Here is a 60948-nt window from a genome sequence, read left to right as displayed (position 1 = left end):
ACAACTGTGGCAAGAAAAGTCATAAAATGGGGCAAAACTCTAACAAATGTCTCATTTAACAAAATAAATTTTGGGCTCAATTATGGTCGTAAGTCAGGGACTACCTGTATAACCTTTAATTTGTATTGGGACTACAGTTCTCAGAATTCCTCTCAGCAAGTTTCACAGCCATGTTGATTTGGAATTACTGAATAAGAGGCCTCATATGGAGAGAGCCCACAGTTAAGGAAGACAAGGGTGGATATTTATCCCTTCTTTGGGGCTTTGGGAAGAATATTTATGTCCAGGAAACAAATTTGATTTCTATCCAAGGGTCAGTTTTTGGGAGTTTTCAGATAGATAAGTATGCAATAAGAAAATAACTGTATTCCCACTTCCCCCCAAAAAAACATGGAGCGAAAGAAAGAAATCAGAAACAAATCTTATGCATTGGGACAATTATATGAATGATAAAGAGTTCTATATTTTATTTATTATTTTGCCTCATTTATTTCATTGTCTGGGTATTTATTTATTTATTCAATTTCTATACCACCCAACTCAACCAAGTAAGCATTGTTGGACTCAGTTTTGGGAGAGAGGCAAACGAGATATATTCTAAGTTCTAAAAGGGAAGAAAAGAACAGCTATGTTAATGAGAGTATTATTTCATATTTTCCCAACTTTATTCCTTCAAGAGCAACTTAAGTGAATATTCCTGGGTAACTGATATGCTGTTTAAGGTACCGTGTTTTCCCGAAAATAAGACCCTGTCTTATATTTTTTTGAACCCCGAAATAAGTGCTTGGCCTTATTTTGGGGGATGTCTTATTATTTTGGGGCACATGGAGCAAGACGGGGCTCCTCTTGCCATCTTACCTGATTTCCAGCTCTGTCTCCCTAACCCTAACTAGAGGAAATGGTGGGGACAGGCTGCGCATGTGTTTAAATATTTTCGGGGAGGGCTTATTCTCAGGAAGGGCTTATTTTCAGGGGGGCTTATTTTAGCCCATGCGATCAAAAGCCCGATTGGGATTATTATCAGGGGATGTCTTATTTTAAGGGAAATGGTATATATTATGAGAAGAGGGAGTGGGTTGAAGAAAAGAAAAAATCTATAGCCATTTGGGACTACAACCAAGCCTTTTCTTCTCATTCCATTTTCACACTCAGAAGTATTTTTGCTGCCACTGTTTCTCCCTTTGAACAGCTATTTACTTCAAATAGCATCTTTCAGGCCAAATAGTAGGTGACACTTTTAAAGAGGAGCTAGGCTGCACTTTTACAGGAACAAAATACCATTGGCAAAGCATTAAGTTTTGTCTGGAGACTACTTTTATTGGACCATGTATATGTTTTAGCAGCCAGTATGAATATGATTTAAATGCATGAATGAGGTGATTGCTGGTAGAGGTATTTTAACAGTTCATCTATATGTAAAGGAAAGAAGGAAGGTAAAGTAAGATAGACCAGATTTTAGAGCAGCTAAAAGAAAAGATAGTGCAAACTTAACTTTCTGCCCAAGGGCTCCCAAATTAGGATATATTTGGATCATTACTTAGGATACCACTTCCCCAACCCCCAGAGTGCACAATGAGAAAAATTTCATAGCAGCCTCAGTCCCTGTCTGCCAATTATCTGTTGACAGCTCAAGAAGCTGATGGAACATAAAAATTAATCCTCTTCAGGTGAGATTTAATGTTTAAACTGGTGGTTTGAAAATTTTGGGAAATGTTTAATTTAGACTTCTCCAATTTGGTAGCCTCCAAATATATCAGGGTCTCTCAATATATCCGGCAGGAGGAAGAAAGGGAAAGATTGATGGAAGTTCTATTGAATTTGATGGTCCTCAACAGAACTGCCTCTGTGTTCATCAGGGCACATCCTCGGACTAATAGCAACTGGTTGAAAGGGCTGCCACCTTGTGGTATTTCATTTAGAGATATTCCGGTGCTGGGGGAAAACAGCAGGAAAGATTCGTTTGTAGTTTTATTAACAAGGTCGGTGATATTGTAAGTGGGAATATAACACTTTCAGAAGAAGTCGAGTGAGTTGTTTAACTTCCTTCCTTACTTCTCCAAGGCAATGTTGACAATAGTGTTCTGAGTGCTGAGTAGAAGAGAGTCTATTTGTCCAGTCTTTGGCACTGGCAAGCCATCATTTCCATGCCTCCATTTGAAACAAATGAATTCATATCAAAGCCCACTATTTAAAGAAGTACTCTCCCCTGCAAAAGTAAATCAGGAAACACATATGTGCATTTTATTTTTAATTTTATGGAGTACAGAAAGCTCTGTTGCAAGGGGAAAAAAACGGTTTTTTTTTTTTTCAAGCTGGGATGTGCAAAATGGTCTCTTTTTTTTTTTAACCAACAATACTTTACTGTTCTTAGACCAGGTTCTTTTAGGAACAGAAGAACATCAGTATCCAGATTCTACCAGAGTTCATTTTGACTGTGTTCCTGTAAAGCAGGGGTGTCAAATTCTATTTCATTGAGGGCTGCATCAGGGTTGTGTTTGGCCTTGGGGGGGGGGATGGCCAGGATGGGCATAGGTGTGGCCAGCTCGACATCACTCGTGTCGGGGGCACCTGTGGTGGCCTAGTGCTAAGGCAGGACTTCCCTCAGACCCTCCCTCCCTCTCATTATAATCTCCCTCCCTCCCTCCCTCCCTCCCTTCCCTCTTCATTCTTTCTTCCTTCCCCTCTTTCCTTATTTTTCCTTCCTTGCTCTCATCTTTCCTTTTTTTTTGTCTTTCCACTTTCCCTTTCTCTTTTCCTGTCCCTTCTTGCATGCTCCGATGCAAAAGGAGAAACATTTCTCCTTTTGTTTTGTTTTTACTTTGTTTTGCTAGCCCTCTACCAGAGAAAATGGAGATGGGGGGCCACATGTGGGCCCCCGGGGCCCCGTTTTCAGCTGCAACGGCCTCCTGCAGCCCTCTGCCAGTGAAAATGTAGCTCCGTTTTCACTGGCAGAGGGTTGCAGGAGGCCATCATGGCCAAAAACAGAGCCTGGGAGGACTACCTGAGGCCCTCGAGCTCCATTTTTGCTGGCAGGCACCATGGACTGGTCCTTTGCTGTTTCCAGGGTGGCCCCGCAGGCCAGATCTAAGCATCCCTACTGTAAAGCCTTTTCTGAAACTCACTACATTTTAGCTTGTCCAGCTTTCCACTTGTATTTTTGAAATTCTAAAGAAACAGTTCTTCTGAGATTATTTGTAACTGCTGGATGCTTTTTGTCATTTGAACATTGTAAAATTTTTGAACTCTTATTCCTTGAATATATACAAACAGGGTGCTTGAAGGATAAAGGAAATGGAAAATCTCTTCAAGATTCATAGAAAAGGACATTGTGGATATTTGTATCTCTCCTTCATTCTTTTTTACAAATAAAGAGGTGGACATACTCAAGAACCTTCTTTCTCTTATTTTCACTCAGCTGGCCTTCATGGCTAAGGCAGAACTTGAACTCACGATCACCTGCTTTCTGGCCTGGTGCTTTTATACCAATTTATATAGCTGCCCATCTCACAAATGAGCGATTTGGGCAGCATACAAAAGAGCTAAAATATTAAAATATACAAAAACCAATATAAAGCAAAGAATGATACCGTGTTTTCCCGAAAATAAGACCCTGTCTTATATTTTTTTGAACCCTGAAATAAGTGCTTGGCCTTATTGCCATGTGCGCAAAAGCCCAATTGGACTTATTATGAGGGGATGTTTTATTTTGGGGGAAACAGGGTAGTTGAAGGGATGTTAAAAATAGTGGAGCCACCTTCACTAGTTCATATTTGTTTGTCTCCCATACTGAATCAAATACTTAAGAAATGGTTGTTTCAGGTTTCATTCCATTCTTCAAATTTGGCAATGAAAGTGGTGAGATGTTCTGTCCAGAGAGTGGTTAACATGGTCCCTTGGCTGGTGGATAACCCTTCTTTTTCATTCTTCCCGCAGTCCTATCCCTGTTGAAAGAGCAAGCAGCAGGCACTGTTTTTGTGTTCCTGCAGAAGCTTCTTGAAATAAAAAGCCAAAAGTTTTCAAGGAAAAAAAGCCAAGAAAGGCCAATTGCTTTTTGGAAGTGCACTTGTGGGACAATTGTTCTTCAATTGTTCTTCAAGATAAAAGAAGAGGAAACCAGAAATATAAGCTGAAGTTAAATGCAAAACATCAGAGAGAGAGGGAGGGAGAGGGAGAGAGATCCAACTTCACTGATTGTTTGTGTTTCATAGGTGTGCATGTGTATGTGAAATAATTCCTCAATGCCACCTCTTTTTCACTTTCCATTCTAGACCCGACACCCTCCTCTTCACCAAAGGAGAAAAACAGATCGAATGTGTGTCCTCTGAGTATTTATAACACTTTCAATAATAGTTTTTAGAATAGAAACATCTCCATGTGTACTTCTTAAAATTTGAGGCTGGTGAGGACTTCTTTGCTTTCAGTGTAGGGTTCTTATTGCTTCCTGACAAATGGAAAAGTAGCCAGGTATTAACACACATCTACTTGGGGATCATGTCTTCAGATGAGAAACCTCTAGTTTGGTTTTCCTAAGTATGTTAATTCTTAGGAATAATCTTGGGAAGCACCTTTCATGTACTAAAGTTTGCCTAGTCACCCAACTAAGCTGCCTGACAAACTGCTCGGAAACTCCCTAAGAAATTGAGGCAACCAGATGGACCCACAACCGTAGACCATCTGGTAGAGATTGGTGGTAGCTATGAACCTCAAAGTCCTGAGAATACATTATGACTGTGATGCAATACTAGTTTCTAGCTTCAGATCATGTGTCTGAAGGAGAAAAACAGATCGAATGTGTGCCCTGCGGTGTAGATTTGGGCCTCAATTATTTGGGACGAGTACAGGATTTTCATGGTAGCAATGAAATCCCCATTTATCCAGACTGAGTTCAACACCGAAATGCTGATCCGGTTTAATATTTTACAGGTATTATTCCTTAAATACTGCGCTTTCCCTTCTGTTCTGTGTATTTTGCTGTCTTTCCACTGGAAATGTAGAAGATGACCTAAAATTAAAAGGGGGCTCCTTGGCTATATTTAGACTGCAGCTTTCTAAGTAGGTCCAGGTTATATCTGAATAAGTTGACTACCAAGCGCTGTTGCCATGGCAACTGAGACTCATCTTCAGACCAGGACATTGCTGTTAAATACTGAAGCAGGCATTAAAATATCTTAGGGGGGTATCTATAGGAGCACATATGTTGTGTTAACTGGCTCTATTTGGCAGGAGGATTCCATTTTCATCCCCAATTTTATTTTCCTTTGCTAAGGCTCAGACTAAGTAGATTTCATATGTCCTCCTTTGCCAAGGGGGAAAAAACCCCCAGAACCAAACCTCAAATACCAGAATTTAGAATTGTGGGATTCAAGGATTAACTTTCAGGTAGATTTTGAGTCACAACGGAGAAAGCTGCACTGCTGATCAGTAGATGACTCCCAATAATTTGCATTCTCTGGAAAACTAAGAAATGTCTTTTTTTTCCCCCTTTGTATTTTATACTTTGATAAACTAATAAAAATTTAAATGATAAAAAAAATAATTTGGAGGAGAGGTAATCTTGAGCTTCTGTACAAAAGCGAGACCTAATTAATACCTACAGTCTACATTTTACTTATTTAATTGTATTATCCGCCTGGTGCCAGTGGACTCTCTTGGCTTGCTTTCCAAAGTTCCATTCCAACTTTTGTAAAGCTCAGGGATTTTAACCGGGTGGGGGAATATCACAAGCCTATCCAAAGAATTAACCACTCAAAATTTGCAAATACGTTTCCTGGAAAGGTCTGGTTTTCCCTGGGGAGGTGTGGCCTGCAGCAGCCTCTCCAGTCTCTCTCTCAATTTCTTAGGCGTCGCTTTCGCTTCGTCTTTCCTCCCCCGGGGTTTTAATATACAGTACCAGCAGGGGGTAAGGGCACTCTTTTAAGGCCCTTACTGGACAGCCCAACTAGGGGGCGCTGTGGCGCTGAAACGACTCCCCGGCGCGTCGCCGGGAAAGGGGCCGTTGCTAGGAGACCGGCAAGACGGCTTGGAGCAAGCGAGCCGATCGCACAGAGGGACGCGGTGGGTCGAGGAGGAGAACGGGAGGGTCGGAGTAAATAATACACGAGCAGCAGGCTCTTTTGGTGGAAAGGTCGGTGTCAATTCGTAGGGAAAGTCTTGTGTTTGCGAGTGTGTGTGTGAGTGTCGGTGTTTCAGAGTCAATTTCTATTACGGGATTTAACAGTAACAGTTGGAAGGGACCTTGGAGGTCATCTAGTCCAACCCCTTGCTCACGCACGAGACCTATACTAGGGATTCGAACCGCCGAACTGCCAATGGTGATGGAAAGGGAATTTTTTGGGAAAAAAAAATACCTGTAAAAACAGATTTGTTTGATCTGAATATCAAACAGGTAGCCCTTACAACAGTTCGTTTAATGACCCTTCAAAGTTACAACGGCCCTGGAAAAAGTGACTTTATTTATGACCGTTTCTCTCACTCACCACCTTTGCAGCATTGGTGGGATCAAAATTCAGCTGCTTGGCATGTGGTTCATATTGATGACCGTTGCTGTGTCCCAAGATCATGGGATCCTCTTCCTAACAAGGAAAGTCAGTGTGGGGGGGCGGGGAAGCCAGATTCGCTTAATAACCAGGTTACTAACTTAACAGTTAGTACTTAACAGGAGCCTGGTGGCGCAGCAGACTAATAGCCTGTTATTAACATCCAGCTGCCTGCAATTACTGCATGTTCGAATCCCCCCAGGCTCAAGGTTGACTCAGCCTTCCATCCTTTCTAAGGTAGGTAAATTGAGGACCCAGTTTGTGGGGGCAATAAGCTGACCTTGTATAAATATACAAAAGTATGAAGGCTATTGCTTAGCGCATTGTAAGCTGCCCTGAGTCTCCGGAGAAGGGCGGCATATAAATCAAATTAAAAAAAAAAATCGACTGCGGTGATTCACTTAACAACCGAGGCAAGAAAGGGCATAAAATGGGGGCAAAGCTCACTTAACAAATGTCTCACTTAACAACAGAAATTTTGGGATTGATTGTGATCGTAAGTCAAAGGACTACCTGTGTTATCTGAGACAGGTTTGTGTTTTAGCCAGAGTTTTGGCATGGCTCCTGTTTGGAAGGAGAGTCTACTAGACTGCTGGCCCCTGTAGTAAAGAAGCAGCTTCTTTTGAGAGTGAATTATTAGGCTATAGTCCTTCACTCCCTTGGTTTGAATTGAAGGATTCCATCACAAGTAGAATTCCTTGTGGGAAGACTTGTCCCTACTTTCAACTGAGAAACCTTGAGCATGCTAGGCCAGGGGTGTCAAACTGGTGGCCCACGGGCCAGATGCATCACACGCAAGCCACGTCCACCCCAACTTCACGAAGGGAAAAATGTCACGATATGTCATGCGATGGCAATGTGACGCAGCGAGTTTGACACATGTGCTAGACCAAACTAAATGCAAAAACACTAGGGAATTCTTGGAAGCTTACCATTCAGACAAATCACGTAGACATAAACCACATTTATGCACCAGAAGAGACAATAAAAAGCTAAGAAGGAAACAGACCAGAAAACATCCTTTTCACCAACCAACACCCAGATAAGCAGGGATTAATACCAGAAAAACAATCTAGCAAAAACAGTATCCATACTGACCATCCAGTATGGTCAGGCAGGGTAAGCTACTGTATACAAACAGGGAGCAAATCTCACACTCACTAGCAGTGATGATGTTACCTACTTGGGTAATGAGATGTCTGCAAAAAAAAAAAAAAAAGACAAGCTTAGAGAGCATCAAGGACTCTATAGAATTACCTCTTTGGTCAAGGCTAATTGGAAGGAGACATTGATTAAAAGCAGGGATTTAGAGCTTGTATTGTCACAACAATCTTAACCACGTCAGTTACAAATCTGGTGATTGCATTCCTATTAATTTTTAAATTGATTGGCTTATTTGTGGCTTAGCATGTGCTGTAAGCCAGGGCATTTGTCATTTTTAGTAAAGGATTTTATTCAGTAATATAAACAAATATACAGATTTAAAGGGAAGAAAAAGAATAAAGAAAAAATGGAACATGAAAAAAGGAAAGGAAAAAAGAAAATGTGTAAAGAATCCATTTTTCATCAAACAAATGAATTTTCCCATTTCTGCAAATTCTGTCATCTTCCCCAATCGCTCTGTTGTGGGTATTTTGGAATCTTTCCATCTTTGTGGCTGCAGTAATCTCGCAACAGTAACCATGTACAAAAACAGTCTTCTACAAGTCTTTTCTGGTTGACTGTCCATGAGCCCCAAGAAAATTTATGGTTCCAACTGAATATTAATCTTTAAAATTCCACTTTGGTTCAGTGTTTACGGCACCAGGCGAGAATCCCTGCAGTTTTCTTGGCAAGATTGCAGAAGTGGCTTACCATTATCTGCTTTCTAGGGCTGAGAAGAATTGGCCCAAAGTTTGTGCCGAAGGTAGGCTTAGGGTTAGTAAGTAGAATTCATTGTCTCTAAACCAGTGCCTTAACCTCTATGGCAAACTATTTTAATTGATAGAGGCCATATGTGAAGAATTATATGCCAATTAAAGTTCAACATAATTAACAATTGGGACATAATTCAAGTCCAAGGTCAAGTTTCACCACTTGTTTTCAATTCCTTGCATTAGCATGCAACTTCTGGCTATAAAATTCAAGGCAACCTCTTGGGGGTGGGAATCTCCATAAAGAAAACTGTTAAACCAGTTCATCATGACATGTGTATTTTGCTTTTGATTATTCAATATTTTAGGCTCAGGGATGGTTTTCTCCCTGCCTTCCAGCAAATGGATTTCACAGTTTGTATCCTCACTAGGTTTTAGAACCCTGGTGTAGAAATGGGAACAAGTGTGAAAAAGTGATCAAGGCTGGCACGTGAGGAAAAAGAGGTCCGGTTTTGTGACTTCAGGCTTCAAAGGCATCTAAAGACAACAGGGATAGAATTAAAATAAAGGGGAAAAAACAGAAGAAAGAACAATGTATTTGTTTTATGTTATTTATTGAATTTACACACTTTTTTCTCCTAAAAGAGGCACTAAATGTATTGAACACCATAAAAATGAAGGGAAATCTAGACAAATGAATTGGTTAATTAAAATCCTGTTAATATAAAGACACAATATTCAGCCACGTTAAGACCAAACTGACAGATAATTAACTTTAATATTAACACATCTGCCTAAATAAAAACATATTTGCCTACTATTGGAAGAGCGGGAAGGAGAATATCAAATTTTATTTCTTTGGTAGGGAAGTTCAAAATGTGAACCATCCATTCAGAAGGAATTATTTTCTATTCTCCCTTAAACTGCTTCTGATAGCATATTAGGACTAAGAGAATTCCAGTTGTAAAGTTTGGAAAAGATTATACGGAGAACGTGATATTTCAAGTATCCACTTCTTATCAATCATCAGCAGAATTTTGAGTTATGGAAAGGAGCATAGTGACACTCAAAGAAGCAACTGTAACACTACTGTAGAGTAGTGTTCCTAAACACTAGAGTAGAGTAGTAGCTCCTAAAACTGGTTCCATTCAATAATTTGGCCAAAACATCCCTGATCAGCTGATGCTTCTAATATGTTCAAGTTAAATTGTGTTACAGTAGTTCACACAGGAAGTAATTTACCATTTGGGAAACTGCTTTAAATCCCAGCTCATCTGCAAAGCATATGGTTTCTGTTTCTCAGCCTGAACCTCCTCATAGGGTTATGAGGATGAAAGGGTGGGATGGGGAAAATAATATACTATGTCTAAATATTTTAGAAGAAAGTGAGGGTAATTATATATAAAGAATGGTAAACAGACAGGATTAAAGGAATGAGTAATACAATAATTGAATTTAGGGATGTAAAATAGCAGCTTGGTTTTAAGCTAAGAGATACAATTCTGAATTGTATCTCTTAGCTTAAAATGGGATTTCTCAATTTAGGACTTTCCAGAAGTGTTACCTTAACAATTTCCATAATCTTTAGACAGGATATGTCCAACTCAGAAAATATAATAGGCGTGCAATTTAATATCTCTAGATGCCAATATATTGGAAAATGGCTTTATATCAACTTTGTTAACTTGGGTCTTTCCTCTGTCTGACAGATCTCTCCATTTTCTAAGTATAAACATGCCCAAAAAGAAGGCACCCAAACGGGCTGTACTCACTGAAGAAGAACGGTTGCTTATGATGCAACAAAAGCTGCTGGCTGAGGAGGAAATGAGTAAGAAGAAGGAGGACATGTTGATCCAATTTCTAAAGGTACTACTTGGTACTCAAAAGTTAAAAAACACCATGCTACAATGGAGCCAAAAATAAGCGAGACGTACTCTGCTCTAAGGAGAGGACTGTAGGATCAGCAAAATGTACTGCATTCTATCAAATGTGAATGATAACTTTACAATATAGAAATAGTACTTGTATCAGATATTATTTCAGTGCATACTTGCTTCAGTTTGTACAAGAACTCTAATCAAACAAATGTAGATAGTTGATGAAAACAGTTTCCATTATGAATTTTGCATAGCCATAGTTGCTTCATTTCCCATATTTTTCTCAGGGAAAAAATATTCAAGAAATTTTGATCTTCAGAATCATTTAATATTTAGTCACTGCCTGCATTGTCTACTTGATTCAGGGATAAATTCTGGGGGAATGCATTGTAAGCTGTGACTTGCATTTCAGGACAAGTTGGCCAAGGAGGAACGCAACAGCTCAGTGAATCTGCATAAGATCAACTTGCAATGGCGCACTGTTCTCCGCGAAGTCAAGGCCAGGGAACTACGTAAAGATATTGAGATTCTCAGTCAGACATTTGAACGTGTTGTGGATTGCAAAGACAATGTCATTAAGGTGAGCAGCAATCTCTAAAAGTCCATGTATCAAGCAGTTGGGGATACTCTTATAGAAAGGCAAGGCAGGTAGGAATAGAAAGCAACTTGTGAAACTCTCTGGCTATATGGCATTATGCAAAAAGAGTATGAGCGGTGAGAACAAATTATATACCTTTAAATAAAAATTGTCCTCAATTGGTATTATCTTGTGCAGTATTTATCTCTTTTATATATTTTAGTCAACTTTCAGGGATACACCGTCACATATTGGATACAGTGAGTAAAGGCAAGATTTATTAATATAACAGTCTGTTAGCAAACATACAGACATAGCTTTAAAAAGCTTCTCTGAAAAATAGAAGTGCATAAAATTCACATAAAATTGAGATAGGTAATAAAGTAGTTTGCTTTTGTTCTTTGCATTCTCAAGCACAGAAAACCAGCAATATTACTTTTTGCCTCTCATCTTTCTAACGTTTAATTTTAAAGTATGCACAGTTATTCCAGGCTACATAGTGCATTGTCTCATTATGAGGCTTGGTCCTCTCTACGAAAACAGAAAAGGGACAGGTAAATGTAGCACTCCAGTTGTGTGAAGTTGCCACACAAGCTCAGCATCAGGACCCAGTGTGATGCTCTTCAGGAAGAACTCATGGAAGACCCAAAGGTGCTTTTCAAAAGGCAGCTGGACTTTCTTGGTTTTTTTCCTTCATCTAAGAAGTTTCTTCAGGTCAGAACTGAAAAAGTTTCTTGGATGAGAAGCGAAACATTTTCAAGGAAAAATCCCAAGAAAATCCTGAAGAACAACCATGACCTGTCCTGGATGACTGAGAAACTCCATAGACATTAAACCATGGAAGAAGCAAGGCACAAGTCAGGATGCCATCACTTTGGGACCACCTTCAGAAAACTGGTGACCATCAATATAACCCATCTTTATGGGTTTAAAAGGGTCCTCTGAAGGGTTGTTCAAAATAATAGAATTCCAAAATCTTTGAAGCTTTAGTGGGTAACTTCCCACACGTTCAGCTACATTGGCAGATAATGTAGCTTGTACTACTATTACTTTAGTAGTATTATCAGTATGGAGAACAAAAACAGAAAAATCAGTAGCTTTATATACTGTACATTTGCCTGCCTGATATAATTGGTCTGACTACTGTAGATTTCTGATTTTTTTTTAATGCTGATTTCCACAGTTGTTTCAAACCTGCCTTTTGTCCTGATTTTATGGTTTTCTCTGTCTCCCAGTCCCTTGCTAAAGACCTAGCTGAAGCAGAAGCTCAGTACACCCACGCCCTGCGTAGCCACTTACACAACATAGATCAACTGTTGAAACTCCAGAACTGCCGCCTGGGCTACTTAGAAGAGGATTACCAGACAGAGCTGCGGGCATTGCAGAAGGAATTTGACACAGAGAGGTAGGAATGTGAGAAAAGAAAGGACATAGGGTTGGGATAGATGGTCATGGGGCCTTGATCTGTGAAATCCTTGATGCTCATGGGACCATTTCCATTTCTGCCAGGAAGTTAATCATAGAACATCATGACGAGGAGAGTCTCTATCTTCAGGATGTATTGTTAGCGATGGAGCAGAACTTTGCTGAAAATGAATATGAAGCCAGACTTGACTTCCAAAGTACACGAGATGATGTCAAAAATAAGGTGTGAGTTAAGATAGGGGAGCAGACTTTATGATATTTTAAAATTTGCTGTTGAATGGGAGAATCTGATCACAATTTAGAGCAGTCCGATGAATCGGCAGGAAAAAAATCTTTACATGCAGGTTTTAGCAATCGTATAGCCCTTAATTTTTTCTTTAGCAAACTGTAATGACATATTGATAGGGCAGTCATTACCTATGAAAATGTTCTCTTTTTCTTGAGTGTTATGGCTTTATTGAGTATTATCTGAGAATTATATTTCTGATATATATTGGTGTGTATTGATTTAAAAAGGAAGATGCTAGTACCGGTAGGAAGACCTTGGAGTTGTTTGGCAGTAACCAATCAAGACATTCTATCATGGTTCTAAATAGATCAGGTGTTTGATATCAGACATCATAACCTATTCTAGATACTGTGTTTGTTGTCTCTTGCTGATTAACACTCAAATCTATATTCTTTGTTCTTTCTCCAGTGCATTGTCATCATAGTTAAGATGCACTAAACGCCCAGCTAGGATACATTGGCTAGGTTCATCAATTAAACTAAGCCATGGTGTGGTTTACATGGTTATAGTTTAGTGTGTTGTATGAATCCGGTTGGTGTCAATACCGGTAGTACTGTAGTTTTTGGCTTAAGAAGTGTGAACCTGGCTGATTATAACACCTTCAGTTAAATAAAGATTATGGCATATTCAGTGAAACAAAATATATTATGTTGAACCAGGCTTCTGTAATCAAACTACTTGGAGGAAACTCAACAATCTTTTTGTTATTTCAAGCTGATATGAATAGTTGAATTTTTTGTAGCTGAACTGGGCACAATCTGTTTAAAGATTGTGGGTTTGTTCACTGGGTTCATATCATTGTGCGATTGTGATAGATCGAAAACAACTACTATTAGGAGGGTTCATGCAACACAAAATCATATGCTACAAACTACCTTGATCAAATTTTCGCAGCTTTGCCAAACCAAAACCAAAGGGCTTAGTGTGTTTTGGGAACCAAGGCATTATAAAATATGGAGCCATTTCTGCTCTGCATTATTTTCTCTCCTCTTCTAGATATATCGTGGGATATAACATGAGTCATGAGCTTGAAGTTGAGGGACTATGAAACATGCTAGTAGATTGGGAATCCAAACTGATTAACTCTTTATGGATACTGTCCTTATTTCCAATACTTCGAACTGCATCACCAGGAATAAGGGTTCGGCTAACAAATCAAGTGTATTTTCTTGTGCCTGCAAGGAAGCAGTTTTTTCTCTTGAGAAATGTCACCTGAACAGACAGATAAAAAGTACAGGTAATTGGAGAACTCTCAAGCTAGCAGAGAGGGCATTGGGGGGAGTGTTGACCCATTTTCATTTCCTACAGAATTTGGAGGACAAACATTACCTTCGCATGCAGTTGGAAGGAAAAGTGGAAGAGCTGTGGAAGCGCTTTCAACAGGCTTTACGTAACTACACAGAAGCAACAGACGATCGTAAATTTGCTTTTGAAGGTCTGAAGCTCAGGGATGAAAGGAGCACCAGGGAGATAGAAATGCAGATGAAGAAATTGCAGAAGATTCAGGTAAGGATTCTTCCTGGATAAATCCGAATAAGTGACTAAAAATGCTTCAGCTATACAAGTAGTTCTAAACTTATGACCACAATTGAGCCCAAAATTTCTGTTGTCAAGTGGGACAATTTGTTAAGCGGGTTGCACCTCATTTTGTGGCCTTTTTTGCCACAGTTGTTAAGTGAATCACTGCAGTTGATAAGTTAGTAACCCAATTGTTAAATGAATCTTGCTTCCCCATTGACTTTGCTTGACCGAAGGTCACAAAAAGGTGATCACATGACCTTGGGACACAGCAGCGGTCATAAGTAGGAACCAGTTGCCAAACATCTGAATTTTGATCACATGATCATGGGGATACTGCAACAGTTGTAAGTGAAAAATAGTCATGTCACTTTTTTCAGTATCATTGTAACTTTGAATGGTCACTAAATGAACTGTTGTAAGTCGAGGACTACCTGTATTTTCACACTTTCTAACTTCAGGGAGCCTTCTCTGGGTTCAACTGTCCCTATCTTTGCACTTCTGTCCTGGCACATTGCAGAGGATTCTGTGGCATCTTCTAGGCATTTCCAATGAGATGTCCGTCTGGACCTCATTATCATGCTGCACGAATTCAAAAGTACCTCCTAAATTACAGTACTGGTTGGGCAACTACTTCGAGATTTTTGTCCAGAGTTGTTGGTTTTCTTATTGATGAACTGCTGAGCAGCTTCCACATACCCCCAAGATCCCATTGGGAAGTGGTTTGGAAACCACATCCACTGATCACTTTTACTTTTTTTCCCCCCATAGAGTACATCTGTTATCCTCAGCATCCATGCTACAAAATTAGCCACAATGCTTCAGCCTGTGATTTCTTTGATGTATAATAACAGTAGATAGCATGTCTAAAACTGCCATTTAGATGGATTTTCAACTGCTGTTCTTATTTTTCAACTTATAGCACCATAGAAAAACTTCCTTTTAAATCAGGGACTGCATTATGGATGTGGCAGGGGACCAGTGGGGGGATCCCATTCCTGTGGTAGGCAAAGCAATAGTGGTCAGGATTGGAACCAAAGAATGGAGCCAAATTTGTAAGAATATCTTTGTTCTCTTTCTCTCTCTATTCACTTTCTTTGCTTTTTTTTCCCTCCCGGTTCATTGTCATTACAAAGAATGTTCTGTAGTCTGAAAATATCTCCTCTGTGGTCACCAGGATCTCATTATCAGTCTGAAGAACAAGATTGCACTCCACGCAAAGGAGAGCGAGGAACAAAATCGGCGTGTCCGTGATGAGAAGGAAGTGGTTTTAAAACAGCTGCAGAAGTTAAAGTGCCAGATGAACCGGGCAAGAGCTAAAGCCCGTAACAATCTGGCTAAGCTGACGAAGGAAAGCAATGCAACTCTCAAGACCTTGGAACACGTGGTGGGAAAGGTAGGCTCTTTGGAGACTAGTTCATTCTTGGTTTGAGGCTATTTCTTTGCAGTATTATGACTCGGGTGGTTAAGGCGAAGCAGGCCTCTAGAGAATCCTTAATTTATCTCAACAAATGGTCCAGCAAACGGCCCTCCAACAACTGGTAAGGCTCCACCTCCACGTTACCTTGAAGGCAGCCACCCTTAGTTCCCCAAACAACAACCCTTATAATACAAACAAAGTCCCCAGAGTAGGCGCACGATCACAGGGCAAGGTCCAGGGTTCCAAGTCCAGTGCACAAGGCAGAGTCCAGGTACGAGACAATGGCAGTCCTCAGGGCAAATAAAAGGTCCAAGTAAAGACACAGCAAAGCAAAGGCCCAAAGCAGTCCATAAAACAAGGGCAAGGTCCAAGACAAAAGAGCAATCTTCAAAGCAAGGTAAGGCAAACAGCAGCAGGCGTGAGTCGAAGCCAGGGGAGTGTAAGCCAAAGCAAACATTTGTTCCTGGCAAAGACTAACTCTCCATGGCTTCTCCTTAATTACTCCATTCCAGGTGATCCTTGTGAGGAAGGGGGGGGGTTGATATCCTCCCGAATAGCCTCACAGCTCTCCTTGCCCTTGGATCGACTGAAGGAGGGAGCTGTTCCTCATCAAAGGAGATCTGCTGCCTGTCAACACCATTGCCTGTCAGCAGCTGATCCTCCCCTGTGTCTGTAGGGGCAGGTAGCTCTCCATCTGGTTGACCACCTCCCCCAAAGCCTGAAGGGCTTGGGACAACATCGTCCTCAGCCCCTGGCCTCTCCAAACATGCCAAGGGAGACGTGCCATCCCTGTTGGACGGTTGCAGTTCTAACTCCTCCTCCTCCTCCTCCTCTGAACTGGGCTCCAATGGGGCCATGACACAGAGGTTCCTAAAGAAGAGATGGAAATAAAATTATGCTTAAATACTGTATATTAAAAACTGCTTAACATGTACACATAATACAGGCAGCCCTTGACTTACAACTGTTCATTTAGTGACTGTTCAAAGCTACAATGGCATTGAAAAAAGGGACATGACAGTTTTTCACATTTATGACAGTTGCAACATCCCCATAGACGTGATCAAAATTCGGACGCATGGCAACTGACTCCTATTTATGATAGGATGTCATAAATGCAATGTCCCAGGGTCATGTGATCAGGTTTTGCGACCTTCTGGCTTGCAAAGTCAATAGAGAGGCCAGATTCACTTAACAGCCATGTTACTAACTTATCAACTGGAGTGATTCATGTAGCCACAATGGCAAGACAAAGCACTCAGCCAAGCTGAAGTACAAAAGGGGAAAAAGGAATAAACTAACAGTAGTTGGGATTTTCAAACTGGACAGAAAGAATGATGGCTGGAGATTTTTGCAAAAAGGAAAAAAATCTGTGCTGATGATGGATAAGCAATAGCAATGAAGATCTTGGTTACATTTTGGGCATGTGGCTATTTTTATTCGTCGTTCCTGATACAGTTTATTGGAACTCAGTGGAAGATAGGTAGGCAACAAACTTTGGAGCATCTCTTGTTTGTCTTGAATGTCTGAAAACCTTTCCAGATATTATGTAGCATAAAATCTGTCATATATTCTCTACTTGTCAAGGAACTGCTGCCACTTATAGTTCTTCTGTGGTGGATGCATTTCCAAAGATTTATTTGTCACATTGACATATGTTCTCTTTAAATAAGCAATTTAGCAGCCTCAAAATTCCATGTAAGGTAAAATATGTATTAATGTGTGAAAATTGTGCAAATGTCTCATTTTGTCTTCCATCATCTTGGGAGTTACTTTCAGATATGGAAGGGTAGCCAGAAAGATAACATCCCAACAACAACAACTTTCTAAAGCCTAGCCTGCTTGAATGAAGAGGAATTGAACAATCATAAATATAGCAGTTTTGAAAGCCTAATCATGAACATCTTTTGGTTATTATTGGAAGTACTGGCTTTTAAAATGTTAACTGGTTTATGGTTTAGGCTATCTGAGGGACTATCTTGATATCAGCCAATCCAGAAATTTTGGCTGGCCGAAAAGACTCTTTAAGGATATTCCACTTTAAGAGGCCCATTTGTTGGGTCTGTGACAAAGGGCTTTCTTTTGCATTGGTTCTACACTAGGGAATGTATCTGTTTTCTTCATTTTTAAAAAAGAATTCAAGGCCTTTCTCTGGAACTAGGTCATTTAATTATTAATAATGTCATGCATTTAGCCTTCACCATTGACTCCCAGTGACTGCCTGGGAGTCCCTGCCTAATCCCTGCAGTTTTCCTGGCAAGATTTTCAGAAGTGGTTGCCATTGCCTTCTTCCTAGGGCTGAGAGATAGTGACTGGCACAAGGTCACCAAACTACCTTTGTACCTAAGATGGGACTAGAACTCATGGTCTTTCAGTTTCTAGCCTCATGCCTTAAGCACTGCACAAACTGAGTCTCTATTAATATTAGTTGTTTGAACTTTGTTTTATGTTTGGATAACTATTGTCAGTGTCCTTGAACATCCTAGGAGATAGAAAGACAACATAGATAGATAGCCAAATGATACGATGCCAAGAGAAATTTAGGAATTATAATTCCTAATTTATTACTATATTAGAGGTAGTCCTCGACTTACAACCATTTGCTTGGTGAAGATTCAGAGTTACAAATGATCCAAAAAAGGGAACTTAGAATCTGATTCGAAATTCTGATAGTTGGGCCCCCTTTATGGTCACCACCATGACCAAGCTTTGTGTGCTTGGCAACATGGCTGCATTTATGGCTGTTTGCAATGGCCCATGGTCACATGACAGTTTTGCTGAAAACCAGCTCTTCCAGGTGTTCGCAAAACCTCACCCACAGCAAACCACTGGTTTGCTTAGCAACCATGACATTTACTTTGCAACTGTCACATTCGCTGAACAACCACTGCAAAAAGATCATAAAATGGTTTCACGACCATTACAACACATGACCAATATGCAAGCTCCATTGCTGTCATAAGTCAAGGACTACTAAGCTCCAGCACTTTGTAAACACACTGTGCCAGAAACCTAGCGAAAACCAGATCCAATCTTTTTTTTTTCCTGTTTTTGCAGGCAGAGATAATTCTGCGCCTGGCTGAAATGTGCCGTAGGCTGGAGTCTGAGGAGGAGAAGGTGCTACCATTTTTCATGAATTCCCTGAACTGGGAAGAACAGAAAGCAGTTGATAAGTTGGCTTTGGAAAAACCAGTCGAACCACTTGCTCAGGTGAATCGTCTGAATTCAGAAATGGGTGGGATACCCCTTTGTCTTCTTCATTGCCAAATGGAAGAAATATTTCCTTGGTTTATTGTTTGGAATAATCTATCTGTATGTTTAAAATTAATCTGCATCTTCAGGGTTTATTGGTTGGCTTTTACTGTGCCTCTCCCAAGAGGGATGATAAGATTGAGGCAAAGACTCGTTGAAGTTTGGAGGGTTTATTTTCCTGAGTTGGGCAATAGCTGGTCAGAGGGATTTTCCTTGAAAACTTAGCAAAAGAGAAAAAACAGTTAAGTGTCACCCTCTTTCCTAATCCTCAATTATCTATGAATCTGCTTTTCATAGGGGAAAATCTGATGCAGATGATATGATTGGCATTTGGTGCAGGTTTGACTCTCTAATATTTGCTCAGAATTTGCCTCTGGTCTTTTAACATTTTAGCATTTTGCTTTCCCCTCTGCCAGAGCAAATTTGTCTGAAGTGCAGCTTTTCATTTTGGTATTGGGCTGTTACCCACCTAAGGGAACTGGTCTTTATAATCTTCCTAGTGGTTGTATATTTCCCGCAAGGATCTCCCAATTTAGAATTGGCTTGGAAATTGCATGCTTCACACAGCAGACATGAAGCTGGCGTTTTTATGTAGGCAGGGTCTTGGAACATTCAAAGTTATGATGTAGTTCCTTGCAACCAATCAAGGCTTTTCAACATTTTATAGATGATGCTGGACTACGTGGGTCTGGAACGCTTTTGGCAAAGATACAACAAGGTGAGGTTGGAACAGCTCTCGCTAGAGCGGACTAAAGATGTACTGATGCAAGACAATTTTAAGTTGAGGCATCTCCTCAAGCAGTACTTGGATGGCATCTCAGTGAATGATGAAGTCCTGAGCCAGGTCAATCCTCTGATGATAATTAATCAACCTGCAGTTGTCTCAGATGGGTCTCAGGCAGCACCTGCCAGAGGGTCCCAAGGCAAGCGGCCCATCTATAATATTATAGAGGCAGCACACGAAGTTTCACATATCCTCTGAATTGGCATTTGGTGAGTTCAAGTGGTCCTTTTCTGCTGTGTTAACACAGCTGCTGGGCACAAAGAAGAGCCAGTCCGTTCCAGTTACAGTCTATGCTGGGCCCTTTTTAGAAAAATTCCCCCAAACTGCCATTAAATAGTAACTGATGTGTCTTGCGGCTTTTTCTTCCATGGCCAATCCAATCCAGAAGCATGTACAACAGAAGCTGAAGATATACCCCATGCCTATGTGTAAACGTAGAAACACATCTGTCTGTGCCTTTGCAGAGTGGACATTTAATAAAGCTTTTTTTCCCTTTACCATACCCTCTTTTGCCTCTCAAAACTGTTATATACTATGTTTAAAATTCCCTTTTTTAAACAGAAGGTGGAAAGTAGGCTCCTTGGATGGAAACTCTAAGTTACTAAAGAAAACCCAACAAGGACATTATTTTGACACCTTCACAACCAGAACACACAGCCTGTGAGCCGCTAAGATGATCTTTATTCTAAGGTCTTGTCTATCTTACAAGCTTATACTTGATTTATACCAATGTAATTGATGTAGTTGTTCAGCTACAGGGCAGTAGTATTAATCTCTCACTATTCTTATAGATTCTCATGATTTCTTGGGAGAAGGAATGGCCATTAGAGCAGTGTAAGCTTGGACTGTAATTGGGGTTAGGCTACCTGGTACCATTTAAGTCCATTGGACAAATTCCTATCATTCTCAGGCACTTATTAAATGTAACTGAGGAATTGTAAAGCATTCTCCTATTTTTAGCTATCTTTAGTATGAATGTTTAAGTAAAATATATACTATAAAGGCATATGATTAATATATGCCCTATATAGAACCCACAGTGACTACTTCTTGAATTAACATGTTTAAGTCAAGTATGTAAAAAACACTCAAAATCACTCTTCTGTGCCACTTACATGATTAAATTTTATGCAAACTATTAGATCAGCCTTCATGAATCCAGAGTCTTCTTAGAAGCTCATTGGCTAAAAGGAAGTAGTTGTGATCTTACATCTAAAGGGCAATACAATGAAGTTTGTGCAATGATGGGAACTGATTCCCCATCCTTGGCCTTTTGTGCAAGCGTTATGTCTAATTAAGTTGTTTAGATACTGAGCATGTGTGGAAAACAGTGTGAGCACCACCAACCCTACACACACATTCCACTGGGAAACAAAGTTGAAAAAGAGAAGAAGAACTTTATTTCTTTTTGGCCTTGTTTTTCTTTTCTTCCTTGAGTTTCTTCTTAGATATTCGGGGCATCTGGGCTTTCTTGTAGAGATAGTAGCCAATCAATCCCAGCAGGGCTGGGACAAGCCCAATGCTCAGCAAGGGGAGTATATCGTTGAAAAGCTTCTGCCAGTAATTGGCTCTGGAGAGCTGGATTAATTCAACTTCAAATTGCAGAACAGCATCAGCTGGAAAAGACAAAATCTGTCTCTTAGAAGATCCTAAGAGATTATACATAATACCACATTCCACAAGGCAAACTAAACCTAGAAGTATTATTTTTGAGTTTATATATTTGCATGCAGTGATACTCCTAAGCTATCCTTTTGTGCATTTCCTCTTCACCAGAGTTTTATAACACTTTTTTCTTAAGTCCTCCCTTGGTTTACAAAATAAAAACTGCAGCACAGATGTGGCTTTACAATATTACTTCCTAAATACCCCCCCCCCTCAATTCCTTTCCAGTATCTCTTTCCTGGCCCAGTTAGAGATAGCATATCCAATCAACATTACAAAGCCACAGGACTGGACATCCTTGTCCATACAGTGCTAAATATCTGGCTACCTCCTGCCCTAGTAGACTGACTGGCCATTAAATAATTGCTGGTAACTGAATCCTACCTGGTATAGCTGGAGGGGAACCACGCTTGCCATATGCCAGGTGAGGAGGGATAATGACTCTTCGTTTCTCCCTGCCAGAAAAAACGAGTAAAAGCCAGGTGGGTACTGATAAGATACAGGTGCACAAGGTTCTTGGTTTCAGTGGGATTTTGCCAACTGATCACCTCTAAGATAGAATAAGCATTGCAGCCTTCAGCAAAACAAGCTATGTCCTTGAGGGGAGGGGCAGTCCTGGTAAATACTGAGCAGACATGCTGGACCAGTTTTTCTGACCAGATTGCCTGTTTTCATGCGATGAGTGACATTTACATAACTGGAACACAATTTCTGAAATTAAATTCTTGAAATTAAGGCCTAGAGCACTTTTGAATGTTAAGATGGGAACAGAATGAATTGGTGAGAGCTTGCATTAAGGTGTGAAAAAAACAAAATGAGATTTTTTTAAATTACATTTTGTTCTCCAAGCCTCATAACATTGTTTTGTTTTCCTCTGCACATATTCCAGTTTGTTAATCTTAATCTTCAAGCATCAGGCTAGAAACTGGGAGGAGATTCTGAATTGTAGTCCCACTTTAGGCACAAAGCCAATTTAGGCCAGCCCCTCCCTCTCAGTTCTAGAAAGGTGGCAATGCAGTGGTGGGTTGCTCTCAGTTCTATCTGGTTCTTGAGAACCAGTAGTAAAAGTGGCAGGAGGCTCCGCTCACCCGCCCGGACGTCATAAGGTACGATGTACGCATGTGCAAGGGCACGCGTGTGGTCCCGTTGCAAACCGGTAGAGTAAAGGTAAGTAGAACCCACCCCTGGGGCAATGGCAAACCACTTTTGAAATCTTACCAAGAAAACTGCAGGACTTTGTTCAGGCAATCACCAAGAGTCAAGATTGACTTGAAGGCAGCCCCTGTTGACCCCCAAATCTTTATCTTTGGCAAATGAAATCCTTTACCTCATTGTATTTCATTTACTTTCTTACTGATTTTCTTGTAATTTGTTTAATAAATGTGAGCAATCCAGAGTTGTTGAGAGTTGGGCAGCATGCGGTTAAAATATTGTGGTTGATCATATATACAGCTGTCAGATGTTTAGACTGGATTTGGCATTTTTATCCACCCATTGAGTCTTTCCCAAGGACCTGGGATAGGCAACTGCTGTTTGTTAAAGGCACTGTTGCAAGATGTAAGCTGTTCCAAGTATAGCTGCTTTCTGCAATTGACTGATGGTGATTTTGTCAATGCTGATGGTTTTCAAGTGGCACTCCAGAGGGTTTGGGATGGCACTGAAAGCGCCTATTACTCTTGTACAATCTTTATTTTATTATGATTGTTCTTGCAAACACTTTTTCAGCCTCTTTCCCTTCTCTATTGATCACTGCCCTTTTAGCAGCAGCTCCTCTTTGATGCCCATCTCTGTATAATCACAAGGATGGGAACTATATTGTTTTTCAGATGTTCAATTCCATGTCCCATAACTTCTAGCAATACAGTCTCTAGTAAGGAATGCTGGCAACTGCGGCATTATATTTAAAGGGCCAGAGTTTTTCCACCGTGGTCTGAACAAGCAAATAAGAAAAATATCTCTGAATGCAGACAGTACTTTTTGTGTCGCTTGGAAAGAGCAGCCCACTTTGCCTTTTCGTAGAGAATGAACAAAATTCAAATCAAAGAAGGCCACAGGCTTGACCTGAGTATAGCAACTACCTATGAAGATTTCCAGTTACTTATTGGGAGTTACTTACCCAACACACATATTCAGCAGACCCTGTTCTAAACCTGAATTGGGAGGAAAAAAGAACTTAATTAGAAGCTTTTCTGTTTTCTTCCCCTAGAACATTCAGATTTCTATAAAAGGAGCTCTTCATATTAAAATGATAAATCTCTTTCTGGTTGCCAGAACACAGGTTGAGATTAATCTATCAAAGAAAAATAATAATAATAAACAGGCAGGAAAAAAAGTTGGGAGCCTAGAACAAAAAGAATGGCATATATAATAGAACATGCCAATCACAATCTTACACAATCCCACAGATGATTACTGTAGTTAGCTTGTGCTGGAAGTCTTCTAAAAGAGAGCACTATACTAGGTTGCAGGATCTAATGCTTTTACCAGTAAAGATTTCTTCTAATCTTCAGCTAAAATCTATCCTTCTACAGTTGGAAGTATGTTGAGTTTGGGTCTTCTTCACAGCCAAGTGGTTTCCATCAATCCTTGAGGTAGCATAAAAAGATACCAGTGAAATGTGTGCTAACTCATCAGCCTCTATCCTGCCACAGGCAAGATGTCAGCAAATGCTGCTGTCCTAACTCAAGCCATACAGAACAGTTTAAGAAAAAAGAATTGGTGGATACCTTTGGCTTTGTTTCCAGGTCTTTCCTACCAAACATCAGCAGTCATCAGGAAAACATCCATTATCAGCATAACATTTGGATGGAATTGGGAGGAGATGAGTTTTGCCTGCTGGCTAGCCCAGCAAATTTAGCCGTTTGTCAAATCTTGCTCTGTTTTAGTACAGGTATTTTGCATGGATACCGTTCAATGGAAGACTTTTAAGCTACAATCAGGCTCCATTCCTTTTGATATTCTAAAAGAGCATTAACCCCGTGTCCAAAAGCAGCCTGAACAATATTTAAAAGGGTTGGAAACAGCAGAGATATAGTCTCTCTCTCTCCACTTCACCATGCAGCTTCATACTGCCATCATGAGTGTGCTCAAGGGAAGGAGCATATCTGCACAGACAAGAGAATTTGGGCTAATCCCATCTCCAAAAGTCAACTGAGTGCACCACTTGTTTGCACCACTACTGCTTTCTTTAGTGTGTTCCTCAGCTAAACTGAGCATCTTATGATAAAGAATGGAGATCTACCTGGGATGACTTGTCTTTTGCCCAATTCCACTTGCAATGGATCACGGGAGAGTGAGGTATCAATAACGCGGCCATCTTCAAGAATACCCTATTAAAAAAAAAAACCTTAAATTGAGGGTACGTGTACATATTTATAACATCAAATGACAATTAGCAATTGCCCTATCCAAAATTGTTTTGTTTTAAATCAAAAGAAAGTGCTGAAACCTGTAACTTTGCAAGAAATGAAATATCATTATGTCCCATGAGGAAAAAGTATGGACAGCAACTTCATGTATGTCAATTTAATTTTCTATTATACTTCAAAACAAAAATAACGTATGCAAGCATGGGGTACCATTTTAGGAGAAGCCATTTTTCCCCTTTAGTCACAGGGATGTCTTTTTCATGACAGCATTTCCTGCAACTACCGTAATAGCAAGGTAATTCAGAATAGTTATTTTTATTCATATTCAAAGTTACAGTATGTAATCAATTTATGAATGGCTAATTCCCACTGAAGTAAATCATGCTCCTTTCGTTCAGAAGATGATTAGACATACTAAGAGCTGTTTATGATGCTGTTCTGAGCAAAAATTACCTTTTTGTTTTACATACTGATACTTGGATCACTATCTCAGTTTGGCTCGGGGCACAAAGATAGGAGGCCCCAGAGGAGTGAACTGGCCATTTTCCTGTTAGGATAAAGTATCTGAAGATGATTTCAACTCTTACTCTGTAGATCTCTAGGTAACAAGTAATAAAAAAAAATAAATTGCTTCAAAATAAAGCCAAGTCCAAGGATGCACAATATACTCTGACTAGTTGTGGCTAAAGTCTACTAGTAATTAGTTTGTACTAACCAAGTTTCCACATTAGCTTCAAATATCTCCACTCATAAAGAATTACAGCAATTTAAAATACAGGTTACGAGGTCTCTTTACATAATTGCATAAAACAAAAGATGTGGGCAAGGCCTGTGCTACTGGACTCTGACAGGATGGGTTTCCTGCCTTCCCAGAGCAGAGCCTTTTCTATTTTTAATCTTTTCATCCATTTGCCTGCTTTACACCTCCTCTGCACCTTTAACTGGCATAGCTCTTTTGCATTAGTAGTATAGACACCACAACTCACCTCATCCCATCCCGGCAGCCACTTCCATCAACCTTGGCTAAAACATTTGGAGACACAGGATTATCCACACTGCATGTAGGAGAGCTGAGAAAGCTACAGCCCAGTGCTTTTCAAATTTGGCAACTTTAAGATGTGTGGACTTCAAATCCCAGGTGCATTCTATTGGGGAATTCTGGGAGCTGAAAATCTTAGTTGTCTTTTTTTTTTTTTTAAGATTTTTATCCTGCCCCTTTTTTCCACTCAAGAGGCAAACATACCAATACTCTTCCTACTGTATTTCCCACAACAACCCTGTGAGGTGAGTTAGGCTGCGAAAGAATGACTTTGAAAAGCATTGGCCTATCAGATGTTACTACAAACAGTAAAGGTTTCCCCCTGTCCAGTCATGTCTGACTCTAGGGGACAGTGCTCATCTCCATTTCCTAGCCGAGAGAGCCAGGTTGTTCAAATTCAAACCCTCTACAGGTAGTCCTCGATTTACGACCACAATCGAGGCCAAACTTTCTGTTGCTAAGTGAAACATTTGTTAAGTGAGTTTGCCCCATTTTAACCGGTCTTGCCACAGTTGTTAAGTGAATCACTGTAGTTAAATTAGTCAAACTGTTAAGTGGGCCAAAATTATTTAATTTGATTTTAATTCTACTTTTAAATTTTGTATGTATGTGTTTTACTGTTTGGCTGTGCACCACCCTGAGTCCTTCGGGAGTAGGGCGGTATAGAAATCAAATCAAATAAATAAATAAATAAATAAGTGAATCTGGCTCCCCTCATTAACTTTGCTTGTCAGAAAGTCGCAAAAGGGGATCATCTGACCCCGGGACACTGCAACGGTCATAAATGTGAGTCAATTGCCAAGCGGCTGGATTTTGATCACATGACCATGGGGCTGCTACAATGGTCATGTGAAAACTGGATATATAAAGTCACTTTTTTTCAGTGCTGTTGTAAATTGGAACGGTCACTAAACAAACTGTAGTAAGTCAAGGATCTCCTGTAGTTAAATGGCTCTCTACCTCCACTGAACACACCCCGTGAAGAAGAGCCCACTTCCTCTTATGGGGACCCGGAGCCAATATAAACCCAAAGATCAGAGATGGTGACAGGTGTCGCACATAAGTTGGGGGACCATACATCCCCATCCCTTCTATTTTGTGGGGGTAAAGCACTATATAAACCTACGGAATAGGATTCTCACACACTATGGCCACTACGCGTTGGGCATAATAAAGCCTTCCAAAACTTCCACAGGGCACGTGCGGTTTAAGCGGGTGACGAACTAAGCCTCCCTCCGTCTCTGCCTCTCCCCCAACGCAATGCGCTTGGAAGGACGCTCTCTCTTAAAACCGCCCAACTCCTCCCAGCCGGCGCTGGGCATCCCACAGGAAACTCTACGCAGAGGTCTTCAAACTTGGCCGCTTTAAGACTTGTGGACTTCAACTCCCAGAATTCTCCAGCCAGCATGCAATGCTGGCTGGAGAATTCTGGGAGTTGAAGTCCACAAGTCTTAAAGCGGCCAAGTTTGAAGACCTCTGAAAGTCTCTACTGTAGATTTTCGAGACTTCCTCCTCCATCTCGATTTGTGTTTCGGAAAGTAGAAGGTGGAGCCTTCGCAAACTCCGCCCACCCGTAGGGGAAACCCCCCCCCACTTTACCCCCCACAACTGGAGGAGACTGTGCTGACGTGTTCGTGCGGCTTTGCTTTAAGCCCCCCCCCCACGCCTCGCTTTACTCACTGTGTAGTGGATAGCCAGAGTGTCGCCTGTTGTCGAGCGCTCCGTGCAGCCTTCAGGGGACGCCGCCTGTGGAAAGGGGAAAAAAAAAAAAAAAAAAGCGAGAGACGCGGAGAAGGTGGGGGTGGGGGCGGCCAGCTGCTCAACCACCACCACCACCCTCTCTGTGTCTCCTCGGTTGAGTGAAATGCGCGTTAAGCCTTCGCGGGGGGGAGACCGCAGCTTTCATCCTGGAGAGGCGCGCGCGCACACGTCTCCGTGTCCCGGGAGAGTTATTCTTTCTTTTTTTTGCCCTCCCCAATTCGTCCGCGAGGCGAAGCATTCGCACGTGAGGGAAGCGCCTCGACCCCGCTGTTGGGGATAGGCATCCTCTCGCCTCCAGCTGTCATTTAAGCAGCCGGACGGAGGCACCCCCCCCCCCCGTCCTCCCCGAGGCGTGCCGGCTCCTCCCCGCAAGTAGCGGAGCAGCAGCAGCAGCGGGAACCGAACGGTGTCGGTCGGTGCTTTCCGAGCCAGACGTGCCCGCGCGCTCACTTACCAGGGTTTCAATCTGCAGCGTCTGGAGCGGAGTTTCGCTTTTGCTCTCCTGCTCCTGGCCTCTCGTCCCACAGCTCAGGAGGAGGAGGAGGAGGGAGAGGCTGACACGGAGCCGAAGTAACATAGCGAGGGGAGACGGAGGGGTGGGCAAAAGAAAGAACGAGCAACTACTACCAGGCTTATACCTCAAGGCTAAGGGTGCCTCCTGGCGCCGCCCCTTGCTGCCCACTTCCCCGCCCCAGAGGGAGGAGAGAGCGAGAGAGAGAGAGCAAGTGGGGCCCTCCTAGCAAACGGGAACGAGATGGGAGACGGGGGCTTTGCGCCCTACCTCCATCCGAGAAGTAGTCCGATGCAGCGATTTGCCCTTTCCCTTGGCGACTCATCGATACTACCCGTGAATCCTGAAAATGGGGTGGATTAAACCGTGATTTAACGGGGGGATAGGCGTGGGCCTCATGAGAGAAGAGCCATCTCTTAGAAAGTGAATGAAAAGTTGTGCTTGGCAACTTGCATAAATAATAATAATAACAGCCTTTATTGTCATTGATTGTACATCAGGTATACAACGAAAATGGTGTGTATTAGAGGTGGGTTGCAGCAGGTTCTGATCAGTTCTGGAGAACCGGTAGCAGAAATTTTGAGTAGTTTGGAGAACCAGGAGTAAAAATTCTGACTGGCCCCACCCCCATCTATTCTCTGCCTACCAAGTCCCAGCTGATCTGGAGGAAATGGGGATTTTGCAGTAACCTTCCCCTGGAGTGGGGTGGGAATGGAGATTTTACAGTATCCTTCCCCTGCCATGCCCACCAAGCCACACCCACAGAACCGGTAGTAAAATTTTTGGAAACCCACCACTGGTGTGTATGTATATTTCACTGAACTAGGGCTGCATAAAAATCTTGATTTACTAGGAAGAACCTGGCTAAAGAGAAATACACATAAAGGCCTACGAAAAGAAAAGAAAACATATACATATACATATACACATACATACATACATATATACATGAGCCTGGTGGCGCAGTGGACTAAACTGCTGCTGTTAAAGTAGTACTTAATTGCCAGCTGCCTGCAATTACTGCAAGTTCAATTCTCACCAGGCTCAAGGTTGACTCAGCCTTCCATCCTTCCGAGGTAGGTAAAATGAGGACCCGGATTGTGGGGGCAATAAGCTGTATAAAATAGAACACCGCTTAGGGGGGCCCAAAAAAAGCCCTACTAAGCAGGTATATACAAAAGTATAAAGGCTATTGCTTAACGCATTGTAAGCCCCCCTGAGTCTCCGGAGAAGGGTGGCATATATAAATCGAACTAATAAATAAATAAATAAATACATACATACATACATACATACATACATACATACATACACTGTGGCAAGAAAAATTGTAAAATGGGGCAAAATTCACTTAACAAATGTTTCACTTAGCAACATAAATTTGAGGTTCAATTGTGGTTGTAAGTTAAGGACTACCTGTACTGTGTTTTGCACCAGTTGAACTTTTGGATACTCTTCAAGGGCAGCCTCGTAGAGCACATTACAGTAATCAATTTGAGAAGTGACCAGGGTATAAGTACATGAGTAACATATGCTGTTTTGAGGTAGGAAACAACCTGAAATATAATGTATGTTCTAATATGGATAAGGAGTCTTTATTATAGTTTATATAAATTACAATTCTGTATAAAATAAAATTAGGCTTTTTATATTACACCCCCAATTCACTTCCTTAAAAAAAAGCTTTTGTTTCGTGTTTTTGACATCATCATCATCCCACCCAAGCTGTGACCATCTTGAGTTATTTGTAAAAAATAATAAAGATGGGATACAAATTTGTGTGTGCGTATGTGTGTGTAGTTATAAACTCAGATGTTCCTCTCCATGGAATCTTTAATAAAAGATGAAAGATTTATGTACTCTGAAGAGAAACTTGGTAATATGTGAAAGTTATGACTCAAAGTGGTGTGAAAAAATTGGGAGTTCTCCCCCAGCAAGGTGAAAAACAAAAAAAAATCATCTGCTGTAAAATAAACTAAAATCCAAAAGTTTGATTCTTAGATTTCACAGAACAATTTTGGCTGAAGGACTTAGCAAAATGAGACGCCCAGATCATGTGGCCACCTGTTCTTTTAAGTAAATAGTAAACCAGAAATATCCTGCAGATAAATTTTATATTCATTATTTTTTAAGTTTAAGGGATGGTAACTCTTCCTTTACATTTCAGGCTGCAGAATACCTTTATATAGCCACACAACTACTCAAACCTTTGGCTCAAATAGATTGTTCTATTGTTTTATGACAATGGGGTGGTGGTGGTAATTGATTTTCTGTAGCAATCTAGTATTTTTCTTATTTATAACACTAGTCGAAGACTTGTGTTACAAATGTCTCTGCAAAAGCAGAAATGACAACTGCATCAAAGACCGAAGAACTAGTGAGTAGAATAAGGAGAAGACAAGAGATTGCCCTTGTATGCTTCAGATGGTTGCAGCTTGTGAAGAGGCCATGGGACAGTGGCCTTCCATGGATTTGAGCAGTAGGAGATGAAGGGATTAGCTGTTTTGCCTGCAACGGTGGCAGAGCCTTTAAAGAGACACTAAAGTTTGCAAGCCTCGCATTCTAATGACTTTCAGAATTTGTTTATTAACCATCTTAAAGCTATCAGACCTTTGGAACAACAAGTTTGAAGAGTCTCCAAGTAGTTTAGTTTCAACTCTGAACAAAAGAAAAATGAATTACTACTTTAAGAACTTAAAGAATTTGAAATAAACAACAAAAAAAGGATATGATTTTGATCTAAATAACTTACAAATGAATTAAAGGTCCGGTTAAATTACAACATTGAATTTTACAATAAGTTTTTGGAATTAATTATAAAAAATAAATAAGTTCTCATGGAAGCCAGAATTATTTTAGCTATCTTGGCTCATAGCAGACATTTTTAGAAATTGGAAATTAGAGGGGATTAAAGATTCTTAGTAGAAGGAAAAAGAAATACAAGTCTGGTTTTGGTGTTGGTTAACTAAGACATACAAAATTATACAAACTGTCATAACATTGGAAATATTGAAGAACATATTTGAAGAACAGAGCCAGAAATCAGTAGCTATGAAATGAACAGTAGCAATAAGGATGTTTGATTCCATGACTAGATTATGTCAAAAAAATGATAACGAGGCAATGACAAATGTGGAGCAAATTTTATCTTGACAAGACACAGTACGGTTACAAATGATAAGGCCAAGAGATTGATTTGGAAAAAGAAATTACAAGAGGCAGTGAAACCTTTGATGCGATTAAGCCAACTGTTCTTTGGCAAATCATGGTTTAGGGTCATGTTTGAAACTTAAGCAATGATCATATCTGTTGCCCTGTCAGATAATTAAACTCCTACACCAAGGTGACGCAGAATGAGTTATGTAAACAATCTTTTATGGAGTTTTGGTTTACATGAAAACTGATATCATACTTAAATGCAGACATTCTACAAAGAATTCATGATTCAAACACCATGGACAACACTCCACCCTGACCATAGAAATATATCAGGATAGAGAGGCAAATGATGACATGCTTAATTTGGGGGTGGGAGTGGGGAGCCCTTTAGAATTCAACATCTATTCAGCTACAAAGTTTCTCCAAACATACAGAATGAAAAGAATTTCAAGCTTTACACATGCACTTTTTAAAAATTGCATAGCAATTGCCAACGTTTAAGGATGACGTAGAAAGCAAACAAGCTAGTTGCTTTGTAACACATACTATGTTACCGTGACACTGTAAAGAATGACATAATTTCTGGAAGAAAGAGTTAAAAATCAAGTCTGGGTGGTTCTTGAAAACAGTTCACAATTCAATATAGATTGGGGCCTTGAATCCCAAAGCTGTGAAAAAGATATATTTCATGTTGAGAAAAAATGAAAATGAATTTACCAATGTTGTAATCCCCCTATACAAATATTGAACTGCTCTGTAGGGTTCAGATCAGTACACTCAGCAAGATAAACTGGAAAAGGTGTAAAAATGTTGTTCTAAGTTCTGAAATATTATTTTCTCTAGGATGAGATTCTTTTTCTCATGTTAAAATGAGAACTATATGAGGAGAGTGGGAGTGAGGTAGACGTGCATAAAAGTATGAGAGGTATAGAGAAGGTAGATACAGGTAGTCCCCACCTTACAGCAGTTCATTTAGTGACCATTCAAAGTTAAAAGGGCACTGAAAAAAGTGACTTATGACTGTTTTTCACACTTACAACCATTGCAGCATCCCTATGGTTGCATGGTCAAAATTCAGATACTTGGCAACTGACTCGTATTTATGACGGTTGCATGTTATGAGGTCATGTGATCACCTTTTATAACTTTCTAACAAACAAAATCAATGGGGAAGCCAGATTCAAATTAACAACTGTGTTACTAACTTAATACCTGCAGTGATTCACTTAACAATGGTGGCAAAAATGGTCATAAAATGAGGCAAATCTCACTTAACAAATGTTTCACTTAGCCACAGAAATTTTGGGCTCAATTGTCGTAAATCAAGGATTACCTGTATTGTATCCTCATTCTCTCATTGTACTAGAAGCCCTGTAATCATTGTAGAATAGATCATAAAACAATTGATCTATACACACTGGAGACAGTGTAACAATAGCTAGAAGCTAGAATGGATTTATTAAGAATTTGATTGGTCAAAGGAGTTCCTTGTTTATTTTTATTGTGGGAATGCAGCGGACATAGAATAGAGTAGGATAGAATAGGATAGGATAGGATAGGATAGGATAGGATAGAATAGGATAGAATAGAATAGAATAGAATAGAATAGAACAGAATAGAATAGAATAGAATAGAATAGAATAGAATAGAATTCTTTATTGGCCAAGTGTGATTGGACACACAAGGAATTTGTCTTGGTGCATACGCTCTCAATGTACATAAAAGAAATGATATGTTCATCAAGAATCATAAGGTACAACACTTAATGATAGTCATAGGGAACGAATAAGCAATCAAATCATATTAGGAAACAGTCAATATAAATTGTAAGGATACCAGCAACAAGGTTACAGTCATAAGTGGGAGGAGATGGGTGATAGGAACGATGAGAAGATTAATAGTAATGCAGACTTAATAACTAGTTTGACAGTGTTTAGGGAATTATTTGTTTAGCAGAGTGGTGGCGTTCGGGAAAAAAACTGTTCTTGTGTCTAGTTGTTTTGGTGTGCAGTGCTCTATAGCGTTTTTTTGAGGGTAGGAATTGAAACATTTTATGTCCAGGATGCAAGGAGTCTGTAAATATTTTCATAGCCCTCTTTTTGACTCGTGCAGTATACAGGTCCTCAATGGAAGGCAGGTTGGTAGCAATTGTTTTTTCTGCAGTTCTAATTATTCTCTGAAGTCTGTGTCTGTCTTGTTGGATTGCAGAACCAAACCAGACAGTTATAATACATCTTGATTCAGTAAAATGTTAGAGGAACATTCTGACTAGCAAGCTAGTAAAGCAATAGCTAAAAGCACATCTTTTAGGTGAATCTACACTTGGAGAGTACTTATTAATGCGTGCTTACTGCGGTGGGGATTAAGTGAGGTACTAGAGTTTTCAGTCCTGGGCCAGGTACCTATCAACCCTTTCATTTATGAGGTAGATGCCATAAAATGAAGAAAATAGTATTATAGAAGAAGGAACCAATATGATTTAAAAAAAGCTTTTGATGGGTTCAAATGCAAGACAAAGTAACAGCAATGTATAATGTTTACAAGGACAAAGTTCTCTACTGAAAAAAATATAATTAAATGCACAGATACTATAGGGCAACAGGATTTCATTTGTGGTATGTGTCAGTGTGCTCACAGTAAAAAAAGTCAATAAAGATTATCATGTTATGATGGGGTATTTTTTTATTTATTTAAGAAAACTTATGTGGCTGCCCAACTCACTTTCACTGACCTGATAGAGATACCTTTAATTTAAAAAAAATAAAATAATTGTAGCTGATCAAAGCAGAACATGAGTCAGCAGTGCGTCATAACTGCTAATAATGGTACATGCGCTTTTAAGACAGCCTCAACAGAAAAAGAGTTTTCAAATTGCAGCCTGAATACTGTTGCTATTTTCTGCATTAACCAGATCTCAAATATGTGTCCAATTGTAGGGATCCCATTTTAAGAAAGATTCAGAGAAACTAGAAAGCCTGCAAATGAAAGCTAATGGGGATGATCAAGGAGTTATAAATGAATTCAGAAGTATTTATTTTGCTAAACACAATGTTGTTTGTTTGATTTTCATTCATAAAAAGAGACTGAGGAACCTCGGTACGCTTAGCGCTGAAGCAAAGATGACACGATAGCACTTTTCAAATGACTGAATTATGGTTTGCTATATATAATAAAAAGGACGTGGTGGCTCAGTGGCTAAGATGCTGAGCTTCTGGATCGAAAGGTCGGCAGTTCAGCGGTTTGAATCCCTAGTGCCACGTAATGGGGTGAGCTCCTGTTACTTGTCCCAGCTTCTGCCAACCTAGCAGTTCAAAAGCACATAAAAAATGTAAGTAGAAAAATAGGGACCATCTTTGGTGGGAAGGTAACAGTGTTCCATGCTCCTTTGGCATTTAGTCATGCCAGCAACATGACCATGGAGACATCTTCGGACAGCACTGGCTCTTCGGCTTTGAAACAGAGATGAGCACCACCCCCTAGAATTGGGAACGACTAGCACATATGTGCAAGGGGAACCTTTACCTTTATATATAATTCAGAGTGCAAGACACAGAATAATAGTCTGAAGCAGGAATGTAGAAGACCTTCTGTACACTGTAAATTTAGAATAGTCCATGTCTGCACTGAAACAGATCTTCCGAGCAGAATCATATATAAAAATTACCTTCCATGGACTAATCTTAGTGGCAGCTAAGCAGAGGTAGCAAAATGAAGCTGTTGGAAAGATCGTGGGACAGAAGGTCCAGTTGGGTACCTTGCCGCCAATATTCTTGGCTTCAAGGATAAGAGGTGACAGAGAAAGGGAGGGGCTGGAAGATTGGCAGATGATTCAGTTCACAGGCTATGGAGGAGAGGAGAAGCAAGGCATGCCTGCTGTATCCTTCCTAATTGCCCTGTAAAAAAACCTCTGGATTTTATTTAGCAGAAACCTTGAACAACCAAAATACAGTATTCTGGGTTCCGATTCTGTGGAATCACAGCCCACCTGGAACAGTTTGATAGAACATCCACAACTCAGTGTGTTTATTTCAGATTGAAAGCAAGGTACTGTCGGCTATTTCATTCATGCTCATAATCGCACCTTACATAGATCCTGATCAGTGGTGGGTTGCCCCCGATTCAGACTGGTTCGCAAGAACCGGTAGTAAAACCAGCGGGAGGACCCGCCCACCACCCCGGATGTCATCATTGGCGATCTGCGCATGTGCAGAAGCAAGGCACGCGCACTTGCTTCACTCACGCATGTGCGATCTCATTGCAAACCAGTAGTAAAGGTAAGTAGAACCCACCCCTGATCCTGATAGTGAAACCAATCAAGGGAAATAACTACTGTAGTGGATGACTTCAAGAAGAGGCTGGCAGTCATTGATTAAGGAGATTTCAATTTGAATTCCTGCCTTTTAAAAAAAATATATTTATATGGTCATTTATATCTCACAAAATATGGTTCTTTATATATTCAAAATATGGCGGTAAACAATACAAAACCACATGAACACTATTAAGAAGCATTTCACAATTAATACAATATTAAAAGGCTAAGAGAAATCATTAGACGTTACAAACAATGTAGCCACCTCATTAAATCACTATTTCCTTGAGACACCATTTCCTTAAGCTGGACTTACTAAATCAGCTCTGAATTTCTTTAATTGATGGCTGGTAATATATCCTGTGTTGTATATATTGGAGGCTTATAAATCTCCACTAGATGTAAATGTATACATAGGCAGCCCTGAGTACATTTATATGGCAATACATTCTCACTTTAATGGAATTTATAAGTCAAGATACTTCAAGATACTGAAGTTGCTTGTTTCCTTGAAAATATTTAGGAACCATCATTAGATTTGAACTCAGTGGCCCCTTTATGTGTACTATGAATAGAGGAAGGTTAAGAGAAGGTTTTTGTTTTTTTTTAAAAAAAGGATTTTTTTCACAATCAGCCTTGAAACTGAGCTGGGAGCTGGTTGTTCTCATTCTCATTCAGTTCTGAACTGAATCTATACCAACATAATAATAGCCAAGGCCTTATGATCTGACTGAAGATTAGGTTCAGATGAACCCAACAGACTTTGTCTGAAAAGAATGATAACAGAATAAGAGACTTGGAAGGGACCTTGGAGGGCTGCTATTCCAACCCCCTGCTCAAGCAGGAAACCCTATACCGTTTCAGACAAATGGTTGTCCAATCTCTCCTTAAAAACTTCCAGTGTTGGAGCATTCACAACTTCTGGAGGCAAGTTGTTCCACTGATCAATTGTTCTCATTGTTAGGAAATTTCTCCTTAGTTCTAGGTTGCTTCTCTCCTTGGTTAGTTTCCACCCATTGCTTCTTGTCCCGCCTTCAGGTGCTTTGGAGAATATCTTGACTCCCTCTTCTTCATGGCAGCCCCTGAGGTATTGCAACACTGCTATCATGTCTCCCCTAGTCCTTTTCATTAAACTAGACATACCCAGTTCCTGCAATCATTCTTCATATGTTTTAGCCTCCAGTCCCCTAATCATCTTTGTTGCTCTTCCCTGCATTCTTTCTAGAGTCTCAACATCATGGCGACCAAAACTGAATGCAGTATTCCAAGTGTGGCCTTACCAAGCATTAGGGGATACTGCCACATCCTCCCCAAAGCCTGCCACATTCCTATAGGACACTGCCACATCCCTCCCAAAAACACTAGCCTAGTGTTTCTTAATCTTGGCAACTTTAAGATGTGTGTATTTCAACTTCCAGAATTTCCCAACCCAGCTAATGCTGACTGGGGAATTCTGGGAGTTGGTTCATGCATCTTATAAGTTGTCAAGGTTGAGGAATACTGCCCTAGTCTGTTGCTTCACCAAGTAACTCAGTGGACATCACTAAAAGAGGCTTATTCCTGCCTCCTCTCAAACTGGTCCCCATAATACTTGCCAGGTCAGCGCTGGATATTAGATGTTTTCTGAGAAGCCAATCCAGTAAGAACTTTTGTGTTCGGTTGGCCTGAAGAAGACCACCATAAGTACTTTGTAGTTATGAAAGCTATTAAAACAGAGCCAAAGCCAAAGTAGAATTGGACCTTTTGATATGGGGTTTGCTCTGTAACGTTTTCTATCGCAAGAGACTGGCTAATTTGTGGCATTTAAATAATGGGATTAGAAACAGGCCTGCCTGAGGCAAAACATGCTTAACAGCTTACAGCTTGTAAACTGAATGGCATTCTCACTTCAATCATATTTGAATGTGGCACAAAACCCAAGAGCACTTTATTTATTTATTTATTACTTTAATTTATATAGATGTCCACCTCATTAGAGAGCCTCGGTGGTGCAGCAGACTAAGTGCTGTTAAGTGCTAGCACTTAGCTGCCAGCTGCCTGCAATTAGTGCGAGTTCAAATTTCACCAGGCTCAAGGTTGACTCAGCCTTCCATCCTTTCGAGGTAGGTAAATTGAGGACCTGGATTGTGGGGGCAATAAGCCAGCTTTGTATAGAACAACACCGCTTAGGGGGGCCCGAAAGCCCTAATAAGCAGGTATATATATAAAAGTATGCAGGCTATTGCTATAATGCATTGTAAGCCGCCCTGAGTCTACGGAGAAGGGCGGCATATAAATTGGACTAATAAATAAATAATAATAAATACACATGACTCTGGGTAGCTTACAACAGTTAAAAACAAAAACCAATACAATATAAACAATATACAAAAGCATATATATAAAAAATAAAAAGCTATGATGTACTATTGATAGTGTTATGAGGGTTAGTCATCCCATCTCCAGGAGTTAGATCAGAGGTGGGTTTCAGCAGGTTCTGATCAGTTCTGGAGAACCGGTAGTGGAAATTTTGAGTAGTTCAGAGAACTGGTAGTAAAAATTCTGACTGGCCCCACCCCCATCTATTCTCTGCCTCCCGAGTCCCAGCTGACCAGGCGGAAATGGGATTTTGCAGTATCCTTCCCCTGCCACGCCCACCAAGCCACACCCACAGAACCGGTAGTAAAAAAATTTGAAACCCACCACTGAGTTAGATGTCGTTTTTATATTACTTATATGAAATAAAAAAAGAGGGCAGGAAATATTGTGCCATATTTCCTGAGACATACTCTCCTGGTTTGGCTTAAGGCCACTGGGCTGGATCAATGATCAATTCATTTATGAACTGCACTTACAGTAAGATGAGCTGTTAGAATAACATGCCATTTGGCACTGCCACCACTATGTGGCAGCAAAATACCAAAATTAGTTTGCCTATTTTTCCTTAAATGAGGTATAGGGAAGTTATGAGATATCTGAACAAGGAACAGAGGACAAGAACAATTAGAAAGAAGGACAAATGGGGGCTGATGGGGGAATCCATTGATTGTTTAACTTTCTTGGCATCCATAACAAAAGTTACAGTGAAAAACTGCCCTCAAAATGTAGTTAGACCTCCAGGCGTTTGAAATCATTTTGTTCAGCATTAAAAAACTGGTTCTTCAACTTCAATATTTTTCCAACAGATCTTTATTTTCAAGAACATATTGCTAGAAGCCAATTGCTAGAATCAGGAAACCAAATAATACAAATCTAGGCCACTGAGGCTGTCAGTGGATGAGGGAACGGAAGGTCACAATATCCCAAGGTTTGAATGACTTCTGTTGTGAAAACTGTCCAGGTTTTGTTTTTTTTAAAAGTCACTAAAAAATCTAGACAATATTTGATTTTAAGGCGAGGCCTATCAGATAGAAGACATGAAGAAGCCATGTCCTCCTTTTGCTGGACATTTGGTAACCCTGCTGATACAGTTCTACAGAGGAATTATTGAGTCTGTCATCTGCACCTCTATAACTGTCTGGTTTGGCTCTGCAACCCAACAAGACAGACACAGACTTCAGAGGATAATTAGAACTGCAGAAAAAACAATTGCTACCAACCTGCCTTCCATTGAGGACCTGTATACTGCACGAGTCAAAAAGAGGGCTGTGAAAATATTTACAGATCCCTCGCATCCTGGACATAAACTATTTCAACTCCTACTCTCAAAACGACGCTATAGAGCATTCTTGATGATTCTTGATGAACATATCTTTTCTTTTATATACACTGAAAGCATATGCACCAAGACAAATTCCTTGTGTGTCCAATCACACTTGGCCAATAAAGAATTCTATTCTATTCTATTCCTAGATGCTGAGTTTATTAGGCCAATTTAGTACTGTACTCGGACAACTCTACTACCATTCATGGCTGCTTTCCAAGCAGAAATCATACAGTCAGAAATCACCGTTGTAACCAGCAATGATGCAACTTGAACAGGCAAGAACACATATCGGTATATTGTATGCAGGCGCAAAGTGTAATCATGCCTCACTCACCGGGATCAACATGATTTCCACCCTGGGCTTACTATCTAAAAACACCTTCCACATAACTTATCGTGGCTTACTATTGTGTAGGAAGAGTTTGCAGCAACGTAGACCTTCAACCAGCTGCAAGGTATCCTTGAGTTTTTAATTAGGAATGCAAACTGCCATGTGAAACAGTATTATTAGGAGTAATTGTTAATGGTGCTTACTTCAAGGAAAAGACACCATCAAAGAGAAGAAATATCAAGCTGCTGTTTAATTGCCTTACACACTCTTCTACTTCTTTGTTACAGTAATAACTACCTGCTTCTAATGCTTCTTAAGAAGAAGAATGGGGTAACATATTTTAAAGTAAAGAATACTTGAATATCTTGTGATTTGACCTTCACTGGCCAGCATAGGTCTTTGGTGGCTCTCTGGATGGCAGTGTCATTATCCCTGTCCTGAAAACGTCCCTGAGCTGTCCATCCCAAACATTTCCCTTACTATAATACTGGTACTGTAGTTTCTGGCATAGATTACAAGGACTTAATTCATATTCTGTTGTAAGAAAATGACATGAGAACTTCCAGACAGGGGACAGATGCTCCAGGAATGAACCATGAAATGAACAATGATTTCTGCCAATGATATGAGTTTATCTTTATATATCCTAGTTATTTAATTGGGGAGATAGTGAGCTTTAAATTTGATGACAACTGTAGATGCTGTTGTCTATGGAGATTCTCAGTCATCCAGGTCTTGGTAGTCCCAAGGGTGCTTTTTCAACAACTGAGTCAGACTTGAAGAAGCTTCTTGGATGAGAAGCGAAAAAATCTTCAAGTAAAAAAAAAAAGAAAGTCCAGTTGCCTCTTGAAAAAGCACCATTGTAAATGCTGTTCTAAATAGAAATACTGATATTTTATTTTCCATCTATATGTAAATAAATAATTGCATCCACTATGTCTTTTCTCATTTTTTTTTCTTTTATGTACAGGTAAGTCGTCAACGTATGACCACAATTGAGCCCAAAATTGATGGTGCTAAGTGAGAAATTTGTTAAGTGACTTTGCCCCATTTTACGACTTTTCTTGTCACATTTGTTAAGTGAACCACTGCAGTTATTAAATTAGTGACATGGTTGTTAAGTGAATCTGGTTTCCCCCTTGACTTTGCTTGTCAGAAGGTCGCAAAAGGTGATCACATGATCCCGGGACACTGTAACCATCGTAAATGTGAGTTAGTTGTCAAACCTTCGAATGTAAATCACGTGACCATGGAGATGTTGCACTTTTGGTCACTTTTTTCAGTGCCGTTGTAATTTCAAATGATCACTAAGTGAACTGTTGTAAGTTGAGGACTACCTGTAGCCATTTATTTTATTTTCTGAATGCTTCAAAATAAAACTATAATTGTACAGTATATTTAACAATACTAATACACTATATAATAAATATAATATAATATAATATAATATAATATAATATAATATAATATAATATAATATAATATATATTATATTATATCATATAATAAATATAATAATATAATATAACATAACATAACATAACATAACATAACATAACATAACATAACATAACATAACATAACATAACATAACATAACATAACATAACATAACATGAATTACATTACCATACCATACCATACCATACCATACCATACACCATACCATACACCATACCATACCATACCATACCATACCATACCATACCATACCATACCATACCATACCATACTATATTATATTATATTATATTATATTATATTATATTATATTATATTATATTATATTATATTATATTATATTATATTATATTATATTATATTATATTATATTGGAGGTGACAAGCTGCCTGGGAAGCGACACCCAGAAAAATACGGCATCCTTCACTTAATCCTCCAGGGAAAGATTGAAAGCAAATGAGATCCAGGAGAAGAAGAACATCTTAGTTTCAAAATCTAAGGGACTGGTTTGGACAAAACTCAGCAGCACTTTTTCATACAGCTGTTGACAAAAATAGGATTGCCAGCATGATCGCCAACGTCCGATGATGGATATGGCACAAGAAGAATATTATATTAGTATATTTAACAATATTAGTATATTTAACAATACCAATACACTGTTTCTATTCTCCTTGGTCTCATGTAAGCTATTCTGCTTTGCCCCACTGCTGCTCTGGGACACTTGGCCATCTGATGACATTGTCCTGTGGGCAGGCTCAAACTAAACTGGTTCTCCAACAGAAGAGTCAGAACAAGAGTCCTCGCCAGGGTGGGTTGGTGGGTGGACGGAGGGACCGACAGACAGATGGTTGATTGGTGTCCCCGGTGACGGGATAGGCATGCCAGCTATTTCTCCTGCTGGGTTGCTGCCTCCATTGTCATTCCAGGGCTCTGGCTGCCTCCCTCCATCCTGGCATACCAGCCTTGGTTGCTGTGATGTGATGAAGACGGAGTGGCGGCTCTTAATGGGATTATGAGGACTTTCCCCACCCCTGCCAAGAGACGTCGCAAGATGGATGAGCCCAGGGTTGGTGAGAAACAAGAGGCAGGCTCCAGCCCAAGCTTGGGAAGGAGGGAGGCCTCTGTCTCTTCAGTTGATGCTGTCAGACTTCGTGAGGCTAAAGACCAGTGGCTTCTCTGGAGGGGAAAGAAGAAAGGATGTTCCTTGGAGAAATCTATCTGACAGGGATGAGTAGCCAGAATTCATCACAACCAGGTGATAGTGGTGGTCGTGATGATGATGAAGATGATGACTATTATCACTAATGATTTCACATATCACCTCTTAAGGAGTGTCAATGTTGAACAGTGGTCCTAAGGCTGCACCTGGATGAAAGATCTTCAGATAAGGTATCTTCCAAAGAAGCTAGAGCAACCACCTTAGCACCCCCCCCCATTGCCTTCCCTCATGGTCTAATCTGCACTATCACCTTGGGGAAAGGAGCAAACCAAAAAGCACAGTCAAAGGGAAGCGCTCCTCTTCAGGGAATTGCCTCAGCACTTCCCTGAGATTGCTGGCCTAATCAGTTCACTTCTACAGTGGCCAGCTAGAACTCGGTGATGGGGCAGAAGAGAAAGGAGGACTGACATCTGTTGAATACTATTAGTTTTCTATGTTAATAAAATTTCCACACTACTACTACTTTTCACAAATGGAGGATGGCTAGAACCACCAGAGAACAGAGAGCAATGTTTTTGTGACAGACCTGAATTGTATTCTGCTGAAACACTGATCTTGCAACAAACAATAAAGAAAAATCTTAAGCTTCGTATAATAGCCTACCTTGGATGTTACAAGGCAGAGGTGTCATTTTGAAAAGGGTCCATGAATCCAACATTTTTACCAGTTATGCTCCTGCTGGATTGCAATAGCTCCCACCTGTGATGGTCACACAAGGGCTAATGGCTTCTATGTTATAGAGCCATAATAGGGCTTGCTTGGCCTGGTTTGTTTTATGAGCCTACCTATTATGTCTTATAAAGCATGGCTTAGGGCAGAGTGTGAAATCTATTGTTCTCCAGACATTGCCAAATCACTATAACCAGGGCCCATAGCCAGTATGGCCAAAGGTGAATACTGAAGGTCATAATTTTACATTTGGTGGGGCCCATATTGTAATCAGTGAACCCACAACCACTCATGGTTTATTCAGCAAGCCATGGTTTAACACAAGTTGTGAATTCACCCACCAAGTAGCACTTATTTGAGACATGTAACTAGGCTCACTGGAGAACTGGAATCTTGCATTATACTTATCTTGCGTAAGTACCCTTATGAGATGTTTTGTGACTCAAGACATTCTCTGTCATGGGCATTAAGTAGGCAGGAGGTGTACAGAAGTGGGGACATGAAAAGAATGGGGCCAACTGCAGGGTCTCACTGGTCTTCATCGCAACAAGTCTCTTCACGAATTGAGGAAACGATCAGGAGTAATCAGATTTATAGTGGGATGGTGGATCAGAAAGAAACATGGTGGTGAATGGCTAAACAAAAAACATGGTGGGATAAAGCTAGAAAAGAATTGCCATTCAAGAGTAACAGCTAATCTTGAGACAGAATATTATATCAGCAGGTCTAAAACAATCGGGGTGACTGGGGGTTTTAATTTCAAAAGCTAGCAAACCAATATTACCTTACCACAAATCCTTTCTATCCCAACCTTTTCTTTTTTGGTTTCCTGTTATGAAAATCTACATAGCAGACCTGAGGGATTGGTGACCACTCACCTGATCCTCAGTTGCTTCATCTCTTTTAGGAGGCAAGATTTTGCATAAGTGAGAAAGTGGCAAGCAGCAAGTTATTTACCATCTCTTTTTTTCATGCTACCTTCTTTTATATACTATGGGGGCAATTTAGGATTTACCTAGGCTGCTAAGCAATAAACCATTTCATTGCTTGGGCTCAGACTAGCTGCCTCCAGCCTCCCAGTCTCTGCCTGTACCTAAAGAACTTTCAATATCAATCTAGAATTGATAAGAATAGTAACTCTTTTGGTGGGGGAGGGAAGAGGATTGCAATTCAATTCTCACCAATTCAGAAAACTTATGTGATCTGAACATCCAAAATGACTGGTCAGATCTGCTCCAGAAGCAGTTTTTCTGCACAAGTGACAGGGAGAAGGCATTAAATCCAGTTAGAATAGAATAGAATAGAATAGAATAGAATAGAATAGAATAGAATAGAATAGAATAGAATAGAATTTTTTATTGGCCAAGTGTGATTGGACACAGAAGGAATTTGTCTTGGTGCATACGCTCTCGGTGTACATAAAATAAAAGATATCCAATTTGAAGAGATTTACAGTTAAGAGTAGAAGCATTCCGCAGAATGACCCAAAACAAAAGCTTTAAACTCAGCCCATATTCTGCACAGCTTACCCTTTTATCTCCTTAAAGCCACACAAGATGACTTCGTTGGAAGACGGCAGCATCTAAGACCAGGGTACCCAAGGGATTGCATTTTCCCAAGAGTCTCTACTTGTCCAATTCAATCTAGCAGATTGGGGCCTAATGCAGATCCTATTAATCAAAGAATACCAGCCAGCGGGGTCTAGAAAACAGGCCTTTTCTGCAGTGGCCTCTGCTTTGTGGAATATCCTCTCAAGATTAGAATGCCCCCCCTCCTGTTGGCCTTTTGTAAAACTTTAAAAACCTGGCTATGTTCCCAAGCCTGGGGCACTGAATGGTGTTCCTGACTTCACTGTAGTGTTAACTGACCAAGTATCTTGGCTGCTGTGTATATTTATTTTAGATTTTAAAAAATAAAATATTTTCTATTGTTTTTATTCTTTGGAATTGTAAGCGGCCCAGAGTCTTCAATCGATATAGGTGGCTATGGTAATAAATAAATAATTGCAGTGTTTCTCAGAAACAATTGGCTTTTCCTTATGTCCTGAGAGGGAAAACATGCCATATAGACAGCACAGCATTTAGGGACTGAGAAAAAACAGTGGCCAATACAAAAGATATAGATGATAGATAGCTGTTGGTGGCATGGGGAGAAAGGTGCAAACTTTTAAGCAAATCAATATGAGGCAAGGGTGATCCATCTGACAATAAAATCTGGAAGAGGAGAAACGAGAAAGGCTTGGAAGAATCAAGCCTTTGTCACTTGCTTATAGTGTAACTTTCAGATTTGAAACATGGCTCGGGTATGTCTGCCCTGAGCTCGGATAGAATGTCTGTAGTAATTTAATTCATGTCCCACCTTTATTGTTTTTACAAATAATTCAAGGCAATGAACTAAAGTCTCCATTGCCTGCTTCCTATTTTCCCCACAGCAACCCTATGAGGTGGTTTAGTCAGAGTGAGTGATGGGCCAAGACCCAGCTGGCTTCCATAGCTAAGGTGGGATTTGAATTCAGTCTCCTGCTTTCTAGCTGGATGCCTTAACCACCAGACCAAACTGGTTCTCTTTTATTGATCAGTGCTTCCCTTACTGGTAAGATAAGCAAGCTTTCTTTGAAAAGATCTGTTCCACCCACATGCATAGGATCATTCTTAGGTCTCCATTTATGCTTTTAATAAGAATAAGAATAATAAGAATAATTTTATTTCTATACCGCCCTTCTCCCGAAGGACTCAGGGCGGTGTACAGCCTATTAAAAGCACAAGACAAACATCAATTAAAATAGTTTAAAATTATTAAATAATTCGGCTCAATTTAAAACCCCAGAAATTTAAAACACCCAATTTAAAATTATGTTGATAGCCCGGCCTGGCGGAACAACAGGGTCTTGAGTGCACAGCAAAATGCATGGAGGTCGGAGATCTTACGCACTTCCGGGGGCAGTTCATTCCACAGGGCTGGGGCTCCCACAGAGAAGGCCCTCCCCCTGGGTGTCGCCAGCCGACATAACTTGGCTGATGGCACCCTGAGGAGACCCTCTGTGGGAGCTAATTGGCCGGTGGGAGGCTATTGGTGGCAGAAGTCGGTCTCGAAGGTACCCGTGTCCTTTGCCATGGAGCACTTTAAAGGTGGTGACCAACACCTTGAATCGCACCCGGAAGACCACTGGAAGCCAGTGCAGCTCACGCAGGAGGGGTGTCACATGGGCACAACGAGTTGCGCCCATAACCACCCGCGCGGCCACATTCTGGACCAGTTGGAGCCTCCGAGTGCTCTTCAAGGGGAGCCCCATGTAGAGAGCATTACAATAGTCCAGCCGGGAGGTGACAAGGGCGTGAGTGACCGTGCACAAGGCGTCCCAGTCCAGAAAGGGCTGCAACTGGCGAATCAGGTGAACCTGATAAAAGCTCCCCCTGGCCACGGCCGTCATATGCTCTTCAAAAGACAGCCGTGCGTCCAGGAGAAGACCCAGATTGCGAGCCCTCTCTCTGGGGGGCAAAGATTCACCCCCAATAGTCAGCGATGGCACCTGCTGACTATATCGGGACACTGGAAGCCACAGCCACTCGGTCTTGGAAGGGTTGAGTCTGAACCTGTTCCTCCCCATCCAGACCTGCACGGCCTCCAGGCAGCGAGACATCACATCAAGGGCATCGTTGGGGTGGTCTGGGGTGGAGATGTACAGCTGAGTATCATCAGTGTACAGATGACACTTCACCCCAAAACCACGGATGATCTCGCCCAGCGGCTTCACATAAATGTTGAACAGAAGGGGTGAGAGGACCAACCCTTGCGGCACTCCAAATGCGAGGCGCCTCGAGGTCGACCTCTGCCCCCCTGCCAACACAAACTGCGAGTGGTCAGAGAGGAAGGAGAACCACCGCAGAATGGTGCCCCCTATTCCTAACCCCCTCAACCGCTGCAGCATGATACCATGGTCGATGGTATCAAAAGCCGCTGAGAGATCTAATAGGATTAGGACAGAGGAGCAACCCTGTCCTGATCATCCACCAACGCGACCAATGCTGTTTCTGTGCTGTACCCCTGCCTGAAGCCCGACTGGTATGGGTCCAGATAGATAGCTTCATCCAGGTGCCAGGGAAGCTGTCGTGCCACCACGCTCTCAACAACTTTCGCCACAAAACGAAGGTTGGAGACCGGATGGTAGTTGGCTAATTCAGCCGGGTCCAGGGAGGGCTTCTTGAGGAGGGGCCTCACTACTGCCTCTTTCAAGGCGGCAGGAAAGGCACCCTCACTCAGAGACACACTTATAATTCCTTGGACCAGTCTCGTGTAACCTCCCGGGAGGCCAGTACCAACCAGGAGGGACACGGGTCCAAAAAACACGTGGCGGCACTAATCTTACCCAGTACCCTGTCCACATCCTCGGGAGCCACAGGATCAAACTCCTCCAATGTGATAACATTGTTGTGCATTGAACCAAACCACTGTTTTAATTCATATTGTAAGGTTTACAATGTGGCCACCGGGTTCCATATTCTTTTTACATTTCAAAAACTTACTTAGAAAACATTTCCAAGAATGCATCTGGACTACCTGGAGTAGCAACAGCTGTTTAGAAACTTTGTGGTTCACTGGGCATGTTTGCTATTCACAAAATGGCAGCCGATGAGAAAACTTTGTGTGCCTTTGTGTCAGTGTCGATTCCTGGCGACTTCCTGCACATGTCCTTGCTGTTTTCTTGGCAAGAGTTCAGATGTGGTTTGCCCCTGCCTCCTTCCCAGGGCTGGGAGAGGGGGGACTGGCCCAAGGTGGCTTTGTGCCTAAATTTCTAGCCTGGTGCTTTAACCATTACACCAAATTGGCTCTCTCTTTTGAGATACTTTCCAACATTTCTCTTTATATTTGGTTTCTCTACACTGCTCCCATCCCAAGACAGGTGATGGCACATTTCCAAAGAAAGAACTGAAATGCAGGCACTCTTTGTACAATGGCTTTCTTCGATGTTTGAAAGAAATGCTTCAGACCTCAGGTGAATGCAGACCTTTTTGTTATACAATAAAGCACCTGTTGCCCTTCACCCCTAGTTTTACATAAACCTGACCCAAAAAGGAGCCAAATAAGTGAAGGCAGTGGAAAAGCAGAATTTATTCTCCAGGTTCAAAAGACTGGGGGGGGGGGGGGAAATCAGGCTGTCTTAAATGACCAGAAAGAGTATCAAGCTTGTGTGAGGTTCAAAGCACATCTTGTGAATAATTGTCGAACATGGAAGACCTGAGCTCAGCTAAAATAACATTTCTGTAAATAAAGTTTGGTGCTTTACATCATCCTACTTCTCCCTTAATTTTTTAAAGTGAAAAATCTTTAAAATATTAAAGTCTGATGGACCGAAGTTTTCGTAGGCAAAGCATGTGCTCTCTGAGTAACACAGCTCCTCTTCTCTGTATTATTTCACCTTCTAAAGCAGAGAAAGTCATACATTCCCATGTCATGTGCCTAGCAATCAAAATCATCCAGGAATTAAACCCCCCCCCTCCCCGATTTTCCCACAAGGAGGCAGCATACACTCAAAGTAATTTAGGCCTGCCTGGATGGAGACACCTACTTGAAAGCACAGCAGTTGGTTTGGATGCCAATCAAGGTCTCTTTGGCTGTGACTCACTGGTGTGTGCCTGATGTACACCCACACATACAGCCCAAAACACTTCAGTTGCCTGAGGTGAAACACAGGGTAGAGTCCTTGACTGTACAGAATTTGACTGTAAACATAAGAGCGGAGAAAAGATAGAGACCTTGTACATATGAAGTTGGCAATTGAACATTATTCCAATATCGATGACAGGAAAATGTCCTCCGCTGCATTGACTGGTTTAAGCCAGTGATGGACAATTAGATGCATAATATACGCAGACTAAACCTCTGAATAGTCTGCCATTTTAGATTCCAGGCAATGTATGTTCAAATATGAAAAGAGAAGTGTTTTCCAGACTACTGTATAATAAGGAAAGAAGGATGGAAATCCTTCAGACCTTGTCTTATCAAACATTTTGTGATAGTATTAGCAACAATAATCTTTTCTCCTTGTTATTTTATGCACTATCAATAACTTGAATATGAGCGTTCACAAAAAAATTGGGTTTTTCAACACAAAACATATCTTGCAGCCAATAGAAGCAATGACAACACAAGACCACATTATATGAACTTGTATTGTGTTCTGAACTTATCTCTGGCATTCAATCAAATCCCTTAATTTCTTTCTGAAAAGTTCCAGAGATATCCATGGTATGCACAGTACTGCTGTTGAATTATTTTATCCCTACTGACATAGACGTAATGGATATTTCTTTTGAATATCTAATAGTATAATCTGACAACTCATTCTAAACAATAGTTGTGTGCATATTCTTTCCTTAAAAGTTATTAAATCACCCATACATTAAACAGATTTTTTCCTTCTTTTGATGCTATGTAAACAGACAAATGGAACCTAATTAATTGCACATTAAATTACAATATAAAAGACTACCAGAACAGTCTAAATGATAATATTGATGGGAATTCTTTTACATTCCTTCACCTTCCAAACCATAAACCATAATAAATGAATGAGTGTGCAGGACCAGCCCTGGCTGCTACTCCCCATCTTTCTTCACCTGCTGAGGTTAAGTCATAGGCTCATGTGTATAAAAGGGATTTTTGCAGAGGAACAACTATCAAAATGCAGTTATTCAGAGTTGTCACTAAAAAGCCCAGGAGTTTAAAAAAAAAAAAAAAGCATGTTCAGGGCCACTCATTATTTCCTAGAACACTAGTTAATAATTGCTTTTCAAACCAGCACTATTATATCATATATTTATATAATTAATTTCCTAAGTTTCCAAACCAGCTTTTCCTAATTGTTGCTTTACTTAAAGCATCAAATACTTCCAATATCACTTTTAAATTCTGGCTCATGTTTGCCTGGAATTGCAATTTATGGTTTGCCAAAAGGAGACACCAAGTATGGGATATTTTCATTCATCAAGTCAAATGTATGGAAGATTTATTCTTGGGAACAATTTAGATAGAAACAAAGGGCATGTTTGCTATAACAAAAGGAAGACTGTGGGCCTATTGTCAGTGGATGAGGGGGCTCTTTTAACATGGATAGCTACAGGACCATCCCTGACCTTGTTTGTATGATTTTTAAAAAATCTTTAATCCAACATGGAGCCACCATGGTCAATGCAGAGCCGTTCTCTGTAAAGATACAAGAGCCTTCATGACTAAATTTAAAGTGGGAAACTATGACCACTCAGGTGCCGCTGAATTACGGCTCCCTCTCTCATAATATATGATGAATGGGCTGCTGGAAACCAACTCAGCCACACCTTCTTAAATTTTCTGCCACTGGGAATACATTTCTATTGTGATGAAAGAACAAGCCATTGTTCTTGGAGGTTTAAAGCATTTTCAAGGATGCAGAGTATAGAAATATTGCACGCTGTCCTGGAATCACGAAATGAACTACAAGCATTCAAATTAAATGTCATGCTGCTCTTTGTTATTTGAGGAACACAGCCTTTTCAGCAGGCTATTTCAATTACTTCCATGTGATAAGGAGACAAGATTCAATTATTTTAAACAATGTTTAATGGGATGATCTCTCCAGTTGCAACAGGGCAGCTCAAAAGCCTGAGTAAGGGGCAGCAAACTTTTAACTCCAAAAACATAATTCAAGAATCATGCTGAAAAGAGACACCGTGTGAATTGCCAAATTCAGGACTCCTCCAATTCGTTGAGGGTACTTATGTGAACTCCCTGGGCATAACCCAACTTACTGTCAACAGATGAGATTTTCTCGCGCCAACAAAGAAGGCAGAATGGATAAATGATTTTAGCCAGTGTCCCATTTAGGACAAGGTCCCTAAAAATAACTAAGCTTCCTTAAGATAACATACAAACACAATTTTTTCCTGTAATGGGCAGGCTGAAGGATATATATTGGATATATTCAAGTATTTAGTTCATAGATTCCGCTATCGTGCCACACAAGTCAAATGCACACAATTTAACACCTCCTAGAATTTCATGCTATGCAAAGTGAATTTAAAAAAAAGGTCTTTTCATGGGTTGTAGAATCTCAATGCCAGTTTTAATTGGGCAGACAGCCCTCCTGGGAAAAAGAATTTTCTAGGAAATTCTAAGAGTGAAAGCTGGTCCCAGAATTCAGGGACCTCGGTATTCCAGTGTCTCATGATTATTTGACAATTGACAGTGGAAGACAGGACACAAGGAAACCAAGAAACAAAGCCTTTCTGTCTCTACAGATTAACCACACAGTTGTTACCTCCCTTTCAGGCCTCCTCAATCAGCTTCTCTCACAGGCACCAAACAAGGAAACAAGGTTCTTATGTAGACAAGCAGGTTTGGGTATGAGAAGCAATTTTAGGGCCTGATGCATCCTCATTTTGGAGCAATGAGCGGAACAGAGAGCCCAATCTGATGTCCTCGGCATGGACAAGCTGCCTTCTTGGATTAGTAACTAATGGGATTTAGCAACTCATCCAATATCTCTCTTCAATACAGGAAGAGAAGGGGCTAAATGCCACTTTGGATTAAAGACACCCCCATCTCATAGAGAAATGCAGCTCTCTGTTAAGCTGTTTCTAATTAAAATAGTGCCTGCATGTCCATCACCGCTCCTGAGCAACCCAACCCTGGCCAAAAGGACCTTGATGCTAAAGAGGGGGCAGGAAATGGGAGGGGAGGAAGAAGGGGAAGAGAAATGAAGATTCAAAATGAAAGTCACCGGTTAATATGGAGTTGTCAATGGAAGACGCAGAAGTAAGCAAAGATCACTGCGTTTTGGTCATGTATAGAAGCCCAGAATCCTCTACATGGAACCCCTTAACCCACCCAAGCACTTTGATTCATGGCACGTTCCCAGACAATTCTTAAAAAACAGATTTTTCAACTCTCAATTCAGGCTGAGAAAAGACAGGAGATGCACAGATCTCAATTCAGAGAATTTGTATTTCCTACTGAATGCTTGATTTGCCTTAAGACTCTGAGCTGTGTGTCCCAATGACGGAAATAGAAAGGAAACAACCATTTTGAGTTATGAACGGTGTCACGCTCATCCACCCTCCCCTGTACCAACCAATGGAAAAGAGCAGATAGGAGACAGTAGCTACATAAAACGAGTTTAATATCCAATGGGAGTGCACAGAGGTCGTGGTGCATCCAACTGTTCAAAGAAAGGGAGGGGGGGCGAGAAAAACACAAACAGGGAGCCATGGCCCAAAGTATGAAGAAATCAGAACTAAGGGGAAAGGAAAACCACTTTACACCAAGCAAAGGCGGCTAAAGTTTTGAGGGGGAAGTGGCAAGGAGAGAGCAAAAGAGGAATAAATACACATTTGTCAGAAGTGGGGAGGGGAATACACAGTACCAACACTGTCCAGAGGCAGGGAGTGACCCGAACGTTACATGCAGCGACCTGGGCTTGACCCTAATACAATCATTACTCCCCAAAATTAACAAGGGAGGGGAAAACCCCCCCGACTCTGCCACTTCCCCCAGCATGGGAAAAAGAAACCTTTATGGGCCAGAGTACAAATCCAAGGGCGGCAGAGGGAGGAAGGGAGGGTTCTCTACTGGGATCATATCATGCAACAGGGCAGCCATGAGAGAGCCCCCTCCTCTGTGAGTTCCAAGGGGAAGAGAAATAGCAAGTTGGTTGGTGGAAACATTTAGCAGCTGGGATGCCCCTGCAGGCGTGCATATACATCCCTTGGATGGAAAGTCCAGGCCAGGTAGCCAAGGGTGGCATTAACATCTGCTCAGGTAGCTTTTGATAGCCACTGGTCCCAAAATCTCCTGCAGCAGCCCATCAATGCTGATCCCTTTTAGAGAGGGGTCGAGAAGAGGGAAGAATTTTTTTTTTTTTGCATGGCTTAGGATACATTATTCAGGGCTCTAGTGCCATTTGGTCTAAGAGGTTGGAATGCAAATGATTCCGCTCATCAGCAGCATAACAGAGCTAACTGCATGAGCCATTAATAAGATTGTGAACAGGATGATAAAATGGGTAGCAAGAAATAGAGCAGGACATTCAATATGATTGCAATCTCATTAATACCAACAGGGGGAACCAGCTAATACAGAAAGGACAGCAAGAATACATACTCTAGTCTGGGGAATCTAAAATCCTTCTACTCCTCCCCCCCACCCCCCAATTCTTCCTTCATTGTCTCCCTCGGCCCTTGCACATGTGGAGGCTACACACCATTTCCCTTATTCCTGGCCTCGTGACACAGAAATTTTCCACCAACCTGCACCAACAGCACACAAAAGCAAGAAGCAGCTGCCACTGAGGAATATTGGTCACCTCCGAACAAAGAGAGCCAAATTTCACAGACCACCAAAAATACAAAAATTGATCCAACTAAAGGATAGGGGAGAGGAAAAGAAGAAAAAGAAAGAAAGAAAAGAAAGAAAAGAAAAGAAAGAAAGAAAGAAAGAAAGAAAGAAAGAAAGAAAGAAAGAAAGAAAGAAAGGCCACAGAATTGGCATCCAACTCCCACTTGTCCCAACCCTCCCACCACACCCATATATTTTATTATCTCTCTATATATATTTATCACACACGCACGCGCACACACAGAGACCGTGCAAAAAATCCTGGCAGAACCAGAACATGAGAAAAAGAGAGAGAGAAAAATCAAAAGTTAGCCCCAACCATCCCCCTCCCACCCCCCCCACCCCCAACAGCAACCGGTGCCGGCAAGAAAAGCAAACCCAACAGGGAAGAAAGGGTGTGACAGGGGAGGACAGGAGGGAGGGGATCAACCCAAAGTAGAACCAACAGTGAGGGGCTTAGCCCACCACCCTCCCTCCTGCACTCATTTCTTGTTCTTCAGCTGGTTGGCCAGCCAATCTAAGCCCTCGTAGAGGCCATCTCCGCTGGTGGCGCAGGTGGCCTGGATGTACCAGTTACGATGACGCAGTGAATGCAGGCCCAGCTTGTCTGTGATTTCTGCCGCATTCATGGCGTTGGGAAGGTCCTGGGGAAGGAGGCAGAAATGAAAGAGATGAGAAACTAAATATGACCAACAGTGCCCCAACACTTTCAAAATGAAGACCCTAGAACAAAAAGGGCGCTCAGAAAGTAACCTCTGGATTTGTTTAGGAGCCTATGCCTTTGAATACACCCTCCTTCTGTCTGGAATGGGGGTGGGCTGAACCAGTCCCATGCAGGGAGCTGGTCGGAATCTGCTGAAGGAAACCACTTTTGGCCTGCAGAGCTTCTCCAACTGCTCTTTATAAGAAGTTTCTCTTTCCCATTTCGTTCTTAGCTTTGTTGTTCTGTCACCTGGTTCTGTAGATTGGGGAGTTCATTCATCGCCTCCATGTCTCTATTGAGTAACCAAATCCCATAAACCGAAGCATGTAATTTTGAGGCCCAAAGCTCATCGAAGCAGAGATATCAACCTTAAAATAGCTTTCAGAAGAAAGCTCTTGGAATTGCCTTCTGCCCTACACAAAGACCTGAAATATCCAGCCCACATTGTAGAATTGCACAAACAATCCCCTCCCTCTACAAGTTAGGAAGGATTTAATTTAAAAAATCCAATTGCTAGGATGGAGGAAGTTTGCACTTACTTAATGTGTTGTACTACTCAGTGATGTGAGCAGATGACATTTAAAATCTTTTTATGAATTCCTTGTTCAAGTTCTAGCCTTCCTACCACATTCATGCAGTTGCTTTACCCCAAGGATTTACTCCCAAACAAGCACTCCATGAAAGGTATTTGGTGTTGTCACAGAATAGAAGCTGCACAAATTGTTTCTGTACACAGTAATCATGTGTCAACTTTCTCTCTAAGTGACAGATGAAGACGACAATGACAGGGGAAGAGAGGGAAGAGGCATCTGGGCAAATCCCCACCCCATTTCATTTAAAAAAAAAACTTTTGGTGATAGGATTAAAAGTACAATGTTGACTCGTATCAACATGCTCCTTTTTATTCTACTCATATGGGCAAGCTGGGGAATACTGCAGACGTAGTTCAAACAATACTATTTTGCATAATTTATACTGCTTTTGCTAATGACAGGGCATCAGAGCCTGAATCTAAACCTTTAGTATCTGTTTTTAATTTCCAAGGAATAGCAAAGTTACAGCATCCACTCTGAAGCATATTTTTCCAATGGAAGGGGATCATAAACAGTGTTGAACAGATCCTAGACTCCCCTTCAGAAACCGAATTTAACTCTCAATCCCAGAGTTGCTGGCCTTGGGGCATTTCTATAGCACACAGCTGCCAATAAATGAGATTTGCTTTCCCTCAGTTTTCAGTTGTCCTCACTTGCACAGCAGTAGTGTCTTCGAGACCGCCTTCTACCACATAACTCCCAATGACCGGTAAGATCCCACAGAGTTGGTCTCCTCCGGGTCCCATCAGCTAAACAATGCCGGCTGGTGGGCCCGCGGGGGAGGGCCTTCTCTGTGGCTGCCCCAGCTTCCTGGAACCAGTTACCTCCCGAGGTCCGGACCATCCCCACCCTATTGGCCTTCTGAAAAGCGGTGAAGACCTGGCTTTTCTGGCAGGCCTGGGGCTGTTGATCTCGCTCTTGCGATCCGGCGAGATCCGGCCATGAATGGTGTGAATGAGTTTTAATGTTTTTAATTCTTAAATGTTTTTATAATGATTTTAAATGCATTGTGAGCCGCCCTGAGTCTTCAGAGAGGGGCGGCATACAAATTGAATTAATAAATAAATAGTGTCGTGACCATTCGTTTTTAAGAATAACACAGAGGAGTGCACCAAAGCAAGGTAGCAGCAACTTCTCTTAATAGAAATAGCAACTGATGGAAGAAGCAAAACACATCTGCATACGTTTGGCACAATTATTATCAACTCTTTGCCATGGGAAAGAATTATTTGCACCAATCTCCCACATCACTTGATGTATAAACTATAAGCACACCTGCATGCTGGCCAGCTACACAATGTAGCAAGGAAAAAGCTTTACAATCTAAGACAATACATATACAAAAAAACAGTTTTTGAAGGCGGGAATTGAAACGGCCCTGGTCTGCAAAAAAGAGGATTCTTGATAATTCTTGTCTGTTAATAGCCAAATGGGTCAGTAATTTATCAAGAAGACTCACTAAAAGCAGTGACTTAGAACAGGGCATGCCTTACTTCCTGTCGCCCCGTAAGTTACCTGGGAAGAGGCTCTATGCAATGTAGGAACCACAAAGAAAGAGTTGGGCTTGCTTTTCAACACTCATAATACAGGGAAGCCCACACGGAACGATGTACCTTACTAAGAAGAACATGTGCCAATGTTAAATAGACTAATATGAGCGTTTCTTAATTAACTGCACCTTGTACAGAAACTTTATTGTGTGTGTTATTAAGCAAAAGCATTTTCAAGTTGAAGAGTTCAACTTCGAGATTGTAGATATGCAAGGGTTTCATCTAGGAATTTATGAGTGGACACTGCACCAGATTATAGAAACAAACAACCTTACTTTGCCAAGCTTCTTAAGTAAGGTATCATTTAAGGTCCACCTATTTTCTTCTTGGGGAAGAGATGCTGTGGCGATACGGTATTTCATTTATAATGAATGGTTAAGATGCTTCACAGCTAGGACATCTAATATAGGTAATCTTCAATTTACCAGTTTGTTCAGTGACCATTCGAAGTTACAACAGACACTTAAGACCATTGCAGCATCCCCATAGTCACGTGATCAAAATTCAGACAGTTGGCAGCCGATTCATATTTATGAAGGTTGCAGTGTCCTGGGGTCACGTGATCACCTTTTGTGACCTTCTGACAAGCAAAGTCAATGGGGAAGCCAGATTCACTTAACAACAGTGTTATTAATTTAACAACTGCAATGGTTCACTGTGGCAAGGAAGGTCATAAAATGGGGCAAAATTCTTTTAATAAATGTCACACTTAGCAATTGATATTTTGGACTCAATTGTGGTCTTATGCTGAGGACCACCTGTAGTGACTTGCTTCATAAGGAGAAAAAGTATGAACGTGAAGAAGAGAACAAGGAGGAATGGGGGTGGGGGGGAATGCTAGCCCTTTCAAGGTTGCCTAGATCAGGAAATTGACTCCACTGAGATTGATTAGATCAGTGGTTTTCAATGTGGGGCCCACGCCAATGGTGGGTTCTACTTACCTTTACTACCGGTTCGCAACGGGGCCGCACACGCTTCTGCACATGCGCAGAAGCTTCCTGATGTCAGGGTCGGTGAATGGACCCTCCCGCCAGTTTTCCGGTCCGAACCAGGGGCAACCCACCACTGGCCCACGCCCCACAGGGGGGGAATTTGATTTTTAATGGGGGCAATTGGAACCTTGCTTAAACCAAGTTAATGGCCTTTTAGGGTTTCTCCGCGTGAGTAGGAGTTCACTCAATTCTTACTATTCAAATAGTAAGAATTATATGTCACGGGGGCGGAGGGGCATCATGATTTTAGAGATGCTTAGGTGGAGCATGGCCAAAAAAAGGTTGGGAACCACTAGATTAGATTAACAATGTGGTTGTGTTTTTCCTTCCCTCCTGGGCCAGCCTGAGCCTCTTCCCAACACTACTCCTCTCCCAGGACTCAAGGAATTTTTCTGCCCTTTTTATTTTTCTAATCCCTTTTGAGTATTTCCCATAAGGCTTCTACATGACTCTCTATAGAGCAAAAGTAGTAAGTGTAGACGTATGCATTGAATGGAATAGAGAACAAGTAATTACAGCTATGGTGCTCAACCTACCTTACATACGGTATCTCACAAATGAACCCTAAATCTTCTCTCCTGAAGGAGTGTGATTCTCAAAACACCTACCACTTTCCCAAACAGGTTTTCTCCTGAATTAATGCATAGGTTGGTAACACATTGTGAATCCCAAGCTCATCCATCAACAGAAAAAGATACTACATGCCCTTTTCAAATCTCATTACTAAAATTATCTCTGATCCACAGCAAACTGGTAGGCAGAATGTATTTAGGTTGGATGCGAATATCAACTATTCTCCATAGATGGAGACCTGCCAAACATTTCTGCCCCAGAACCAACTAGCCTAATCGTCAAAGCAGTCGGCCCATTCCAGACTCACCTGCTTGTTAGCAAAGACAAGGAGAACGGCATCTCGCAGCTCATCCTCTGCCAGCATTCTCATCAGTTCCTCACGTGCCTCATTTACTCGTTCTCGATCATTGCTGTCCACTACAAAAATCAGGCCTGAAAGAGAGTATGTCTGTTTATTTAAGAGTACAGAAGAAATATATGATTTAAAAAAATTGGGTATTTTGTAAAGCAAAGTATGAATATATGGAAGGTGGAATTATGACTCCTTCAAAAGTACACAATTAACATATCAGAAGTTCTGATTATTACAATGGGAAGATCAGTCACTTAAAAGTGCCGGAAACTTAGAAAGAGAAAAACAAGGATATGAAATAGCCTCCTTTGAATTCTTTAATGGGAGGAGGAAGAAAAGTCTTTTCCTTGGAAGCATACAGGTTATTTACTGAACAAGAAAGCTAGGAAGAAGAAAAAATCCACTGGATTTCAAGTCACATTTCCAAAAGAGCAGTCTTAATAAATTTACTAGTAGATTAATTTTGGGCTTACAACCACAAGACATTTTTACTTTTCCCTTGTCCTAAATACATGAATTGGCCTAGTTTTCACACTTGACTGGCAGAATTATGCACTAAATGAAAATACCAGCTTTTTAACTCTTTCCTTATGTGAGTAAGGACATTGCCTTATAAATCAATCCCCAAAAAGAAATGCAAAGATAGAAGTCCAATCAAGGTGTTTAAATCAGCCAATTAATCTCATATCTTAATCAAGAAGCCCATGTTAGGTTGTCAAATTCAAGAAATCAAGGGTTCTTTTATAGTCCATGGATTTCAAACTGTATCAGATTATCATAAAACCCTAATTCTGCAGGCTAGAAATGTTCCACTGGATCATACTGAGTAACTCCGATTAGAGCCACTACGAAGCAGGTTATTCTACACCAGTTTTGCAAGACAGGCAAAAAAAGCAACTAGTTTTTTCCCTATGTATCTAGCTTGCTCACACATGCCTGAATAAGTAATTTGTGGACAGAACAGAAAGTCTGAAAAAATGCAAAAAGGCATTTGGTCAATTAGATGCAATTCCTAATTTGCCTGAAGTGAGTAGCTATTTAAAGCCTTGAAAATTAAAGGAAATGTTTTTTTTTTTTTTGAGTTGCAAAGCTTATTTCACTGACACATTGTTCTTAGGGTTAGCAAGGACTTCATAATTCTTAATCTATGCATACCATTGTATAACTTATGACCACTACATAAATTTAAATCTCAGCAGATTCCAAGATAATTATCTCATGGAAAAAAAAAGAAACAAAGAAACAAACAGCAGTGTTATCAGACACATAAACTTGCTGAGCATCTTGGCTGCTTAGAAATCACTGCTTCATTTTGAAACTGAGAGACAGCTACTGCTTAATCATTGCCTCTCTTGTGAAGAATGTGTCAAAGGCTTCCAATTGGCCCTGCAATTAAGATTGTTTGGACAGCTCTTCCTAATAAAACATTCTCTGTAAACTGGCTTACAAAACAGACCGATCAATTGAAAGGTTTTTAAAAATCACGAAAGTGCAAAGAGAAGCAAACTAATAGTCGACTTGTGACTGTGTTTGGACCTATTATGTGTATTGCCTCTGTATGGATTCAAGAATTTTTCAAAATATAAACAGTACCAGTACAATGAAGCCATATAATAAAACAATCCATCACCCAATAAATCCATGTCAGCTAAAAGATACCTGGAATAGGGATGCCTTGGAAAGCATTATTATTATCTGGTGGGTGAACATTTTTAAGTGCCGCACGAGAGTTTACCTCTGAAAACAGCAGCAACTTCAAGTGGATTTCTAATTAAGAAGCAAAGGAGCCTTAAATACCTGCTAGTGTGAAGAGCAGGGAGAAAGGGAAAGCACCACTTTGTTAGTCCCAATAAAGAAAAGATTTTCCCCTTCCTTTTCCCTTCTCACACCTTGAGTATTCTGAAAGTAGTGTCGCCAGAGGGGGCGTATCTTGTCCTGGCCACCAACATCCCATACAGTGAAGCTGATGTTCTTGTATTCAACCGTCTCAACATTGAACCCTGAGGAAGAATAACACGGTCAGAATTTGGGCTGCACACAGAAATGTAGCTCACTCTGGCAATCGACACGGAGCATGAAGGGACAGCCAAGAGCAGGACTGAGAATCAGGCATTACAGAGGTCACAACTAGTCTTCATATTCAGAAGTAGCATCCCTAGTATTAACAGGACTTTGCCTGTATTTATAAAAGTGCAGATGGATGTACTGCACCAGGATTAAGTTGGCGGACCTGTTTTTCCATCTAATGCCATCTCTATGTAAAATGAAAGGAGATAATTCTCCTACTTACATTTAGAATTCAAAAGAGGACCTTAAGCTTTAGCATTCATCAACAAGAAGTGCTTACTGATAAATATGTTAGAGTGAGAGATCTTAAAAGCACACCACATCCCCAATCAGAATCCCAGCTGTGGAAAAACAGCAATTTTCTAGCAACCAGAAGCCCCATAGTATTACTAGCTCTCAGTAATCTCACAAGTGAGTCATCTTTTCCCACATACTTGGATAAAAATCAAAAGATGCAATCCATGAAGCACCATTGCTATGCAATCTGTTCACAGGGGTCCAACATAAGCACGTCTAATGAATGGAGTCTGCGCAGCAACATTGTACAGCCAATTGCACTCCAAACACCTTCGGAGGCCCTTTAGTTTGTGACAATGCTGTTTCCAAACTTCTCTTTGCAAACATGTTAGCTCATTTTCATTCTTAAAAGGGGACAATAGAGTTCTGTTGTACTCAAAGACAACAATGGCATTTTGATAGCAATTGGCTATGATGGGTAAAATGGAGCCTCTAAGCAGCAAAACAGAATATCTTTGAACAGCAGTTGCATGGAAGGTTGTTTCATTATGGGGGTTGCATGCTCTTTGTGTTTTCTAAAAAGATGTAGGTAATCCCTTAAGATATTCAGATCAGATAGATCTCTGGATCATTTCAGAAAGATCTGGCTGACATTCTTACTGCACAAAGGCATTTTCAGAATGACTTTGTGATTAGAAGCCAAATATTCACTATTAGGCAGACCTTGCCCTAGTAGCCCTCGTAAAATACCAATAATAAATCAAGTATAGGCAAGCCAATGGCATCACAGGCAGGTTTTG

The 60948-nt window shown here is 40.9% G+C and overlaps 3 protein-coding genes across 4 annotated transcripts in view; 1 reads left to right on the top strand and 2 right to left on the bottom strand.

Moving 5' to 3' along the window:
• The first annotated feature begins 6067 nt into the window (after positions 1 to 6067).
• On the top strand, positions 6068 to 19729 carry CCDC65 (coiled-coil domain containing 65). Its single transcript, XM_070934893.1, has 9 exons — positions 6068 to 6124; positions 10099 to 10255; positions 10679 to 10846; positions 12079 to 12248; positions 12353 to 12491; positions 13866 to 14063; positions 15253 to 15471; positions 18553 to 18705; positions 19415 to 19729. Exons 2-9 carry the CDS (start codon positions 10124 to 10126, stop codon positions 19727 to 19729), a joined length of 1494 nt encoding a protein of 497 aa, XP_070790994.1. The 5' UTR covers positions 6068 to 6124; positions 10099 to 10123.
• A 1179-nt stretch (positions 19730 to 20908) lies between these two features.
• Positions 20909 to 27984, bottom strand: FKBP11 (FKBP prolyl isomerase 11). Of its 2 annotated transcripts, none has more exons than XM_070934891.1 (6): positions 27819 to 27984; positions 27284 to 27349; positions 24438 to 24525; positions 23313 to 23346; positions 21581 to 21651; positions 20909 to 21147 (listed from the first exon to the last, which is right to left on the bottom strand). In XM_070934891.1, the coding sequence occupies exons 1-6, from the start codon at positions 27939 to 27941 to the stop codon at positions 20930 to 20932; spliced, it is 600 nt and encodes a 199-aa protein (XP_070790992.1). In that variant the 5' UTR covers positions 27942 to 27984; the 3' UTR covers positions 20909 to 20929. The 2 variants fall into 2 exon arrangements, with proteins under 2 accessions (XP_070790992.1, XP_070790993.1); XM_070934892.1 differs by lacking the exon at positions 27819 to 27984 and adding an exon at positions 25018 to 25162 and having other exon boundaries at positions 27284 to 27350.
• A 25426-nt stretch (positions 27985 to 53410) lies between these two features.
• The window catches only part of ARF3 (ARF GTPase 3), an 11903-nt gene continuing 4365 nt past the window's right edge, over positions 53411 to 60948 (bottom strand). Inside the window, exons 3-5 of the mRNA XM_070937859.1 lie at positions 59734 to 59844; positions 57800 to 57924; positions 53411 to 53725 (exon numbers count right to left, since the gene is read on the bottom strand). Coding sequence (XP_070793960.1) covers positions 53564 to 53725; positions 57800 to 57924; positions 59734 to 59844 — 398 coding nt within the window. The 3' untranslated portion in view covers positions 53411 to 53563. The remainder of the gene's footprint in view (positions 53726 to 57799; positions 57925 to 59733; positions 59845 to 60948) is intronic.

This window comes from Pituophis catenifer, unplaced genomic scaffold (genome assembly GCF_029215685.1).
Source record: "Pituophis catenifer annectens isolate HBS135680 unplaced genomic scaffold, rPitCat1.0.hap2 SCAF_2, whole genome shotgun sequence".
NCBI lineage: Eukaryota > Metazoa > Chordata > Lepidosauria > Squamata > Colubridae > Pituophis > Pituophis catenifer.
Note: the sequence above shows the minus strand (reverse complement) of the source record. Positions and strands in the feature narration are given on the sequence as shown.

Bases quoted from the DNA above. Each gene is read 5' to 3' on its own strand.
- CCDC65 (XM_070934893.1), top strand. From the start codon at position 10,124: ATGCCCAAAAAGAAGGCACCCAAACGGGCTGTACTCACTGAAGAAGAA. The intron at 12,492-13,865 runs GTGTGAGTTAAG...CATTTCCTACAG, and splicing joins GAGATGATGTCAAAAATAAG to AATTTGGAGGACAAACATTA. The intron at 14,064-15,252 runs GTAAGGATTCTT...TGTGGTCACCAG, and splicing joins AGAAATTGCAGAAGATTCAG to GATCTCATTATCAGTCTGAA.
- FKBP11 (XM_070934891.1), bottom strand. From the start codon at position 27,941: ATGTTACTTCGGCTCCGTGTCAGCCTCTCCCTCCTCCTCCTCCTCCTG. The intron at 21,652-23,312 runs GTAAGTAACTCC...TTTTTCTGGCAG, and splicing joins CTGCTGAATATGTGTGTTGG to GGAGAAACGAAGAGTCATTA. The intron at 21,148-21,580 runs GTAGGATTCAGT...TGTCTTTTCCAG, and splicing joins TTCCCCTCCAGCTATACCAG to CTGATGCTGTTCTGCAATTT.